This window comes from Globicephala melas, chromosome 10 (assembly GCF_963455315.2).
Source record: "Globicephala melas chromosome 10, mGloMel1.2, whole genome shotgun sequence".
In the NCBI taxonomy this organism is placed as follows: domain Eukaryota; kingdom Metazoa; phylum Chordata; class Mammalia; order Artiodactyla; family Delphinidae; genus Globicephala; species Globicephala melas.
In genome coordinates this window covers 34714078-34786166 of record NC_083323.1, presented here as the reverse complement: position 1 = coordinate 34786166, position 72089 = coordinate 34714078, and positions in this window count along the sequence as shown.

Sequence of the window (72089 nt, the reverse complement as noted above, 5' to 3'; positions counted from 1 at the left end):
TAAACTACTCAAAATTTAGATACGAATTTAAAAATAACTACAATGGTATATGTTAAAATATTTTATTAAAAATTAAAAAAATAAGCACTTAAAACCATATTAAGAATTAGAATGTATATTAAATATTTTAGATAAACTTAGAACATACTCTATTATAATTAAAAGAAAAAACATGATCAATGATCAAATAACACCAACATAGCTGTTAGAATGAAAGAGTAAGTGAATCCTTTGAAAAATCAGTAAAATACACTTTGAAAAAATGTATAAAGAATAGAAGTTTTTAAAAATCACCACAGCTTAAATTTATTTTTTTAACTAGGGATTATTAAGATCTAGGGAAGAGAAATGGGAAAACGGCTCGTTGATAAGTATTGGATTATGCTGGCAAATAATACTTTGCACTCAGCTCTGTCCTCTAGCGTTAGTACCAAGATACTGTTGATAAGGCTAAAACAAGGGGACTCAGTTTCCTCAATTTCAGCGGTGTAGAGGTACAAGTTTAAGTAGAGCAAATTCAGGAGCTGTCATTCTGTACTCAAGCCTTCTTCAGGATAATTGCTCTTACTCCCTTATCCAGAGTGGCTATCTTTCTTATAGTGAGGTCTCTGTATTTTCCTAGAAGCACGTTACAGTTTTTGTATTTGCCACCATATAGCCTCCATCTCAGCTGTTTTTTGTTCTCACTTTTGTTGCCAAAAGAAAAAAATCTTCCTGGACATGACTGTTGCTGAGCTGAATCAGGGAGAAGTGTTTAGAGGGCAGGTGGCAGGTAGGAGTGGGGAGAACACAGACTAGTTGAGAATACCTGAAAAGTTACATCTGTCTTCAAAAGTAAATTTTTACTAAAGAAGAAGAAAGCTTATAAAAAATTAGGTCAATAGTTTAAAAAATATAGAAATTTTAAAATATATTTTTGGGATTATTTTGTAATATATGGAAATATCAAATCACTATGTTGAGCACCAGGAACTAACAGTGTTGTAGGTCAATTATCCTTCAAAGAGCAAGCAGACAAGCACACTCACAGAAAAAGAGATCAGATTTGTGGTTATCAGAGGTGGAGGAAGAATAGGATGGAGGTAGCCAAAAGGTACAAACTTGCAGTTGTAAGATAAGTAGGTACGAGGGATGTAATGTACAACACGATTAATATAATTAACACTGTTGTATGTTATGTAGGAAAGTTAAGAGAGTAAATCCTAAGAGTTCTCATCACAAGGAAAAACTATTTTTTTTCTTTCTTTTCATTATATATGAGATGATGGATTTTTACTAAATTTATTGTGAAAATCATTTCATGATGTAAGTATTTCAGATCATTGTGCTGTACCCCTTAAACTTATATAATGCTGTATGTCAATTATATATCAATAAAACTGAAAGAAAAAATATAGAAACATTTAAATAAAACTTTTCAGTCTCCATGAACAAAATGTTGAATATTGAAGAATAAGAACTATGTCTTTACAATGGAAAATTTAAAACTTTGGCCAATGTGTGTGAACACAAATCTGGTGGAGAAAATAGGATTAAAGAGTCACTATGAGTTGACTGTACCAAACTCCTCATGATTATTTTTCTGTTTAAAAAAAAACTACTTTCATACCACTCTGCAAACCAAAATAGAGTGGTAGCTTATGTTTCACAATTTGTGTTTCTGATTTTAATTTCTCTCACAGCTTTGTCCTACAGAGATTTCCATGCCCTCTACAAATTGAGGCTGGTATGTGTCCCACTTTTGCTTCCAGTTTCTTTACTATCACAGATACCATCAGTGACATTAAACTGGACCTTGCTATTCTACTCCAACATTACTTTGCTGAGTTATAAAAGAATGTTCTTCACTTACTAAATTAAAAAAATGTATTTGAGTCATGAGTATAAATTGACCATAGATATCTACTAATATGCCCTGCTCCTTGTGCAAATTTGTAACAAATGATCTGTAGAATGCATATGTAAGGAGAATTGTGCATCACTACTCAAAACAAGGAATGAGCAAACATTTGCTAGATACAGACTTAAGTAAACTACAGAAGACTTAGAGTTTCCACTCCTCATTTCTCTCCTCCCACCTAATAGAAAGGAACAGTATGCAGAATTAACTAACTGGCAGACATCCCATAGAGTGGAGGGGTAAGAAAATGAATCATTTTTGGCAATATCATTAGAGATGAAAGAACACCTAGGCATATACCCTATAGCTAGAGAGGTAAAAACATGGTAAAGGGCTTTAAAAATTCTTTTGGTTTTGGCTAACTGTCTTGGAAACAGTTATTAACAGTTATTAACAAGGAGAGTCATGATTTACCTCTGAATTAATGATACCTTTGCCATGAGAAGCAAACAAGCATTATCTTACATACTGTGGATAAAGCAGATAAAGCATTGATTATGTGAATCCAGGCAAATCTGGGATCAACTGGAAGATATGTTCTAGCTCTGTGACACTGCTCAAGTCATCTGCCTCAGCTTCTTAATGTACTCTCATAAATGTAGAAAACAATATGGGAAACAAAAGCAAAAATAAACAAATGTGACTATATCAAACTAGAAAGATTTGCATAGTGAAGGAAACTATCAAAAAAAATGAAAAAGCAACCTACAAAATGGAAGAAGATATTTACAAATCATACAACCATTAATGTGTTATAAGTCCAAAATATACAGAGAACTTATACAACTCAACATCAAAAAATAAATCCTGATTAAAAGATGGTCTCCACCTAGAGGGGTGGGATAGGGAGGGTGGGAGGGAGGGAGACGCAAGAGGGAAGAGATATGGGAACATATGTATATGTATAACTGATTCACTTTGTTATAAAGCAGAAACTAACACAACATTGTAAAGAAATTATATTCCAATAAAGATTTAAAAAAAAAAAAAAGATGGTCAGAGGATCTGAATAGACATTTTTCCAAAGAAGATATGGAGATGGTCAACAGACAACTGAAAAGATGCTCAACATCACTAATCATCAGAGAAATGCAAATCAAAACCACAATGAGATACCACTTCACACCTGTCAGAAGGGCAGTCATCAAAAAGACAACAAATAGCAAGTGTTGTCAAGGATATGGAGAAAAGGGAACCCTCATGAACTATTGTGTGGAATTGTAAATTGATACAGCCTCTATGGAAAGCAGTATGGATGTTCCTCCAAAAATGCAAAGTAGAACTCCCATACAATCCAGCAGTTTCACTTCTGGGTATTTACCTGAAGAAAACAAAAACACTAATTTGAAAAGATAAATTGTTCATTGATAAATGAATGGATAAAGAAGATGTGGTATATATATATATCTTCTATATATATATATTCCATTGTGTGTGTGTGAATATCTATACATACACACACACTGGAATATTAGTCAGCCATGAAAAATGAAATCCTGCCATTTGTGACAACGTGGATGGATCTAGGGTGTATTATGCTAAGTGAAATAAGTCAGACATAGAAAGACAAATACTTTTTGATCTCATAAAGTGGGGTCTAAAAAAAGAAAGCAAACAAACAAAATAAAATGAAAACAGATACATAGTTACAGAGAACGAAGAAACCAGTGGTTGCCAGAGGGGAGGGGTGTTAGAGGGGTGAGGTAGGTATAAGGGATTAAGAAGTAAAAACTTCCAGTTATAACATAAATAAGCCACTGGGATGTAATATACAGTGTAAGGAATATGGTCAATAATATTGTTATTGCCATAACTTTGTATGGGAACAGAGGATTTTCAGGCTTGCCATGGTGATCATTCCATAATGTATTCAAATGTCAAATCACTATGTAGTATACTTGTATCTTACATAATATTCAATATGACTTCAATTTAAAAGTATATATGTTAAAATAATTAGATTAATTTTGTGTATCCTTACATCACTGTTTCTCAGCCTTGGAAAAATTGACAATTTGGGTCAAATAACTCTCTGTTGTGGGCTGCACTGTTTATTGTAGGATGTTTAGCAGCATCCATGGCCTCTACCCACTAGATGCAGTAGCACCCATCCTCCCCAGTTGTGACAAACAAAAATATCTCTAGACATGGCCAAATGTCCCTTGAGCAGCAAAATTGCCCCCCATTAAAAGTAATTGTTTTAAAGACCTGAGATGAATGTTTGGGAAATGCAAAAGACAAATATTAAGTGAAAGGATTAGAGATTTCTTTTTTCAGAAACTGACATGCATGACGTTTAAACTGACAGGATTACAGTTGAAAGTTACTATGAGTTTATTCAGTACAACTTCTAATTTGATAATGGAATCACCTGTACCTATTGCCTACAGATATTATACCCCAACGTCTTCTTGACAAATTTGGCTGCTAGGCTAGTTTTTTTCCCTCCTTTTCTTGTAAATCTAGAAGTTAAGAAATAGCCAGCCATTGGAACAACTCAACAATGGAAGTGTTTAATTAATGTAGGCTTGTATTGGAAATATGCAAAGAATCTGAGTGGACATCTCAATAGAAGGTTGGATGGAAGGCATTCCCACATTAGGTAAAACGACAAAAATACTCCAACAACTATAATTTTGTGCATATAATAATAGTGATTTTATTGCTTACGTACGCAATTATGAAATAGCCACGTTGTTGCCTACCAGTCACATATATAAAGATGTTGAGTCCCTTAGCTTACTTCAGCCAGGCTGGATGGCACCTTTCACTTGACAGGCAGCTTGCCATGACTCACTCAGCACTTCCATAAGTTCAGTAAATACAACCAAGTGAAAATTGGTAGGAAAGAAAATGTGCGTATGGTCTCCAGATGCAATTTTGCTACTATAGTACCACTAATATAATCCAGGCTCAGTCAATTTAACCTGGAAGACACCCAGACAATATGGAAACATTGACTCTGTTAACAGGTAGCATCAGGTTAGAGTCTCTGAAACCATACCACACACAGAAGGTTTCTACTTAACAGAAATCATTGATTTTACTATTTTACTATTATGTTCTTAGAGATTCTAAGATCACATGAGCCCTAGTTTTCTTGCCAGTATTATTTTCAGCAAGTTCCATGATCCATCACAGTTAGACAATGGGAAACTTATCAAGTAGTTGCCATAAACCTGTCAAAATCTAATTCATCAATAGTCTCAAATGTCACTCATTCTGTCAAGTATGCACTTACTAGCCACAGGATTTTACCCTCCTCTTTCATGTATAAATTTTCCTGTAGATAATTTTCACTATCATATTAGAGGTAAATATAGATGCAAATATATATAGATACATAAACACACATATGTATATAGATATCTATCTTAAGATAGATGATAGATAGACAGACAGCTTTAGGAAGAAGTGAGATAAATAGATTTAGAAAGAAGTGTCGGTAAATACACCTTGGAAAAATTGAAAAAATGATGGTTTTGTTTGTTGTGTTTTAAATGAGACCTAATCAGCAATGAAAGAACATCATGAAAATTAATGAGCTGCCCACTAAGAGAGACTCAAGCAAGATTAATTACTCCAAGATATGATAAAAGGGATGTTTGAAAAAAGTTTTCTCTGGTGGAAACCAACTAACAAAAACCCAAATAGTGAGGGTTCCTTTGGCAAATAATTTGGTAAATTATTGGCACTTGGTATCTTTGACCCAGGTAATTAAGAAGGAAGTTTCTCTAGATATATGACAAAATGGTAGCAAAGAAACATGTAACTTTTTATTTTTTAACTTTTTTATGTAATGTAAATAAGCAGACTGACATAAAAATCACAGGCATTGTCATAACTGATTTTGTAACGTCAGGTTGTATTAATTATTCTTTTGTTTAATTTTAAAAAGTTAATTTCTCTTTTCCATCAAACTACCTTATAAACAGCCTTACATGTCTTGTAACTACAGGGACCTTTCCATATTCCTTTGTATAATGAATTCTTACCTTCTCTCAATTTTCCTCAGTGCAAATAGACCAAAAATAAAAAGAATTCATTTGTCTAATAGATGTATTCATGAGTAGTGAACTCTGTTTTAGTAAATCATGTGCACATACTATAAACTGGATTAATGAAAGGAAACTTATTTTTAAAAATAAGAACAAGGGAAGCTTTCAAACAGCTTGACTCACAGGGAAAACTGCAAGCTCTTTTCTTTTATGTTTTATGTTCTGTGGTCACTCATTGAAAGTTTATTCCCTGATATGAGTACTGCTGGGTAAAAGAGGCATCAAGTGTGTGGATGGAGTAGAATAAATACATTACTATTACAAGGAGGCCGTTCAAAATGCCTCTGGTGACTATGGATGTTGTATTTTCTTAAACGAACACTGCATCATTTTCTTAGTAGATAGGAGAACTCACCATGTGAATACATTTCATAGAGTAGCATAAAGCCACCTACTGGTTAATCCATATGAAAACTCTGTGTGATGGTTAAGTATTTCCAGAGTTGTCATGGAGAAGCTGAGAGGCAGACAGAAAATCAACGCCAGAGTAAAAATTGCACCTTTAATGTTTTGTATTCTTGAATGTTCTCTGAACACCCCATTTGATTTCCCTAATACAATTATTTATATTAATTAGGATAATCAATATGCCAGGCACATTCCATTTATGTCTCATGTATTCTTCCTAAAACTACTGAAAAATAATACTTACCCATATTTTAATGAACTTGTGACAAACTAGTGTAGAGCTAATTTCAAATTCAACTTCCTTAAACTACAAATTTCAGGTTCTTTTGAAAATAATAAATACATTCCATTATGTATTGGAAAAATATGGTTTTGTACATGCAGATTACATAATAAATATATCAATAGTATTAGTGCTTGATAAAATTTCTAAGAATTATCCCAGTATCTTGCACATACTGGAATACTTTGTCTATGTCTTTCTCTCTCTCTCTCTTTCTCTCTAGATATATATGTACATATTTGTCATTAATTTGAATAGTAGAAATGGGAAGAATTGGAAATATGAAGACTTTTTAATTAGTACTATTTCTGTCCTTAACTGAGGAGATAAGTATCATCTCTATATTATCATACTCAAATTATTTTAACAACAGCTTTCTAACTCACAGAGTTATCAGAATGTATTTGGACAAATAGAAATAATGAGAAACTGTGTAAAAATAACTTTTTGAAAAATATAAAATAATAATTAATAAAATCAATGAGAATACTATTAACCTCATGACTTAACCTTATTAGTTTTTCAAATAAGTTTTCTCTTTAAACAGAATTTTAGGGTTTATGTATCTTTAAGGTTTATTATTTTATGTGAGGAAACTAAACGTTTTCAGGGATTGGGGGTTTTAACAAACTTGCTGATGGAAACAAAGAACCATGACAGAACTGGATTTTAGGTTAAAAAGTTAACTTGTACATTCTTACAAAAAGAAAAATCAAACATAAAATGGTGACAAAGAGTTTTCCCTTATCATTGAAAATATGAATTATTATTTTCTGGGAGGAATTTAAAGAGTTTCTGTGGCTTATAAAACCAAGAACCTTTATGACAACACAGTTTTGTTCTATAACATTTAGTTATATTTGTGGAATATTTATCTATAATTCATATTCATCTAACTATAATTTCAGTTGCAGAATACCACTTTACCTTGGTAACTACTGTTCTTAAAATAACACAAATACTTGTTCAATGAAGTTGAGACTGAAAGTCAGAAACAATTATCATAGTATTTGTGTATTATATTTGAAGTCTCTGAAACTAGAAGCTATGCTACTAATGAATCTAAAGGTAAATAACAGCCCAACTCGCAGGAGTCAACCTTGATAAGATCAAATATACTGGCTCTAGAAGCCACAGCAATTATCAAAACCTGTGGCCCACCCCAAATCAGTTTGCACCTGGTGAAATGTGAATGATCATCTCCTCACTTTAGCCAGTAGACATAAGAAGGAATGTGCTTTTCAGGGAAAAGCAAAATAATAATATATATCAGCTTCCACTGTTAATCTATTAATAAATTCTGGTAAACATTACAAAATTTTTAAAAAGTGAAAGGCAAAAAATGGAACTCATAATCAAAACAAATAAATGCAGAACAAGTGATGACTCAGACAGTGGAATTAGCAGATCATGATCTGCAAGAAAAGGTAAAAATAATGAATGAACAGATGGGAACTATCTTCAGAGAACTGAAGACTATAAAAACAATCATTTTAGTGCAGTGAAAATGAGAGAATAATGACAGATATATATCATTATAGATTTGTTCAAACCCATAGAATGTATAGCATCAAGAGTGAACCCTAAGGTAAACTGTGGACTTTGACCTTTACCTTATCTGATTATGATAAGTCCATGTAAGTTCATCTTTGGTAAAAAATGTATCATTCTGTTGAGTATGTTGATAATGGGGAAATCTTTGCGTGCGTGGGGGCAGAGGGTGTATCAGAAATTTCTGTACCTCCTGCTCAATTTTGTTGTAAGCCTAAAATTACCTTTTAAAGAAGTTTTTAAAAAACAAACACATAAACAATAATCAAATTAAAATCCTAGAATTGAAAAGTTGGGACTAAGGGTTAGTGAACTTAGTTATCAGTGAGTTGAAATGTAACATAATGATTAATTTTAGAACAAGTAGAAGAAAGAAAATTGAACAGACAAGCTATATAAGAGAAACTGGTCAAAATTTTCCATAGAAACATCAGTCTATCAGTACATATTCTAGGACCTCAGGAAATCCCATGTAGAGTAAATATGATAAAATGACACCTAGACACTTTGAAGTAATTCCTGAAAACCAAAATTAAAGAGGAAAATCATGAAAGCTGCCAGAGATAAAAGGACATATAACAGGTAGAGAACAATGATAAGAATGTTACCTGAATTCTTGTCAGGAATAATGCAAACTGTTATATTGATATAATGGAAAGCATTTTTAAAGTAATGAGATAAAAAGTAAAAAAAACAAAACAAGACAAAACAAAAACCTGTCCAACTTAGAATTACTAAGCTAAAATATACTTGAAAAAGAAGGTAAGACTATTAAGTCTGACTGGTGGACTGATCCTTTTATCATTACATAATGTCCCTTTAGCTCTAGTAATTTTCTTTGCTCTACAGTCTCTTTTTTCAGATATTAATATAACTACTTTTTTAAAATTAATGTTTTCATGGTATGTCTTATTCCATGTTATTACTTTCAACCTACCTATATTGTTGAATATGAGGTATGTTTCTCATATTCATATAGTTGGGTCATTTTTTAAATCTGCTTTGTCAATCTGTCTTTTTTTGAATGATATTTAGATTTAATGGCACAGTTTAATACTAAGATGTATATATTAGCTCTTTCTGTGATTTGACAGATAAAATGAATTATGTTAAAAAAATCAGTGACTTGTCCAAAATGATAGACAGGATCAAAATTAGAATATGATCAATAACTTCTGACTTGACTCCAAGTAATATAATTTCTAGTTTCTTCTTACATATTATACTTAACACTAACATGAATATACATTGATATAAATTTTATTAATTCTAAGGATTCTACAAAAACATACAGTTAATATGCAGTTGTTTTCGCACTAGTATGTAAGCACAGTTGTTCAAAAGTCAAGACCAACAGTTTTTGAGTCATCTTTAGTGTGTAAATTTTAATTCTTTTGTATAATTCTAAATATTTCTTTCACATTGGTCTTACAGAGGCTGACATGTTTTTTGAGTCCAAATACTTTCTAAGGGTTACTTAAATTAGTATTTCTGAAAACTACTATTTATAGGATGTAGGTGATTTCTTTTCCATCTTCCAGAAGCAGGTCTCTGTAATTTTAATACCTTCTTCAAAGATGTACTTTTATTGTTATTTTAATTGATTTTTGATTCCCATGGTAATTGCAATATGACTTTTACAACCAACCATAATTTTTTACCTTAGCTGTCAGAGTTTACTACCACAAGATGACAGCAGATATCAGATGTGTAAGAGCAAAAACGCTACAGTAACACAACCACAGGAAAGTGTAGCTCAGACTTTTGAAAAAATTGTACCAATCAAATCTCCTGTGCAGTAAACACAAAATGAAATACATAAAATAATCCTACTAGAGACATAATGACAAATGTAAATGGCAGTTTTATGCTGGAGATAAAATACTTTGAAACGAGCCTGCAGTCCTATGTTAATTTTCTAATCTAAAACCATATTAATAAAATCAATATAGACATTTAGGCCCTCTAAGTTAAATGTGTTCTTTATTGGGAAAAAATCTTCCATCTACTCATAATAGTAGCACAATTAGAAGATGAATCATAACATTGAATTTTGAGAATTGGATAAGCTCTATTAATTGGATAGTAAGTTGATTTAACTGTATAAACCCCCTTGATACAAACATTTTAACTAACGAGTTTGGACATTTAGATTTTTGAAAATACTTTTTCTGTTAAAAAACAAACAATAATTTTCCTTAGTAAGAATTCATAATGAGAATAATTGTACATATGTAGCTTGGCTGTACATCTACTCTTTAAAAAGTATATGGAATAATTTTGAAAATAGACTATCTGTGAGTTACCATAATTAAACATTAGAATCACTGACATTTATGATTTTTCTTAAAAAATATAAAATATTTTGTTACCAAATGGCTTATTGGATTAGAAATGGGAGGCTGCATAATATAGTAGCTAAAGGTACAATTTCTGGAATCAGACTGCCTGAGTTCAAGTAATTGCTCTTCTGTTCACTCTGTCTGTGACCTTGGATTACTTACTCAATTTTTCTGTGTCTGTATCCCCATCTATGATATACGTTTAAAATTATAGAATAACTTCTGTATTATTATTATTTCTATATTCTATTTCAATTTCTATATTCTAAATTGTAGTACAATAATTTCTAACGCATCTCACAAAGCTATTGGAGCTTTTCAGGAGAGAATACACACATTTGCTTAGCATGCTGCTTGCAGTTTGTAAACTCTATATAGTTACCTGCTGTGGCCATTTTTAAAGCAATTTCAAATGCCTTTCCCTGTATTTTGCCAAAATATTATATAGTTTATTGCTTTCCATGTTGATGATTCAGAAATTCACATTATGTTACTTTGGGTGTGTATGTGTGTACACTTTTTAAAATGACACTTCAAAGGTTTGGGAAATCTTTGAAATCTTATTGAAACCAGACCATATGAAACCTGAGTGGCCTGATGAGCCAAAACACCACTATTCTTTCCATATATCAACCCACCCTTTGGTGAATTTTAAAGGTTCAAATGCAGCCAGGCAGTTCTAAATGCACCATGAGTTTTGTCAGTATTCTTGCTGTTAGGATTCTGGACAATGGCCAAGCTATAAAAATAGTTTAGACATGAGTGAAGTGATGGAGTCACTCATGGGGAATAACCCTGTTATCCTCCATTCTTAAATGGGAGGTTGCAAAATCAGGCAAATAACTCAGAGGGGGGAAGTTGGCCCCCTCTTCATTAAAAGAAAAAAAAAATCAGAAACAAAAGGTAGCCTGACTTCTGGGGACATTAGCCATTTGTATGTGCAGTTAGATGTAAATAATGGAATTTTTCATTTCTTAGTACTTGGGTGTTTTGAGCTAAGGAAAGTCAAGAATCATTAAAAAAATCACAGCATAAAAATTGTTTTTAAAAATTAACAAAAGTAAATCTTGGTTAAATTCTGCTTTTGGATTCTTGCCTATGAGTACACTATTGCATTCACTTTGTTTCTCTTTAAGTTTGGCCCATTCATTAGGAAAATGATACTTTTTTTTTTTTGTATCTCCATTTATTTTTTGCAACCGATGAGGAGCACTTTTTAAGGGGCTCATTTTAATATGAAAATTAAAGTATTTTTCTGTATAGCCGCTATTACAATTACTGCAAGTACATTTAAGTGTATCTAATAAAAGAATTATTTTGTTTTAATTAGATGACTGCAGTGCCCTTCTATCTCTATAACCAACAAAATTTGAAGGTATTTTCTCAACGCACAGTTTCAGTGCATGATTTATAGAAAGCTACAACAATTCTCATGTGAAAGATCACCATAGAGAGAATTTAATTATGTATTGTGAGAGTCAGTGTCACTTAAGCCTACATCAGGATATCGCAGCCTTTAATTAAGTTGGCCCTTACACCCTGTGCCAAAATATCTTTCAAGTCAGCCAAATTGCTAAGTGTAATATGCTTATCCATGCCAACTGGTAAAATAATCCAATATTGTTCTAGTAGTGAGGCTTATATTTAGTTTGAATTTACCTGAATCACACAGTTTTAAAAAGGTAAGACCCCTAGCCACATACACGAAAATTTTCCTAAATGTCAGTAAATAACAGCACTCAGTTATCATAAAGCAGTTTTCTCCATAGGACTTAACAAAAATTTTTGTAAATTGTTTTATTCGGATAAATAGATTCATGTTTTTGTTTTCCAAATAAAAAGTATCATTTTCTCTTCATTCAGTATTTAGTCAGCAAATGCAGTTACATCCTGTACTTTGAATGGCTAGTCCCCATGAAACCACTGACAACTCCCATTTGTCTATTTTGATGCCCCTGATTTTTTTTTTCTTTTTCCTGCCTCAGATTTCAAAAGGTCATAATGGACATTTTCTTTACAATCCCTGAGGGAGTTCTTCACAGCTCTGTTTACCTGCTTCCTGTTCAAATTGCTTAAAGAATTTGGGGCTGAAAAACATTCTTTTTAGTAGGGCTCAAACAGACTTCTTTACACAGACTATAGTTTCTCAAAAACACTGGCTGAATTGAAATGAAAGCCTTATCAAAATGCCTCTGGACATCTAGAAAACAATTAGTAGAACAAGATAATTGTCAAATTTAATTTCATCCCTTTGTAAGAATCACCTCATTAAAATGTTTGTGAATAATTTCCAGTGTTGACGACAAACCACTTCTATTAACTGTACAGTGCTTATGTAGAAAGAATAAAATCCAGTGAGTCCCCACTGAATCACAATTTAACTGATGGCTGCCATGTCTAATTATGATTATTATTACAACAACCATTTTGAAGGAATTTATTTAAATATTATTTGTCTCATTAGACTGAAAGGGATTCTTAGACAAAATTTAACAAATCAATTGCATTGTGTAGAATGTAGTTAATACATATTATAGGAGATATTTATATTTCATTATTTTAGAACTTGAGAGGATTCACAAGAATTTTATCACAGAGCAAGTCAAGAGTTAGAAGGTAATTGTAAAAAAAAAAAAAGAGATGTAATATCGTAACAAAAGACCATGCTGATGTCAGAGGCCTGGCTTTTTTCTTAACGAAATCTTATAGACAAAGATGAGGTCACTCAAAAAAACTGCTCATCAAATTCTTTCTTCCTTCCCACTCCCTCCTGCTTTTCTTTTCTATGGCTTAGTCTATGATTGTGTATGTGTGTGTATAAAACTTAGGTCCTAAATTACAATATGTTTTTGTTGAGACATTACTAAATGCTAGTTTTTCTACAAACAACTAGATGAACAATTAAGTTTTTAATTGATTATATGGATACTTTATTCAGTATCCACATGTGAAAGATTTACATTTAAATCATAAATTTGAATACAATGATAAATACATAATAGAAATAAATTAACACTTAAAAATAAAATAGTGTTTCAATTTCTTTTGCACCTATTATGAAGATAATAAGTTGATGTGTATTTAGAATATTTCAAACCGATATTTGTTTTTTTTGAACCAAATAAATCTGTTCTCTAAATTAATTTTTATTTTAAAGTGTTTTGTTTTGTCTTCTATTTCAGATAGGGTGTATTTCAAGCAAGATCTCAGTGGTCACTAAGATTGTATCTAGTGAAAAAAATCATATTTCTGCTAATTATTTTTTAAGGGCCTATGTCTTCTCTTTCCTCTTGAGTTTATGTACTTAGAGTCTCTCATTTTCTGCACTCAGACTCACACCACAGGTATCAAAGGAGAAAAATAAATAAAATATTTGTTTCAGTAATATATTGATGATTCTGTTCTACAGTCACACATAATTATGTGTCTCTATAGTCTGTCTTTTAAAAAGAATATATTTACTTGCCATTTTCTCCTTAAAAGTAGGTGTATGGGGGTGAAAGCTAGAGATAGATGGGAGTGAGAGCTGAGGTTGGGAATTACCTTATTCCAAGATACTCATTAATAAGAGGACAGTTTAAGTGAGTAGTAACAACATTATATCTTCCTGCCTACTGTTGTTTATTGAATGCTTTAAAACTAATGCTTAAAAGTGTTTTGTTTCTTTTTTCCCGTAAATTTTTAAATAAGTACATGCTAAACTGTATATTATTTCTCATACTTTATTGTGCACTGATGCATGAAGTTTTTGGAAATGCTAAAGAATATATTACATAGTTTAAAAAAAATGTTGTCATGTTTGCCTTGAAAGTGAATTTAGTGGACCTAGAACCTCTGAAATTGGCACTGCTCCTGTTGAAACTTTTCCTGAAGTTCTCTACTTATGGTATTCCCAGAAATAACAGGATATAGGGATACCTTTCAGTCTATAGCTTCCCAAGGTCATGAGATGTTGAATTGTGGATAAGAATGTTTTTAGAGTGTATATGCCAATACCCATTATTTCTTAGGAACAAAATATTTGTGTTCTCATTCTGATATCAGCATGCTGTAAAGCCCTAGAAAGAGGTGAAAAGCAAGAGGGCAGAACTTCCAGAAAGATCCTTCTAGAAGTAGTTTGGTAAAAACTAAGAGCAGTGCTCAGTGGGTAACTATGATAATCCCAGTGAAATCACTTCCCAGTGAGTTAACATCAACACAAGTACTGTAGTTATACCATGTGTTTCTTTTTCGATAACCCCACTAAACTTTTTCAGAAGTATATTAGCAGTTAATTTTCATAGAAAGTTATCGGTGTATCTCCTAAACCACATCCTGAGAACGTTCATTGCAATGGACACTGAAATGGTCTAACAGAAGCTCCAAGGGGATTCCTTCTGTAGTCAAATCAGCTCAGTGCCCCAGAGTTTTAGAGATTTGTTTTAAATGCCAACAAAATAATTAAGTCTAATGCAGCAAATTAACTAGCCAAATATTTTCAGTACCTTTGCCAACAAATCCAAACCTGAAGCAAATAAATTCAGTGAATTTTTATGTAGGGTGACTGTTAGAAACTTAGCACTAGACATAGGAAGTCAAAATCACATAGTCTTTGTAAACAGTTGTCACAACACAAAATCTGCTTTTTTATCCTTATACAACAAAGTAATGCCTTTTTAACTGTAGTTATTTATCTTCACAAACAATAACACTTCCTATCTCAGTGCTTAAACTAGGAACTCATAGCTTGCCTGTTAAAATCCCGCCACAACTCTACTCCAAAGTAGCAATCATTCTTCCCTCTCACTGAATTTTATTTTTAATCAAACTAAACAAAATCCCTCACATACACCTTTCATCTTCCTGATATATTGTTTCGGGCCTACACAATCCCTTTCCCCAGAATACTAATCCTCCTTAAATCCGCATCTTCTAATATGGAAATCCCAACTCAAATCCCTCTGCCACCACAAAAATTTTCCCCCAGCCAGAATTAATCTAGTCCTCTTCTAAATTCCCATAACACTGGAACAATATCTCTATCCTGTCATATATTATTTTGTATCCTTTGTTACAGTATTGGGTTATGTCTGCTCTTACTTTCAGTTTGCATATTCTTCAAGAGCAAGGAAAGTGCATGTTTGTGTCTATATTTACATGTCCTCTCAGCATAGTACTTTGCACATATTCCTTGTAAGCTTCATAAAGGAATTGGTATTTGAGTCACTGTCATCATGAGGTATCCGACAAAATAAAGCTTAAATGAGCTTTATTTAAACAAGATTTCCATTTCCCAGAGAGATGGCATTGACTTTGCAGTGAAGAAGTGCTAATTTCTCACAAGACAACAGTCATTGGTAACTCTTAAACATAAATATATGAGATAATTTCCCATTTTTCAAACAATGCCTGTGAGCTTTACATCACTGTTCATGGTATGTTTGACCCAAAACTACTCAAATCCTAAGCAATCCACCCTCTACTTTCACTCATTCTAAGGACATGTTCCTCTGTTCCTCTCTGGATACCGTGATGTTCAGAAGACCTTTTACTTTAGGAAACTCCTACACCTCTGAAGTCTCATTAGAGAAACCTTTGGTAGGTTGTGTTTTCCTGTCCACAGTATATGTATGAAAAATTAATAAAATTTTTTCTCCAATTTATGTGCATTTTATATATCATGAGGTTTAGAAAATGTGTTGGCATTTATTCATGAATACTAATGTGCAATGAACATTGCAACTATTCATGGGAAAAACAATCTCCAAAATAAATAAATAAATAATCACAGTTGAGAAAGAGGAGCCTGGCAGGATAAGAGCTATCTTTAGCATCAAAGATAGATGTTAGAAATTTTTTATACAATTTCCTACCTTAATTACTTTCCCATCACAGTTGGTTTAATGTTTTCTTGTGGAGGGAAAGGAAAAGATAGAAGTCTGCTATCCTTCTGCTTCACATGTAAGTGCTATGGATCAATGTTTGTGTCCCGCCAAAATCTATATTTTCAAATCCTAACCCGCAATGTGATAACATTAGGAAGTGGGGTCTTTGGGAGGTGATTAGATCATGAGGTTGGAGCCCTTATGAACGGAATTAGTTTCTTATAAAAGAAACTCCAGAGAGCTCTCTTCCTCTTCCTCCATGCGAGGACACAGCAAAAAGATGGCAATCTGTGATCCAGGAGGTGGGATCTCACCAGACCAGAATCTGCCAGCACCTTGAGCTTGAACTTTCCAGTCTCTAGAACTGTGAGAAATAAATTTCTGTTTATAAGCCACCTCATCTATGGTGTTCTGTTATGGCTGCCCAAACTGATTAAGATGCTAAGTGTATGCAAGAAGCACAAATATGACCTAGTGCTGTCCATTATACTACAGGCACCCTTTATTTCTATTACCCCTTCATACTTCACAGACACTTTTATATTTTTCTGATGTGCCATTGTTTCACTGAGTGATTCAAATAATAATTCATTACTCAAATGAAAATGTGTTCCTTTTGAATATTCCTGTTGAATTCCACAACAATCTTCACATCATTTTGAGAAATTAATCCATGGTCTAGAAGTCACCAGGAAAACTGGACAGTGTAGTCGGCACACATTTGAGCAGGAGATAATCAATTTTACTTTTTAATACATTAGGTAATATTTGTGTAAAATGATATCTCACTGGGGATAGGCTTATTTCTATTTCATACTTCACTAACTTTTTTTCATGTTAAAAGGTGTTATTCTTCTCTTTTATAATCATCATTAAGATTCCCATTATCCAGGTATTAAAGGAACTTCTCTCTATTATGTATAGAACCTTACTGTCAGGTAATAATAAAAGACTGTCTTGAAAAAGAAAACAAAGGAAAACCAAAAGCAGATCAACAGTGAGAATGAGCACAGGAGAAAGATTATGGTTTAAGGCCATTATAACTTGCTAAGTTACACCTATAAGTCAAGAAAAGTTTCATATACTGGAAAGAGTCTTCAAGCCTGTGTTTACAGAGCCATGGTGTCCTATTCTTTAGGAGATGACAAAATACCACAAGAAAAATGAACTTTTTTAATAAAAGAAATAAAAGTTTTATAAGAAAAATAAATGGCCAGAGGAAAAACTAGGAGAAAAAAAAAAAAGCAGGAGCAGAAAAAAAAGAAGCAAATAGAATTAAATTAATTAAATTTATTTTAATAACAATTCATTTTATACCTGTTCTGTGCCAGATGCTATGTTAATAGCTAAAAAATAAAAAATTATATTAAAATCCCACTCCTCAACAAATTCATAATGTAACAGAGGAAATTGGTATTAATGATGATAATAATAATAGTAATAATGAAAGTAAAACATTTTGTGTAGTAACTAGAGTAAAATGTTATATGAATGTCTTTATGAAGAATACCAAAATGAAGTGTGATTTTTTTTGCTTTTAAACATAGCACCATGTTTACATAGATAAGGCTTGGGCTTAAGGTAATCATAAATTAATAGAGTAGACATAGAAGTCAATACAAGTTTAATGACCTTCAGAGAGTCTCCTCACTTGTGAATATGAAGCCATAGTGCTATTTTTCAGGGGGTGACAAAATAGCACAATATTAATTTTTAATAATGAGAAAAAAACCTAAACTTTAATATTAGTATTAGGAAAACTTGAAATTCTTGGGATGTTTATGTTGTTGTTTTGGGATGCATGTTTGTATGCTCACATGACAGAAATTTTGGATATAGTTTATAGACTAAGAAAATGATCCCTTATATTTTATATTAACTTTTGATCAATATTTTTGTAAACAAAATGTAGAAGTTAGACTTTTAGAATCAGGTCTTTTTCATGTACTTTTTATTAGGGAATGTTTCAAACATGAACCAAGATAGAGGGACTTTCAAAATAAACTGATATAAATCCGTCCCCTACCTTAAATCTTATTTTATTTATATACCTGTTTCCTTTTCTCCACCCAAATACTATATTAATGAGAGTCATAGTCATCATTTCATTTCATCTGTGATTATTTAAGCACATTCAGAGCATTTTATTTTATTTTATATTATTTATAAATTTATTTATTTATTTACTTTTGGCTGCATTGGGTCTTTGTTGCTGCACACGGACTTTCTCTACTTGCAGCGAGCAGGGGCTACTCTTCCTTGTGGTGTGCGGGCTTCTCATTGCGGTGGCTTCTCTTGTTGTAGAGCATGGGTTCTAGGCATGCAGGCTCAGTAGTTGTGGCACATGGGCTTAGTTGCTCCATGGCATGTGGGATCTTCCCAGGCCAGGGCTTGAACTCGTGTCCCCTGCATTGGCAGCCGGAATCTTAACCACTGCACCACCAGAGAAGTCCAAGAGCATTTTAGATTCTGTAGAATCATTATTTACATCCCTTAATTTTATAGATGACAAAATTCAATTCAAAAGACATAAAGTAATATGTCTAGTAAATAGTAGAGTTGGGATTAGTATCAGAGCCCAGTGCCTCATCTGGTCCTTGTACAGCTGAGTTTTAGGAAGTTATAAGAAGAATGGAAATTTCTCATTAGGGAATTGCAGAGGAAAAGATGACACATCAATGAAAACATGAAGGCCTTAAATTCTATTTTCAGCCCGCAACTCTGAAGAGCTGTTATAGCTGCAGTGCTACAAACCCTCAGAGTTATAGTTCTTAAGAGCGTTCCCTAATATAATTTCTGCATGCAAATCTCAGTCTCTACTTTCTGGAGAAATTAACCTGTTTCAAAATTGAACCTTAGAGTTATTTCTTGTCATTGTTATAAGTCTGTATATTTTGAAGGCTCTGATTTGTCCTAAAACAATTTGCATGTCTGTATGACTCTTCCCCATCAGTGGCTGGCAAGAGAAGTATAAAATAAGATGGTAAATTACTTAATTAAGCCAAAATTGGGATGTAAACTTGGTTACGGGATCTTAAGTAAATAGCACAGAATTTATACTGCAGATTTGATAGGAAATAAGTGGCTGTTGCAAATGTCTGTATTTGTGTCATAGGAAGGAATTTATCTCTATATAACTGGCTCAGCAACATCAATGTGTAGGTTAGTGGGCTTGGGTAGTAGACTGCCATTTCCACTGAGTTCTCATAAAGGGTGATACTTACCAGAATGTTATACAAACACTGACAAAATGAAGACACGAAAGTCACAGACTACAACTTTTTTTTCCCCCAGTTATGTTGGGGACAAAAGTCAGAAAGCAGTCTGTAGCTGCCTATAATTGCACTCATGAAGCAGCAGTGAAATTTGGCCAATTTCTACTTTGTTACCAACCAGTGCTAGAGTTGAAATAATAAGTTTCAATTAAGAGACCTGTTTATGCTTCACAGGGTCATCCATATTTTTCTCACTAACTCAGAGATGGCACAGTTCAAGATACTATGAAGCAGCTAGGAGGGATAAAATCTTGGAAGAGAACTGAGTATTAGGAACCAGGGAATACTACATAAGACATTTTGTTGGACAGTGGGATGGATGCACCTATATGCAGTCCTTCTTCTCCTGGCTGTTTGTATTGACTTGCTTGTACATGAGGTGGTTCTAGTTTCAGTGTCTTTAAACTTCATTCTGACATATAAAAATAAATCACCAAATTACCTATAAGCAATAATGAATAGCAGAGTTATAAAATACAAGGTTAATATACAAATGTCATCCTCTTTCCTTTATTATCAGCAATGGACAATTGAAATTTAAAATTCAAAATACAATAACATTTATATTAGCACCACAATATGAAATACTTAGGCATAAATATAACAAAATATGTACAAGGTCTATGTGAGAAAAACTATAAAACTGATGAAACAAATCAAAGAACTAAATAAATGGAGAGATATTCCATGTTCATGGATATGAAGACTTAGCAGCATTGTCAAGATGTCAGTTATTCCAAAACTTGATTTATATATAACATATATATATCTTATATCTATTTTATATATATAGACATACACGTTACATCTTTCACAAAAATTGTCAAAATGGTTCATAAATTTAAATGTAAAACACAAAACTATACAACTTTTTGGAAATAGAAAAAAGTCTAGATGGCCTTGGGTTTGGCCATGATTGTTTAGATACAACACTAAAGACATGATACAGGAAGGAAATAATTAGTATGTTGGACTTAATTAAAATTAAGTCCACAGGCACTGTCAGGAGAATGGGAAAACTAGCCACAGATTGAAAGAAATTATTTGCAAAAGACATACATAATAAAGTACTATATTCCCAAAGTATACAAAGAACGCTTAAAAGTCAACAGTAAGAAAACAATTCAATTTAAAAATGGGCAAACGATCTAAATAGATGCCTTACAAAAAATATATATATATTGATAGAAAATAATCATGTGAAAAGTTGTCATTACATACCTATTAGAATAACTAAAATCCAAAATATTGATGTTACCAAATGCTGGTGAAAATGTAGAGCAACAGGAATTCTACTTCATTGCTGGTGGGAATGCAAGATAGTACAGCTACTTTGGAAAACTGTGAAAGTTTCTTAAAAACTAAACATGCTCTTATGATCCAGTGATTGTGCTCCGGAGTGATTTGAAAACTTATGTCCACACGAAAGCCTGCACATGGATGTTATGGCGGCTTTATTCATAACTGCCAAAGCTTGGAAGCAATCATGATGTTCTTCAGTCAGTGAATGAATAAATAAACTGTGGTACATCCAGACAATGTAATATTATTCAGCACTAAAAAGAAATGAGCTATAAACCACGAAAAGACTGTGAAAGAAGCCAATTTGAAAAGGCTGCATACTGTATGATTCCAACTGCATGGCATTCTGGAAAAAGCAAAACTATGGAGCCAGTTAAAAGATCAGTGATTGCCAGGGAATGGGGGGAAGAAAGAATGAATCGACAGAGGATATTTAGGGCAGTGAAACTAGTTTGTGTGATAATATAATGGTGGATACATGCCATTATACATTTATCTAACTCATTGAATTTACATCACCAAGAGTGTGTCAGTGTAGGTTCATTGATTTTTAAAAATGTACCTGTCTTTGACAGGGGTTTGAATAGTTGGGGAGGCTGTGCATGAGTGGGGCATGGGGCCTGTCGGAACTCTATGAACTTTCTGTTCAATTTTGTTATGAACTTGAAACTGCTAAAAAAAATCTATTAAAAATATAAAAATTGGGAATTAAAAAAATAAATTGCCTAAATAACATGTATTCTGGTCTAGCTTCATACATACCCTCAGAGCCAAATAATGTCAATATAGTTGACAATTTAAAAGTCAAAACACCAGTTAACATTCAACTACAAACCTCTGAGTTATACTCAACACCATTAACCAGTACAAAATTAATTAAAAGCATTTGAGAACTAAGTGGTGGGTGTGCATAGATTTTAGAATCTTGCAATAGGTGTTATGCCAGCAGGAATATCTAGTTTTACTGATGATGAATGTTAGTCTACTTTCTGATTGGCATATTTATGAAGAGGCAGCACGGTGTGATGGATCAGCAGGTGTGGTGTGGAGTTCAACCAGTGGCCATTTGAATACTTGATCTGCTGCTTCCTGTGTAAGGGACAGTTCACTTCTCTGTAAAATAAAGATAAAATAAATTTTTAAAAATTAATACATATAAATGCCTTAAACAAGGCTTGCACATAGAAGATACTGGATAAATATTGTAATTTTTATTAGGACTGCTGGTGGAAGTACAGGCAGAAAGAATATGAGAATTAGGGTATATGATGGGATACACTTCCTAAACCACAGCTTGAAAACTGTCAAGTCACAGGCCCAGGGCAACTTGAGCTTTCACAGAAAGTGTTGACCTAGCTTCAAAAACTAGGCAACTATTCCTTTTATTTATTTTTTATCTTTTTAACTTTTGTTGGAGTATAGTTGATTTACAGTGTTGTGTTAGTTTCAGTTGTACAGCAAAGTGAATCGGTTATACATATAATGATTGATTTTTATATTCTTTTCCAATATAGGCCATTAGAGAGTATTGAGTAGAGTTCCCTGTGCTATACAGTAGGTCCTTATTAGTTATATATTTTATATATAGTAGTGTGTATGTGTCAATCCCAATCTTCCAATTTATCCCTTCCCCCTTACCCCCAATAACCATAACTTTGTTTTCTACATCTGTAACTCCGTTTGTGTTTTGTAGATAAGTTCATTTGTACCCTTTTTAAATTATTTTATTTTTATTTTTTAAACATTTTTTTTGATGTGGACCATCTTTTAAAGTTTTTATTGAATTTGTTACAATATTGCTTCTGTTTTATGTTTTTGGTTTTTTGGCCGTGAGGCATGTGGGATCTTAGCTCCCCGACCAGGGATCAAACCCGCATCCCCTGCATTGGAAGATGAAGTCTTAACCGCTGGACCGCTGGGGAAGTCCCTGTACCCTATTTTTTAGATTCCACATATAAGCAACATCAAAACTACAATGAGGTATCACCTCACACTGGTCAGAATGGCCATCACAAAAAAAATCTACAAACGGTAAACTCTGGAGAGGTTGTGTAGAAAAGGGAACCCTCCTATGTTGTTGGTGGGAATGTAAACTGGTACAGCCACTATGGAGAACAGCATGGAGGCTCCTTAAAAAAACTAAAAATAGAGCTACCATATGATCCAGCAATCCCACTCCTGGGATATGGAAAAAACCATAATTTGAAAAGATACATGCACCCCAATGTTCACTGCAGCACAATTTACAGTAACAAGGACATGGAAGCAGTTTAAATGTCCATCAAGAGAGGAATGGATAAAGAAGATGTGGTACATATACACAATGGAATATTACTCAGCCATAAAAAATAATGAAATGATGCCATTTGCAGCAACATGGAGTGACCTAGAGACTGTCATACTGAGTGAAGTCAGACAGAGAACTATTCCTTTTAGATAAGCTGTGGCTCTCCTGTCTTCCTCAGTCTCTGGTCTTTCTCACTCTTGCATATGACCTACTTAGTCTCTGCAACCATATGTGTTTGAAGACCCCAATTTAAAGTGAACTAAATTGCATGGAGTAAGTCTATTTTTAAGTAGCAAACTATTTTGTCAAACAATATTTAATAATATTTAATGGTACTTCTATTTAATTATATTTAGTGTTTCACATGTTAAAATGTAGATAATTTTACATAAAGGCACAAATAATTTCTCTTTAGTGGAAATTTATGGCCGTTGCACTGTAAGACATAACCAATTTAGCATCTAATACCTAAGTTCCATTCATTAATTGAAATGTATCTGTAAATATGTCTTAAATATGAAATCATCAAATGCTCTTTGACATAATTTTAACATCTTATTGTTTCCTAATTAAGTAATAAGTTTAATAAAATATTGACATGTGCTCATTTTATCTTTGCATGAGTCATAATTTTACCTTTTGAAATTACACTTTAGTAACCTTATTGTTAAATAAACATTAGCAAACTAATAGTAGTGGTTAAAGATATATTGATTTTAATTCATTTTGAATACAAAAATAGGTTTGAATATGAAATCAGATTCAAGTAAAAACCTTATAATCTTTAAATTGAAAACGTTTGCAGTAGAAGTAATTGTGAAAAGTAGTACATTAATTTGGTAGTGGGTGGAATTAGATGTTTTAAACATGAGCTTATGCAAAATTCTGCAATTACAGTCTAAAATAAAAAGATCACTTTTACAAAATTTGAGCAGGAATCTGTACCAGTGCTCCTAAGCTGTGATTCCCAATTTCTCATCTACTGCTTCTTCAAATACCGAAAACACGCTTTGATGATTCAGACTCTATTACAAATTTCAAACAAAAGTAGGATGAAAAAAGTAATCCTATTCTGAAATCTTAATTCCAGAGTAAAATGAAAATGTCAAGTAAAGTAAAAAAAAAAACAAAGAACGCAAATTTAACAAAAAAAGACCCTCAATCCTTTTAATATATTTTGAAAAATTTTAACTGAAAAAACCCTTAATCCTTTTAACATATTATTGATATTTTTATGACACCTTGTCAAAAATCATTTCCTATTCACCCAGTAAGTTATATGTTTTCTTGGTAATTAAGCTTGTTGGGAATATGTTAATAGTACTTAGGAAAGATAATTCTCTCTCCCCCACACTCTGTTTCTTTCTTTCTCACCATCACATTCATCTTCATACTCATCCATATATATACCGACATGCACAAACACATATACCCATGCACTGTCCTTTTAGACATTAAGAAGAATGCCAAAAGGAAAACAAGATTTATTTTCAGCCTGACCATTTCAATGTAAATATTTGATGAACTATATGCTTATACATAGTAATTATTTATATAGCAAGTAGGTATATATAAATGATAATTTGTATCTTTAAAGATGTGTTAATAACAATATTTCAATAGTATATTAAAAACTTTAGAAAAAATAAAGAAGCTCAGTTAAGTTTCAAGAATATTGGCACTTTTTACCCTCATACTACATATAATGCAAGATAAACCCTATTCCTTAAGAATATAATTTTATCAGTTGGTTGGTGAAAAATTCATATTTATGAAAAGAATTTTTTAGAGATATAATCAATGGTGTGCTGGAGTCAGCTTTCATGATCTTGTTCGAACTGAATGTTTCCGTTGCTTCCCATCTCTGTGTTTCATCTTTAGTGACCTGTTGGTACTTTAAAATCAGCCATGGTGGGAGTACTTCTTTACACAGTGAAAATCGGCAAGTACTACAAAATAAAGAGTTGTTCATGTGTGTCTTTGTGTGTGTGTGTGTTTGGAGAACGGATTATTAAAAATTATCCACCATATCACTGGACATCACCTACACCTTGCACAACACAGTGATCTTTTTTCCCCCCCCGTTTCAGCTGACATTAAGCTTTCCTTTTTTCTTTAAATATATCCTTTTATGTTTGTAGTTATAGAAGAGCCTGTAAATGAAAAATGTGATTACAGATAAAGTCCTTTTGTTACACTTTATAGTGTGAAAAATTATGAAGCATAGCTTCAAAATATATTTTACTATTTAAATATTCAAGTTTGAATTAATAGTATTTTAGGGATCATCATTTTTATAAAACTAAAAATTTCTTTAGAAATGTTCTAATCATTGTCCATCCTCTTCCACTGAATTTAGAAAATGTCAAAATCTATCTGCTTGATTAGTTTCTCCATTTCAAATAGCTTTTAGGAGACAAAAAAAATGAAACTCATGGGTGGATTGAATTATAACTGAGATGCCCATCTTAAGTCAAAAAAGGTCTTCAACAAGTCAGTGTTTCCTTTCTGGAAACTTACTTTCTTATCACCTAGTCAGAAAACCTCCTGTCTTTATTTTATTTTTGAGTTGGGCAACATCTGTATTGTTTTTCTTCCATGACTGAAGACTCTACAAATTGTGGTGTCACATGCACCACTGTTGTCTGGAGTAAAGCTGGAGACTACATAATGAAGGTATATCTAATTGTCTTTACTTCTAAGATGTATATAGACGTTTAGAGCAGTAATTTTGCATTCCTGGATCAAGAAAAAAAAGTAAAGCTCCTCTTTTGTTGCCATTGTTTTTTCATTGTTGTTTTAAGAAATGAAAAAAATTGTGTTATAAGGAAAACTTTTTTATGGTAAAGAAAAATTTTCTAAACTAGATGTCCTTCTAGGTGCAACAAAATCGGTCTGTGTTCATTAGTTCATTATTACACCAATTTTAGCCAACTCTCAAAGTGAAGACATTATTGGTGATAATTTCTTTTTGGATTTGGCTGGTTCACATTCTTTCTAGGACATGAAGTTCATGGTTAATACATGTCAACTTGAAAAATAGGATCCAGTTCCACTAGACATCCATTGGAGACAGAATTTTGCTGCAAATAGTCAATTCTCTTTATTCATAAATTCCATATTTGCAAATTTGCCTACTGGAGAAAATTTATTTGTAACCCTCAAGTCAATACTCATGACACTTTCATGGTTATTTACAGATTTGAGGGGAGGAGCAAAAAATTTGAATTGCCTGACATACATGTTCCCAGCCGAGGCCTGACAGAGTGACACTGTTAATTCTTGCTTCAGCTCTTATACTGTAAATGTGTTCTTTTTTTTGGCGGTACACGGGCCTCTCACTGTCGTGGCCTCTCCTGTTGCAGAGCACAGGCTCAGCGGCCATGGCTCATGGGCCCAGCCGCTCCACGGCATGTGGGATCTTCCTAGACTGGGGCACGAACCCGGGTCCCCTGAATCGGCAGGCAGACTCTCAACCACTGCGCCACCAGGGAAGCCCTAAATGTGTTCTTTTTGTGGTCTATTTAGTGCCAGTTTTTGTGCTTTTTGTTGGTGGTTCTATTGTTTAAAATGGTACCCAAGCATAGTGTTGAAGTGGGTCTCCTGTTCCTAAGCACAAATAGGCAGTGGTGTGCCTTGAGGAAAAAATGCATGATGCATGTGTTAGATGTGCTTGTTCAGGCAGGAGTTATAATGCAATTGACTTCTACTGAGTTCACTGAGTTCAGTGTTAATGAATCAATAAGGTATATTAAAGTGTCTTTAAGCAGAAACACATAAAACAAGTTATCTAATGATTAGTTGCTAGAAGTGTTGTGACCAGAGGCTCACAAGAACTTACCCCTGTATTTCTCCTAGGAGCAATGATTCAGTATTCATTCATTTAGCATTTGCAGCCACTTTGTAGATTATAACTACTGTAAATTATGAGGATGGATTGTATCTTGAAATAATGTAGTGAGCTAGAATGTCATAACGAAAAAAGATTTTGTGGAGAACTATCAGTTTTCACAAAACCTTTATTATCATTAAGTGATACTCTTCAATTAAACAAAATATAGATATTTATAATCAGAATTTAACAAGTGATAATAATGATATAAATTTCAAAGCCACCTTAAAACTGTCAATTCTATAACTATTTGTTGGCCAAGGCATTCCTAAAAGTTAGACTCATTTTGAGAACACTTATTTTTTGATAATATTAGCTCTGTATACTCTAGATGATGTAGACATTCATTTTTAGAATTATTCAACTCATTTAAAAACTATAATATATATAATAGAAAAGTGAGAAAAAAGGGTTAACAGGGTCTAAATCTTCAGGTCATCTGTATTTGAAATATAATAAACTTCTACAATTTACATATATCCAAAAATGTATTGTCTTTATAACATCAACCCATATAATTTAATAAGGAGAAGAAAAATAGTTACCATATATTGAATATTTATTACGAAGCAAATGTTTTCCTTTGCTTTTTGTATGTTATTGTATTTTGTCTAATAACTCCTCTGTCAAGTAAATTATATTAGTATCCCAATTACACATATAAGCTTACTGGGAGCCAAGTCTATTAATTAACAAGCCCAAAGTAACATAGCTGCTGAGGAAGAAAGCCCAGATTCAAAAGTGGGTAGGCCTGACTCCATAGGCCAGGAAATAAAGACATAATGTATTATAGATAACACTTTTAGCTAATAATATTTTGTCAGTACATGAAAATTCCACTTTCAAATCTGCTCTCCATCCATTATACCTAAAATATCACCTACGTCTGTCTATCTATCTATCTTAATATATATGTAGAATATTTGTAACTTGGACTGTTTCCCTACTTTAAAATTCAACACTCTTAATTAAGAAACAGAGAGTAGTCATGAATATAATTAGGTGTGAACTGGGATAAGGGTATGGGGTACTTCAAAACAATTGTCATATGCTTTTTTAGGGAAATAAGTAATTCTCTAAGTTGTTGGAATGGCTAAATATTTAACAAATAATTTAAAGAAACAGAATATTATCACCTCCAGAAAAGAATACCTAATGGATTTGGTACAATTATGGACACCTTTATTGTAAAAATTTATTTAATTTATTTACTTTTGGCTGCATTGGGTCTTGGTTGCGGTGCGTGGGCTTCTCATTTAGGTGGCTTCTCTTGTTGCAGAGCACGGACTCTAGGTGCGCAGGCTTCTGTAGTTGTGGCTTTTGGGCTCTAGAGCACAGGCTCAGTAGTTGTGGTGCATGGGCTTAGTTGCTCCATGGCATGTGGGATCTTTCCTGACCAGGGCTCGAACCCGTGTCCCCTGCATTGGCAGGCGGATTCTTAACCACTGCACCACCAGGAAAGCCCTTGACACCTTTTATTAAACAAAACTGATGACAAAACAATCTTTTCTCAGAATATAAACACCGAAACGATAGCAGTCAGGTACTCTAATTATTCTTTGTAAAATTCTCAGATAAATTTGGTTATGGTATTACTTTTTGTTTAATATGTGCTATACATCATTGTAATAAAGTAATTATTATTTCTGCTTTACTCATTCCTAGCGAGTATGAGATTTCTCCCTCTTTTTATTTGAGACCGGATTTCCACGTACCCCCAAACCCTTTGAGGATCTTTTCAATTTTTCAAAGAAATAAGTTTTTGACACGCTGTTTTATAAATCCAGTGGAACCTTTAGTTCAAATATTACTGTGATTCTTTTATTTCAGTAAAATCTTTCGGAGTGGACCAAGGTAGATGATCAAATGTGATTCTTCCTAAGGGCATTACAGTACAGCAAATGTATTTGTTTTCTGGATTTGTGACAAGTAGCAAACTCTGTTTATAAATACAGATTGAACCATAGGTATTAGTGACACTCTGTCACATCAAATCACACAGTTTCCACTAAATAATTTTAGGGTTTCTGATTTTCATTCTTTCTGTGCCTGTTTTTATAAGCTGAAAACGATCAGCTTTGTTCCACTGAAATAAAATTCACAACAAAACATGAATTCTACCCACCCCTTCAACATGTCCATCCCTGTTTAGTCATGGGTATCTGAAGTGGCATAAAGAGCAGATTTCTTTCACCTTCAAAGACAAAATAGTGCATCTCCTCCCTTTTTTTTTTTTTTCCTCTATAATAGGAAAATCTATCTGAAAACACTAACCAATTTACTACCTTCTCTAAAGTTTTATGGCAAATTAGGCACAGCTGAAATCAATGGAAAGTTCCTCTTGCAGGGTTTCTCAGGGTTTGATTCTTCACACATGGAATTTGCCAGGAAATCTCAATTATGGTTTGGGCTCTGCTGGAGGGTGTGCCTCCTGGCGGGGAGAATCCCTTGCAATAGGGATGAAGACCCTCCCTGCTGGACTAGTTCTGGAGTAACTCAGAGGATAAATAGATGAAGTGGTCTCAAGAGTGTCCGTCCAGCTATACAGAGAGGCATTCAACAGCCACTGCCATCTCCTAATTAGAAACAGGTGCACTGAATCGTTCATCGACAGCTCAGTTTCTGCCCTTCTTTACATTTTAGTGGTATGTCAGTGTTTGACAATTAGATGAAAAATGCAGATAGATGACCGTAATAGAATGGAGGATAAAGTGAGGAAAAATATGACTCCCAGGGATAAAGTCTTGGACTCAAAAAACATAGACAGTGGAGTCCCCTTATATATTATATAAGTTATTAGTTTGTAAGAAGGAAATAAATTACCCATAATTATACTAAACAGATAGATTCCATAGACAATGAACACATTCAAGTCTGAAATAGTCATTGGCAAAATTCACAGAAAGGATATACAAATGGTCTATAAAAGAGTTGTGAACCATGTAGACTCCAGAGCCAGGTGGCCTGGGAGCAAATCCTGTCCACTTACCTGTTGTATGATCTTGGTCGTGGCACTGCTTAACTCTTGTGGATCATAGAGTTCTCATTTTTCAAAATTGGAAATGTTACTAAGACTTGCCTCATAAGAGTGTTGTGAGGATTAAGTGAGTTCGACTAGACCTAAAGTGCTTAGAACACTGCTTGTCACAAGGTAATTATGGTCTGTGTTAGCTATTGCTTTTGTTGTTGTTATTGTTACTGTGTATATCTTTGGTATTAATGAGAATAGCCATCATGTGGCATGGCTGATCACTTCTCTTAGAGAAACTTATTTTCGTTTGGCGTCTGAACCACCACATTTCTTAATTTTTTTGTTTCACTGTTCTTTTCCAGTATCCTTTACTGACTTTTTCATCTTTTGCAGTGTGTCTAACATCACTGTCTCCAGGGCCTCTAAATTTGGGGTTTGCCTCAGGGATCCTTCTTTAGACCTCTTTTCTATATGTATTTACTCCCTTGGTGATAGACTCATGGCTTTAAATTCCCTCTATCTGCTGACAATTCCCAGAAATATATCTCCAGACTGTATATATTTCCTGAACTACAGGCAATTGTTTATTTCAACATCCCTCCTGTAATCTGTACAAAGCAGGAGCAAAAACACGTTTTGTGAGACCTAAAACTTACGTAATTTGGGGAAACCTTAAGAAAAATAACACAATAACATTAATACAAAATTAGGGCTAAAAGTGTTTTTTTTTCTCCCACATGTTTTATAGAGATTCACACTTCTTTCTTCTGAGATGTCTTTTAGCATTTTACCATAAGTGCTCATACTGCAATACTTCTTGTCTGCACCTGACTTTCCTACTTCACTTAGACCACTCTTCAATCCCCCAATACTCCAGCAGTCATTGAAATCTGTATAAGAGAGGTGCCAGGGTTTTACCCCTCACTAGCTAAATAGTAAATCAGCCTCAGTAGGAGGGTATTTGAACTGATTCTAATATAGTCCTCCTTCCTCTTATTTAAAGAAATTGGAAAAGAGAGTCTCTTTGAAGCCAGCGTTCTGGATATAATTTTTTTTCTGATAATTTGATGCATTTGTGCAAGTCTTGGAAGAGGAAAGCAGCATATGATAATTTTCCTGTAAGTCTTGGCTGTTGCTTCTAGCTGTCAAGGTTGAGGACACACGAGGCTCTGAAGAGCTTTCCAGTGTCCACTCTTTGGGTTGGTGGATGAGAAGAAGCAGTGGTCACAGCAGGGGCTTTTTGATCTGACTTAATCCCTGGAGCACAGATTGATATATCTGTTCTTCTGTTTCCTGGTGAGGAGAGGAAGTTAATGAGGTAGTGATGGGGGAAGAGCTACTGTAGACATCTGAGCTCTGGGTCCAGAAATTATCTCCACAAAAGGACCTGGTGTAGTGGGGCAACAGAAGGATTTCACATGTTTGTTGGATGTGAGCCTAGAGTGTTTGTTTTTGTTTTTTCCTTTCAGATAAAACAGGTGGAGAATGTAAGGTATCAGAAAAGAAATGTAGATGGAGTGGGCCTAGTGAGTCAAGTAAAGTTCTCATATCTCAAAATTCCAAAGGAGGAACAGGAATATTCCATTTCCTAGGTGTGTCATGAAAGGATCTGAAAAAACCCAGCGTTTTTCACAGCCTAACATGGGCCAGCCGTAACAAAAGTGACTCCCATTCTTAGGAGAGACCTGTAAGCATTTGAAAAAGAGTACCAAATTTAAAAAGATCCTGAGGTTGAAAATAGATAATTTAGCAGTGAACTGCATAGACCACATAAGAATGAGGAACACTTAGCAGAAACCAGTGGGGAAAGTTGATGTCCCAGACAAATTATCCCCCTGTAATTTTACTAGGCATTACCCAAGAAAAATAAAAACATCCACAGAAAGACTTGTAAACAGATGTTCCAAAAAGTTTTACTCACAATAGCCAAAAACTGGAAAAAAACCCCTTAAATATCCTAAAATAATAGATAAACAATGCTTTACGTTCCCACTAGGAATTAAAAAGTTCTCATATGGGGCAATGTTGTCCCCCTGGGGAAGATCAGTAAAATGCAGAGTCACTTTTGACTGTCATGATTGAGGTAGAATGTGGTATTAGCTTCTGGTGAGTAAAGGTTAGAAATGCTCTTAAGCATCCTACAATGCAGAGGACATCTCCTTTAAAACAAACACTATCCAGCGCAAAAAATCGATAGTGCTGCGGTGGAGAATCCCTGTACCTGAAGGGCACCAGGAATCTGAATAGCAGAAACTGGAAACGACGATCTCAGAAAAAACAGATATGTAATGTATTAATTCTTAAAGGATACCAATTTTATTAAGTAGGTGATCAAGCTTTCTCTGTTTGCTTTGAGCTCTCAAGTTATTTTCTGGTGTCTTGGAAGTGACTGATTCACCAAATGGCCTCTTGGGACAATAAATTCTCTTCCTAAATGAAAAAATAAATTCTAACCCTCAAAGCTTTTACTCATCTTCTCATTATATAACTAGTTCTATTATGCTTAACTGAACTTCCAAGCACTCACTTTGGGGCTTCTATTTTATTTTATTTGTTTATTTAATTTATTTTTTGCATCAATCGACCTTTAATGTCCAAGGCATGGATGCAGAGCACAGGAGGTGTGGCAGGGTCTCAGCCCCTGCTCCAGAAATGAGGGAGAGATGAACACAGACCAGAACCAGACATTTCTAACTGGCCACACAAATCTGGGAGGGCAGGGGGAAACAGATCTGGACATTCATAAAAAAATAAACCGAAACTCAAGCACTCAGTCTCGTGCTCGCCAAAGGGTTTGATATAGGGGACTCACTCACCATCCCAGTGCCCATCCTCCCCTGTCAGCATCAAAAAGAAAGCTCAGCACACACTAAAGTCTTGAGAAGCGACCATTCTCCAGCCTCCCCGCCTACCCCTAGGATGGACTTAAAAAAAAAAAAAAAAAGAGAGAGAATGAGTTGGATCCCAAACCCCCCTCCACACAGCATCAACCCTACACATGAGAGTTTTTCATGCGATTTGCAAGAATCAACTGGGGCTTCTATTTTAAATGAGCAAATATTTCTTGGTAACAATGTACACTGCATCAGACAATGGGGGAAAATAAATGCATCATTTTTACTTGTTAGCGTAGACCTTAATTAGATCATTTTCCCTCTCTTTTGTTTGTCTTTTCAATTCTAAATAACTTCCCCATTAGCTGTTTTTCTTTTCTGGTGATACTAGTTTTCTCATGCCAAGATTTCAAACCTATATCTTAGGTTTATGTCACTGACATATAAAGTACTAAAATACAGGGACTAGTCAGACTTATTGTAATTCAGCAATAGCCTATATCTAATTGCTTTGCAGAAGGAAAATAAGGAGCTTATACTGTAAAAATATCTACCCATCAAAATGTTTGAAATGGAAATTTAATGGTCTAAACATCTATTTAAGTGCATAGAAAAATGTATAATGGCATTCAAACAAAACCATAGTTGATAGTACTTCATGAAAATTATTTATCCTTTTAAAATTTTGTCATGAACTGGGGAGCTTGTGATCTCTGGATCCTTTTTTCTTAACTTGCACATATAGAATGTCACAACATTGGTCTTGTGGCGATCAAATATGAAACCATTTCAGAAGGGAGATTTCTATATACGGATCTTATGCAGGAGATACTTTTCAAACATACCCAATGGCTTCTATTTGATCAGGTGTTTAAAGTTTTTCTTGCAACCTTTGCCTCCAGATTTCTGCAAATACCTACATTATTTCCAGACCTTCATTGTAATTATAAACATATTTGTTTAAAAAGTGCATTCTTCAAATAAAAAGTTGTTTTTAAGTGTTAAAGGGTCACAATTAACTGGTCTAGCTTAGTATTACAATATTAAAATATTATTATAACTCTTGATGTAGACATATTTAATCCAGTGGAAAAGGATTTCACTTTCCAAGTTAACAGCTAACATCTCTTGAGGGATTTATTTTGAAATAAAAGTAATGTATTAATTGCAACTCTACACAAAGGTCAATCCTATGCAACTGAACATAATCAGAGATTTCTATCTCATAAATCGATAACATATTTTCTTTAGAGAAAATATGGACAAGATTGCAATAAACTAAGTTAAAATTCTTCTAACCTTTTGAATTTCCCTGTTCCAGCTATTAAAACAGATTTTTAGGAATAGAAATGTTGAAAATCATTTTACAACATCAGTGACATTTTCAATGTTTCCTCCTTTTCCTTCTCTTACTGTTTTAGATATTTGGACCTTCAGCAATTCATATTTTTCCTCACTAAATGGTGAATGTAAATTATGGAACATATTGATGATCATTAGATTTAGAACAAAATTAGATTCCAATAATTGAACTACAGAGGGGAAACTGGGAGAGGAAACAGGAACTAATACTTACCTGATGCCTAATGTGTGCCAGAAGTTTTGCAAGCTACATTGGCATGCATAAAAAAAATGACAGCGTTGTGGCTGTATTATTATCCCCATGTTTAGAAATGAGAAGTCTGAGTTGCAGAGAGATTACATACTTTTCTCAATCCACACAGTTAATAAAAGTCTGCTAAAGATTTTATCTATGTTTGTCTGACTCCAAAATCTGATGCTTTCTTTTTTGTTTTCTCTGATGGAGGTTTTTATTTATTTCCTTTTAAAACCACTTTATAGAGGTATGGTTGACATACAAAAAGCTATGTACTTTTTTATGCATACAACTTGATGAGTTTGGAGAGAAGTATACATCTGTGAAATCATCACCACAATCTATGCCATTAACATATTCATCACCTCCCAAAGTTTTCTCCTGCCCTTTTTATTATCTTATTATTAATTTTGTGATAAAAATACTTAACATAAGACCTATCCTCTTAACCATATTTTAAGTATACAATTCAGTATTGTTAACTGAGTCATTATGCTCTACAGCAAATCTCTAGAACTTATTCATCTTGATAATTGAAACTTTGTACCCTTTGACTGATAACTCCCCATTTCCTCCACCTCCCAGGCCTTGGCAGCTACCATTTTACCCTTGCTTCTATGAGTTTGACTATTTTATATTTCACAAATACGTGGTATCATGTATTCCAAAATACATAAGAAACTGTTACAACTCAGTAGCCAAAAAATGGGCAAATAACTGAACAGACGTTTCTTCAAAGGAGACATACAAATGGACAGCAGGCATATGAAAAGATGCTCAACATCACTAATAATCAGGTAAAGACAAATCAAAACTACAATAAGCTATCACCTCACACCAGATAGAATGGTTATTATAAAAAAAAAACCAATTGATTACAAGTGTTGGTGAGGATGTAGTGAAAAGGGAACACTTGTACACTGTGGAAAACAGTATAGAAGTTCCTTAGAAAGTTAAAAATAGAACTATATGATCCAGCAATCCCGTTTGGGGGTATATATCCAAAGGAATGTAACCAGGATATCAAAGAGATATCTACACCCCCATGTTTATTGCAGCATTATTCACAATAGCCAAGACGTAGAAGCAACCTGAATGTCCATTTCTGCACAAATGGATAAAGAAAATTTGACACACAGTGGGACAGTATTCTTCCACTGCCGGGGGCACAGGTTCGATCCCTGGTTGGGGAACTAAGATCCAGCATGCCGTGCAGCAAGGCAGAAAAAAAGGAAAACAATTCTGCCATTTTTGGCAACGTGTATGAACTTGGAGGTCGTTATGCCAAGCAAAATCTGACATTTTCTGCTCAGTAGAATATAGTATTAGACCTAGTATTAGAAGATAGTATTAGTATCGCTACTTGTAATAGTAATTGACCTGAGAATAGTGATAGCAGCAGCAGTAGTAATTGACAAAGGAGAGAAAAATTAGAAAGAGGAAGAGAGAAAGCTAGAACTTATTAAGCATTTCCTATGTGCTAAAGATTTTTAATGAATTACTTACTTTAATCCTCAAAACACTGACATACAGTGGGTAGTGCTATTTTGCATATTTAGTAGATAAAAAACTTTAAGTGATGTTAGATTAGTTGTTCAAGTAGCACAGCTAATAAATTATATAGTTCATATTCAAACTGCAGGAATCTAATTTTATAACCCCTGTTATTACCACTTGGCTGATAATTTATTATGGTTCATTATATCGCAAGCAAAAAATATATAAGTAACACAGTAATTCTTCTCTGATACAGAATGAGAGAAAAAAACAGAATGATAGGAAGAATCTTCAGTAAGCAAAAGCAGGATAAAAATGACATTTACAGTATAATCTTAACTATATTCAGAATTATTGCAAAAATGAATAAGTGGTGTAACACAAACTGTTACTGATCATATTACCTGTGTTGTGGAAACTACTACTATTGTTATTATTATTTGTTTTTCTTCTTGTATTTTCAAAAGTTTTATTAATTGCAATGATAACTTTAACATTTTCATTAGACAATAAACAGTATTTTAATAGCTTTTTAAAAATTGGAAACTGACGCAGAAAAGTATTTTATGATTTCTCCATATCAGTATTCATTTTAGACTAAGAATAAAATCAAGATAACTATTGTGAAAGGATTATTACTTCTATGCTTAGAACAGGTAAACACAAAATATAGGTAGGAGAAGACTTTGGTAAACTTTAAAGAGTAACTTTCTATGAAGTTTTAACAACTAAATGAATTATTTTGTTTTTGTGCAGGCATCAGCAAAACCATTATAGATTTTTCCATCTTTAAGATTCAAGCTAAATATTACAGTTTTAAAGGATTCTGTAATTTGTCCTGCTGTGTATAAAAGCTGTGGTTTTCCCACTGAAATTTACAGTCAGCATATTCCATAAAGTTCTTGTTATGTAAAGAAATAGCTGAAAGGAAGTGGCTATCGTATGCTTTGAATTGAAAGCTCAAAATCTTTATAATAGAAATATTCATCAGCATGGATTAATTTAAATAAAACTGACATATATACACTACCAAATATAAAATAGATAGCTAGTGGGAAGCAGCCGCCATAGCCCAGGGAGATCAGCTCGGTGTTTTGTGACCACCTAGAGGGGTGGGATAGGGAGGGTAGGAGGAAGACACAAGAGGGAGGGGATATGGGAATATATGTATATGTATAGCTAATTCACTTTGTTATACAGCAGAAACTAACACAACATCGTAAAGCAATTATACTCCAATAAAGATGTTAAAAAAAACTATGGATTAGAGGATTATTAATGAACAAGAGGAATATGAAGTTTTATTGCATCTATATTTTAGTTTCAGTCAGTGACCATATAAACAATAAATGAAATACGGCAATAGAGAAATGAGAGAAAGACTACCTTTAGGAAACACAGTTGAAAGGAAACATGATACAATTTCAGAGACAAGGTTTATGGGTTAGCAGACATTTTTTTCTGTCCAAAACATCCATAAGACATTGTTCCATAAGACATTTTTTCCATAAATCATTTGGTCCATGCAAAAAAGTCCTTGAAATTTGGTCCTGTCCAAAATGTCCACAAGCATGTTTGATCCAGGACAAATTGTATTGGACAAGATCAAATATCAAGTACATTTTGGCATGGACCAAATATCTTATGGGCATTTTGGATAGGACCAAATGTCCTGCAAGGGGTTTGTGGAGAAGCAGTTTAATTTTAACCTCAGTTACACATAATGTCTATCCAGAATATGATCTTTCCAGGACTTAGAAACATTTCTGAATGAGCTATTTTTATGACATTACATCTTCAACACTGGAATCAAAAGAATTGTAAATAAAAATTAAAGAGAAAAAGTTATTTATAAATGTTAGAACTTCTTCTTTGTTTCAAAATAGGTGACATCTCAAAGACTCAAATCTTGAAACAGTTAATTTTGGGGACATCTAATTTATTAACTAATTTCTTTTTGCTAATCTTTAGAAATATTGAGACTTTGGATTATTCAGGGATGCAGTATGAAAGCTAGGATGGAAATGACATTATGAGGAAAAAACTGGCATACTAAATAAATTGTTCAATTACCATCACCCTTTCTGCATACAAGTCATTTTTTTTTGCTTTCAATTAAGGTTTAAATAAGGGAAATGTTTACTATATCAAAATATGATTTATCCATTTAATAATAATAAATACCACTATTTTATTAAAGTTCATAACTCTTATTAATGTTTTTATAATAAAATAATTATCTGCAAGGAACCATGTAAATAGCAGCTAGCTGAATTGAGCTATCAAAAAAAGATAAAAGTAAACATATGCAATCAAGAAAGATCTGAGAAGCTATTACATGCATAACATGTATTATCTAACCTCAAATTCTACATAACTTCATTGGGAAATATGAAAAAAATTACAGTGCAGTAAAACCATTATTTTATATTACAGAATAACATTGTTTTCTATTTATGATGTGACTTCCCAGTAAATTATGTAATTTGGCTGGCATTTGATGCAAGTCCATTTAACATTTTAAAGCAGTATTATAACCTTGGTCAAATTCTAAAATAAAGTCTTTTGCTTAACCTGGAAACATTCTAAACTGATTATTTAGACACCATAATGAGTAGAATATTGAAGAAGAAAATATGAGGGAAAATGGAAACTGTTTTCAAAGAGGAGGTACATTGAAAAAGATTTAAAAAATGAAAAAGAGATATAAAATGTGCCTTTCACTAGCTTTTCAACTGCCCAAACTTTTCCACTGAAGAGTAAAGTTACTAACTACAAAGCTATCAGAGAGAATCCTTTGCCTACTTACCACTTTCTAGACTTCACCTCCACTATGTTCATTATTCTCTTTCCCTTAGAAATTTGCAACTTGGAAAATATAGATCTCACTAGTTAAAATTTTTCAAGACATTGTCTCAGTAATTTAAAGTCTTTGCTTTCTGTAAAGTAATCTAATTAACTTTCTTTTTCTCTAGGACCAGTATTTGAGGTCCATTTCCAGCTTTTCTGCCTGGCTCATTTCTATGCCAGTTTTCTAATTGGATGAGTCAGTGCTCTGTCAATTTCTTTTATGAAAACATTATGAAATGTTAACTCTTGATCTCTTTAATGGGATCTTTGTCAGTTCAAATTGTGGGCCCTTTGGCACTCAACAGTTTCCATCAGATATTGCATTTACAACTATACTGCCACATTTTAAATCATGAAAGCCAAAGAAAATACTGTAGGATTCCAGCTAAGGATGTGGAGTTTAGATCAATTCTTCAAAAAAAAAAACAAAAGCCAAATCTCTATTGCCATGTCGTGATGAATTTTACACTTGAGAAACTCCAAAGTTTTGATAGTTATAGCTATTGTATATTGTCTTATTATTGATGTAAAAGGTTTTTCTTAAGAGTGATAATAATCATCAAATTGAGATGAGGAATGCTGTTTAAACTTCTCTATGAAAAAATTTTCTAGGAAATAACTTTTTAAGATGAAGAAGAAAAGCAGAAGTATTAGCAGGGTTTGATTTACTTTATGTTCATGAGTGGCAGCAATGACTTTTTTTTAAAGTATATTTGACATAATAACAATAACAAAAGTATAGCATTAAAAAAAAAGGATGCTATGAGGGGAAAGATTACTAATGTTTGCTACTATTTTATTCATGTCATCTAATACATATTGGAGTTATCTTTAATTTTTATTAATTTTTATGGCTTATGCAATTATTTTTAATTATCTTGAATAAATTTAATTATAAAGGAACTTAATGTAAGTTTCTTATTGAATTAAATAAGGAGGAGGTTTCCTTTATACTTTGAGTATCACCACTTTTAGACTGCAAAGAAAACACAACAGTCTATAGTAAGTGTAATCTGATTGGGGATTTTATTCAGGAAAAACAAATCTAGCAAGCAAGTATTCCAATATGTAGTACTGATATAAGAATATTCAAAAGAATATTACATCATTCAATATGAATATGACAGAGTGTAAATAAGAATTATTCAATAAGAAATACACAGTTTCTTATTGGGAGAACTTATACTTTTCTTCCTATGTATTCCAGAAGGATTAACCTGAGGTATTTTTATCCATTTGGTAGGCAATTGTATTATCTCCATTTATAGTTGAATAAGCAGAGATACAGAAAGCTTAAGTAACTTGTCTGAGGTCAGATAACTTCTAGAGTGCCACAGGTTCATAGGTTGACTGATTCTAGTGCCAGTGCTTTTATCTACTGCGCTGTGTTGCTTCTTTCTATTGTCCCCAGATCCAAGCATCTTATCAGAGTTGTTCAGTTTTTATTAAGTATATTTATGTGTAAAATAAATGTCTTTTTCACATATACATGTATCATTATAATAACATCCAATCACTTCATGTAATATTAGGATTGTTGTCCTTTATCCAAGTATAAAATGACCCAGTTACAGAAAATATAAATAATGGAAAACAGAATAAAGAAGGAACACCGACAAATTAATATTCTAGAATTAGAGAACAGGTTATAATGGAATAGACAATAATCAAAGAAGAGATAGAAGATAATTCCCCTAATGTCTCACTGATTAACAAGCAAAATCTATAGAATTTGACCTCTCTCAAGAAATATCCTGGTATTTTAAGTTTATTTTGAGAACAAGTAATGTGGCTAAGCCATATGAGGGGAAAACAAAAACAGACTTTCATAATAGAATAATGTGGGGGCTTAACATTAGTTCTAAGTGATAAAAATATTTAGTAATAATTGTTTAAGAAAAAAGTACTTCAGTTGAAGAATTTTAACCAGGTGTATTATAATCCTTGTGTAAGTGCAAAAGACACAAAATATCAGATGTCTAAGGGTAGAAGAAATAAAACATCCATAAAATCTCCTGAAAAATATAGTCAAAACATAATCTATCAATAAATTATTTTATTCTCTAAAGAAATCAAGAAAAAAAGAGACAAGGGAAAGAAATTATCAGTAAAACTATGAAAACTTGTGTTTACTAATAATTATTACCACCATGATAATGAAAGCACCTGTAAGAATCATGACATAAAAATTAACTGAACATAATCTACAATTACTAATGACATGTATCTGAAATAACATTTTATCGTCACAACAACTGAATGAATGATGGAGCTAAAAGAAGAAAGTAAATGTTAATTTTTGTTGAGTACCACCATAGGGAAAAACAAATATTTCTCTCTTTCCTAAACTATCTAGATTTTTTTTTTTAGTATACAATCTTATTTTTATTCTTATATTAGCTTTGATTCAGGCTTATTGAATCTTGAACATTATCAAAATTAGATTAAGATTTTCTTAAATTTTCATTTCCTACTCTAAGCATTCCACTCATCTTGTGGAAAATTATTCATTCTTTATTTAAAATAGCCACTTGTGACTTCCTATACAAATAGGATACATTAGGTAATAGGAAGCCAATACTTCTGCTGATAACAACTAGAAAAAAGCTGGATAAATTTAAAAAATAAATAATTTGAAGGCACCAAAGACTATTTCATACCCACACAGCATCTCTAATTCAGTCCTATCACCTAACAGAAGAAGGATACCTACTCTTGGAATACAGCATCATCTGGAGCCTCTATGATTTTTTTCTAACAAATTTATTGACATAAAGTAAAAAATTATTAGACATGTTAAAATATAAGACAGTAAGACTGATAACCTAGAGAAGGCAACAGGCAATAGAGGCAAACCAAAAGGTAATTCAGACATTAGAATTAATAGAAAAAAGTAACAACTGATATGTTCCAGAAAATGCAAAAAAATAGAAAAAAGTATTTGAAATTATGGAAAAATTCATTGGAGAATTGAAATCTATAAGAGAGCATTAAATGAAAGTTTAGGAAGTGGAAAATCAAATACCTGATTGAAAATGTAGCATATGGATTACACAATACATTTGACAGAGCAGAAAACTTAATCATTGTGAAAAGGAACATAGGTGGATAAAAACAGTCAAATTGAAACAGAGAAACAAAGAATGTTAATAGAAAAATAGAGCATAAAATATACATGAGATGCACTGGAAACGTCTAATATATGTCTGCCTTGAGTCCCAGAGACAGAATGGAATGGAGATGAAGCAATATTTGAAGAAATACTTGCCAAGAATTTTTCAAAGCTAATGCAAGACATCAATCCACATATTGAAATGAATCACAAGCAGAACATATATAAAGAAAATTATAACAAAATATATCATAAATGAAACCAAAGGCAAATAGGAAGCCTTTAAAGTAGTTAGTGAAAGAAGACACGTTAATTTCAGAAGAGTAATAAGTCTGAGATCTGACTTCTCAACAAAACTGATTCAAAGACAAGGACTATGGAGTACTATCTTTAACCTGCTGAAAGAAAATAGCTCTAAACTAGAATTCTATACCCAGAAAAAAACTTTAAATAAATTTGAAGATATATTGTAAAACAAGAAAAAATACTGAGGTAGTTTCTCACTACACAAACCTGCAATAAAAATAACGTAAAATTGATTTCTGTAGTCAAAATGGAAAAGTTCAAGATGTAAACATGGAGATACAAGAAAAAACAAGTAACAGTGGAAAGGGGAAAATATGGATAAATATAAATGAATATTGTCCATACAAAACAGTATTTAAAAAGACTTTGTAATTTGAAATAAATTTGGAACCAAAATGCATGACAACATCAATGTAAAAGTCTGGAGGGGGAAGTGGTAATAAAGTCAGTCAGCTATATAGCAGATTCCATGTCTCAGAATATGATTGCTCGACCACTCCCATTAGAAAATCATCCCTTCCATAATACTCAAGGAGAGAGCAAGAATGTGCAGTTATTTTCATTCTGTACCAATACTGTCTCTTTAATTAACTAAGAAAACTAAGTGATTGGTAGACCCACAGAAAACTAAGCTTCATTACTGTAGAGATGGAGGGACCCAGATTCCCACCATGGTCAGATATCTTCAATAGCTCTGCTCCCTGAGTTACAAAGCTACTCTAAAGAAATGGCCATGTTGAGCATTAGTAGGAGAGTATTATGTAAAATCTGTTTCATTCCATATTCTTCACGTAACTACAATTGTGTTGTCACAAACTAATTGATTAGTTCTTGCGATGGTTAGATTTATGTGGCAACTTAGCAAAACTGAGGTTTCTTCGAGGAAGAAGAAATTCTGCCTCAAGTCCGCGGTGTCAACTGTCTGAGTTTCTAGCCTGTGAGCCAGCCATACACATTTCAACTTGCTTAGCTCATTATTGGGTAAGCCAACTTCTTGAAATAAATCTCTATCTCTCTCTCTGTTTCTCTCCTCCCCATATATATGTGTATGTATGTGTATATGTATATATGTAATATATACATATACACATACATACACATATATAATCTCCTCCTCTTTCTATTCCTATGGAGAATCCTGTGGATATATGTTTCTATTTTATTTTCCTTATGAATTTGATGTAATTTAGCATATGTTCCTATAAGTTTTCTAATAACTGAATGGATTTTTTTTTACATCCAACTCAGATATATTTCCACAATAGTCTATTTGCTTTGTTATAGGTGGTGACAAATTAGAGAAAAATTGTGAATAAGTTCTCAGCATAGCTTAAGAATATATCAACTAAATTTTGAGGGCATGGACTACTTAACTCTTGTTTTAAGTGAATCCAATGGTAGTCATGGGCAACTCTGTAAGAAAATGTTGGACTTACCTCCCCAACTCTACCATACTTACATACTTACTTTTAAGCAAAAGGTCTACCAGTTATTTTGATGAGTACTGATTGTATTTTCAGTGTTCAGTGGATTTAATAAAAACTCATGGTTCTAGTAGAATTAAATGAATTTTAATTCTAATAGAGACGTTTAGTTAATATGACTAGTACAGCATCTAGTGTGGTATAAAACAGGCTTAAAATGTAGTTCTAGTTGTTCACATTAGAGATCTACTGCAATTTCTCCTCACCACGAATGATGATGCATTCTTCTAAGACACGTTTTTAAGTTCTACTGCTAAATGAGATACCTAAATTTGTAATCATTTTATGCATTTGGCATAGGTTGAATGCCAAGTGCATAAAAAATATAGGCAAATAAAAAATAGGCAATTGTTTTTATTGGATTACAATGTTTGTTTCTGCTGTACAACAGAATGAATCAGTTATAAATATACATGTATCCACTCTTTTTTAGATTCTTTTCCCATATAGACCATTGCAGAGTACTGAGTAGAGCTCCCTGTGCTATGCAGTAGGTCCTTATTAGTTATCTGTTTTATATATATTGGTTTGGCCAAAAAGTTCGTTCAGGTTTTTCCGTAAGATGCTACGGAAAAACCCGAACGAATTTTTGGCCAACCCAATAGTACTGTGTATATGTCAATCCCAATCTCCCAATTTATCCCACCCCTGCTTCCCCCTTGGTAACCATAAGTTTGTTTTCTACATCTGTGACTCAATTTCTGTTTCATACATAAATTCATTTGTACCATTTTTTAGATTCCACATATAAACGATATCATATGATATTTGTCTTTCTCTGTCTGACTTACTTCACTCAGAATGGCAGTCTCTAGGCCCATCCGTGTCACTGCAAATGGCATTATTACATTCTTTTTCATAGCTGAGTAATATTCCATTGTATATATGTACCACATCTTCTTTATCCATTCCTCTGTTGATGGACATTTAGGTTGTTTCCTTGTCCTGGCTATTGTAAATAGTGCTGCAGTGAACACTGGGCTGCATGTATCTTTTCGACTTATGCTTTTCTCCAGATATATGCCCAGGAGTGGGATTGCTGGATCATATGGTAGCTCTATATTTTAGTTTTTTTAAGGAACCTCCATACTATTCTCCATAGTGGCTGTACCAATATACGTTCCCACCAACAGTGTAAGAGGGTTCCCTTTTCTCCATATCCTCTCCAGCATTTCTTGTTTGTGGATTTTTTGATGATGGCCTTTCTGACAGGTGTGAGGTGATACCTCATTGTAGTTTTCATTTGAATTTCTCTAATAATTAGTGATGTTGAGCATAAATTTAAGTATTTGGGAATGTTTTGTAGGCTTCTTGAAAAAGTGGAAAATCATGTGCTCGAGGCATGATTACACATATGTAGAATATCTTTTCTGCCCTCACATGGAGAAAAACATGAATAGCTTCCCTTGACAAGATATTATATAATTACTCATACTGAAATTAATCAAAAAGATAATACATTAAATATGGTAAAATATATAAATGGAATATCGTTTTTAGATCATGATAAATGTATCCCCAACATATGTCTAACACATTTATTCAACTTGTTTTTGTTTGGAACTGGTATTTTCCTATGGTGATAAATTTTATACAGAAAGCCATTCTCAAAAACAAATTTATTATATCACTATTAATATCTTCCTGACTTTATTTCTTCTAAAACAGTTACAATTCAGAAAAGCCATTATCCTGAATTTTTCAATGATCACTCCTACAGCTTCTTTCCAATAATTTTTTCTAAAAAGAATATCTCTACACCCTCTTCAATTGCAGCTCTCTGTATAAGAAATATGTTGTTCTTTTGGGATAGCATAACATTAGATTTAGCGATTTTTGGTTGGCACATCTCACCCTCTTCCTGATTTGCTCTGTTGGTATGATTTGTGCTATTTTGGTTTTATTGTCACAACATACTGTCTAAAAGCTTTGCATAATGTCTTTCAAGTGGTTAGATGTAGTAAACACTACAGACTTTTTTTTTTTTGCGGTACGCGGGGCCTCTCACTGTTGTGGTCTCTCCCATTGTGGAGCACAGGCTCCGGACGCACAGGCTCAGCGGCCATGGCTCACAGGCCCAGCCGCTCTGCGGCATGTGTGATCCTCCCGGACCAGGGCATGAACCCGTGTCCCCTGCATCGGCAGGTGGACTCTCAACCACAGTGCCACCAGGGAAGCCCAACACTACAGACTTTATTCAAGGTGACTATATCTAATGGGAGTAAAATTCATTGTCCGTTTTTTAAACCCATTTTGTTAAGTAGTTAATAAAAACAAATGCATTTACTTGAACACACCATCTTGGTTTTAAAAGTTAAAAAAATTAAGTCCCCTAAGATGCTGTAGCTTCAAACCATACATTAATAAATTGGGTAATACAGGAAATTCAACAGAAATTCCATTTTCACTGGCACCTAAAAACCAAAGAGTCAAAAGAAAGAATGAATAATATTTCAGAACTTGAATAAATAAATATGTATACAATTATAAATTTATGCCAAAAATTTTAAGCTTTTCATTTTATACAATCAATTAAACTATACTTTTTTCTTAAAAATGTTTTCTTTTATGGATGGGTAACAATAACAAACTTGATTATTAATGTTGAGGTGCTTTCTTTTTTCTTTACTTAATCAGAAAAGAAGCCAGAATTATTAGTCAATAGTCACATGTTCATGCACACATATTTTTATAATCTTCACATATCATGTAACCTTTGGGACAAAAAAGTTAAGTATCATATTATAACAAGAGCTTGAATTGAGGTCTCACAACTCACATTGTAGTCCATTAGTCTCAGATAAAGCTTACAATAGCAGACATGATTACTTAAACAGTTCAGGAATATATGAGATATTATTCAGTCATCTAGTATAAGTAATCATAAAGACATGCCATAATTTATTACAGTTGGATCAGGCAGTGCATCCTGAAGCACCAGCAAAATTATTCCCCTTTATATGTATACTCAACTAATCTTTACATGCAGAGTCTCATGAAGAAAAGAACCACTGAGAGTAAAGCAGACCAACAGGGGGAGATGACATGGATATCTGCTGCTATATCCATGTAAGCTATAATTTAAGGTCAGCAAAACCAGAGTTGACTTTCTCTTTTCCCCTATGAAGAAGTAAGATGCCAAAACATCTTAGAAGTTGGCTTTGATTCACCTGCAGGTGTGAAGAGTTGAATGTGAGTAGCCATGGTGATTGAATAAATAAAAATGTAACCTGAAAAAAAGTATACCTTTGAGATTAAAAATTTTACATCAGCCAAAATATGCTGTAATATTTTTAAGAGAGATTTTTAAAAAATCAGAATGAAGGATACTAAAACTTACATGTGAAATAGTTTGATTTCACAAAGTAGTAGTTTATATATTTTTTGGTAAATAGTCATGCAAAACCCTTTTTTTTCCTAAAGCCATGAGATTTTTAATGTGCTTTAAAAATTGTGTTTTCTGGGACACTTAAATCCCTGAGCTACATTTATTTTCTAAGTAATAGCTAAGGAATGATGATAGATATTCAAATATTTTCTGCAGAGTGAGATTGCAGACAGTGATTAAAATGCAATGACTGGTTTTATAGGAAATTATCTTTATAACCATTTAATCGAGTCCAGTTTATAGAAATCTCTGTTTATTACCAAGTATGAACACATCTAAATGTAAACCATTATTTCACTGTTGTTTTCAGTATAGTCAACTGCTGATGGCCAGAAAATATAATGCCTGTAATATGGATTTTCCTAAACAGTTTACATTAAAACATAACTTCTCCTTGCTATCTAATTTGCTTCTAAGGTTTTTCTATCACCAGGGAATTTCTTATGGGATATAAACTTATTTTATTTAAAATTAATACTTTAGATAATAAATTTGCCAGTTATGCATAGTTAAGATAACCCTTCTCTATACTGATCAAATGTTTTCAAACACAAAGAAGGAGGTATAAGTAAACATAACTTTGTATAGAGGGGAATTTAACTTTACAGTTACCTCTTTTTTTTTTTTTGGTCTATCTGGGAGTCTTTATTTTGCATTTATTTGTTTATTCATTTATTTATTAACATCTTTATTGGAGTATAACTGCTTTACAATGGTGTGTTAGTTTCTGCTTTACAACAAAGTGAATCAGTTATACATATACATATATCTCAATATCTCTTCCCTCTTGCATCACCCTCCCTATCCCACCCCTCTAGGTAGTCACAAAGCACTGAGCTGATCTCCCTGCACTATGTGGCTGCTTCCCACTAGCTATCTATTTTACGTTTGGTAGTGTATATATGTCCATGCCACTCACTGTCCCAGCTTACCCTTCCCCCTCGCCATATACACAAGTCCATTCTCTAGTAGGTCTGCGTCTTTATTCCTGTCTTGGCCCAAGGTTCTTCAGAACTTTCTTTTTTTTATATTCCATATATGTGTGTTAGCATACAGTATTTGTTTTTCTCTTTCTGATTTCACTCTGTATGACAGACTCTATGTCCATCCACCTCACTAAATAACTCAATTTCGTTTCTTTTTATGGCTGAGTAATATTCCATTGTATATATGTGCCACATCTTTTTAATCTATTCATCTGTCGATGGACACTTAGGTTGTTTCCATGTCCTGGCTATTGTAAATAGAGTTTCAATGAACATTGTGGTACATGACTTTTTTTTTTTTTTACATCTTTTTTGGAGTATAATTGCTTTACAATGGTGTGTTAGTTTCTGCTTTATAACAAAGTGAATCAGTTATACATATACATATGTTCCCATATCTCTTCCCTCTTGTATATATGTACATATTACTCAACCATAAAAAGAAACGAAATTGAGCTATTTGTAGTGAGGTGGATGGACCTAGAGTCTGCCATACAGTGTGAAGTAAGTCAGAAAGAGAAAGACAAATACCGTATGGTAACACGTATATATGGAATTTAAGAAAAAACAAATGTCATGAAGAACCGAGGGGTAAGGCAGGAATAAAGACACAGACCTACTAGAGAATGGACTTGAGGATATGGGGAGGGGGAAGGGTAAGCTGTGACATGACTCTTTTTGAATTATGGTTTCCTCAGGGTATATGCCCAGTAGTGGGATTGCTGGGTCGTATGGTAGTTCTATTTTTAGTTTTTCAAGGAACCTCCATACTATTCTACATAGTGGCTGTATCAATTTACATTCCCACCAACAGTGAAAGAGAGTTCCCTTTTCTCCCCACCCTCTCCAGCATTTATTGTTTGTAGATTATTTGAAGATGGCTATTCTGACCTGTGTGAGATGATACCTCATTGTAGTTTTGATTTGCATTTCTCTAATGATTAGTGATGCTGAGCATTCTTTCATGTGTTTGTTGGCAATCTATATATCTACTTTGGAGAAATGTCTATGTAGGTCTTCTGTCCATTTATGGATTGGGTTGTTTGTTCTTTTGATATTCAGCTGCATGAGCTGCTGGTAAATTTTGGAGATTAATCCTTTGTCATTTGCTTCATTTGCAAATATTTTCTCCCATTCTGAGGGTTGTCTTGTCGTCTTGTTTATGGTGTCCTTGGCTGTACCAAAGCTTTTAAATTTCATTAGGTCCCATTTGTTTATTTTTATTTCCATTTCTCTAGGAGGTGGGTCAAAAAGGATCTTGCTGTGATTTATGTCATAGAGTGTTCTACCTATGTTTTCCTCTAACATTTTTATAGTGTCAGACCTTACATTTAGGTCTTTAATCCATTTTGAGTTTATTTTTGTGTATGGTGTTAGGGAGTGTTCTAATTTCATTATTTTACATGTAACTGTCCAGTTTTCCCAGCACTACCTATTGAAGAGGCTGTCTTTTCCATTGTGTAATCTTGCCTCCTTTATCAAAACTAATATGACCATACGTGCGTGGGTTTACCTCTGGGTTTCTATCCTGTTCCATTGATCTATATTTGTGTTTTTGTGCCAGTACCATACTGTCTTGATTACTGTAGCTTTGCAGTATACACTGAACTCAGGGAGCCTGATTCCTCCAGCTCCATTCTTTCTCAAGATTGCGTTTGCTATTTGGGGTCTTTTGTGTTTCCATACAAATTGTGAAATGTTTTGTTCTAGTTCTGTGAAAAATGCCAGTGGTAGTTTGATAGGGATTGCATTGAATCTGTACATTGCTTTGGGTAGTTTGGTCATTTTCACAATGTTGATTCTTCCAGTCCAAGAACATGGTATATCTCTCCATCTATTTGTATCATCTTTAATTTCTTTCATCAGTGTCTTATAGTTTTCTGCATACAGGACTTTTGTCTCCTTATGTAGGTTTATTCCTAGATATTTTATTCATTTTGCTGCAGTGGTAAATGGGAGTGTTTTCTTAATTTCTCTTTCAGATTTTTCATCATTGGTGTATAGGAATGAAAGAGATTTCTATGAATTTATTTTGTATCCTGCTACTTTACCAAACACATTAATTAGCTCTAGTACTTTTCTGGTAGCATCTTTAGGATTCTCGATGTACAGTATCATGTCATCTGCAAAGAGTGACAACTTTACTTCTTTTCCGATTTGGATTCCTTTTATTTCTTTTTCTTCTCTGATTGCTGTGGCTAAAACTTCCAAAACTATGTTGAATAATAGTGGTGAGAGTGGGCAACCTTGTTCCTGATCTTAGTGGAAATGGTTTCAGTTTTTCACCATTGAGGATGATGTTGGCTGTGGGTTTGTCATATATGGCCTTTATTATGTTGAGGAAACTTCCCTCTATGCCTACTTTCCTGAGGGTTTTTATCATAAATGGGTGTTGAATTTTGTCGAAAGCTTTCTCTGCATCTATTGAGATGATCATATGGTTTTTCTCCTTCCATTTGTTAATATGGTGTATCACATTGATTGATTTGCATATATTGAAGAATCCTTGCAGTCCTTGGATAAACCCCACTTGATCAGGGTGTATGATCCTTTTAATGTGCTGTTGGATTCTGTTTGCTAGTATTTTGTTGAGGATTTTTGCTTCTATGTTCATCAGTAATATTGGCCAGTAGTTTTCTTTCTTTGTGACATCTTTGTCTGGTTTTGGTATCAGGGTGACGGTGTCTTCTAGAATGAGTATGGAAGTGTTCTTCCCTCTGCTGTATTTTGGAAGAGTTTGAGAAGGATAGGTGTTAGCTCTTCTCAAAATGTTTGATACGATTTGCCTGTGAAGCCATCTGGTCCTGGGCATTTGATTGTTGGAAGAGTTTTAATCACAGTATCAATTTCAGTGCCTGTGATTGGTCTGTTTATATTTTCTATTTCTTCCTGGTTCAGTCTTGGAAAGTTGTGGTTTTCTAAGAATGTGTCCATGTCTTCCTGGTTGTCCATTTCAATGGCATATTGTTGCTTGTAGTAATCTCTCATGATCGTTTGTATCTGTGCAGTGTCAGTTGTTACTTCTCCTTTTTCATTTCTAATTCTATTGATTTGAGTCTTCTCCCTTTCTTTCTTGATGAGTCTGGCTAATGTTTTATCAGTTTTGTTTATCTTCTCAAAGAACCAGCTTTTAGTTTTATTGATCTTAGCTATTGTTTCCTTCATTTCTTTTTCACTTATTTTGGATCTGATCTTTATGATTTCTTTTCTTCAGCTAACTTTGGGGTTTTTTGTTCTTCTTTCTCTAATTGCTTTAGGTGTAAGGTTAGGTTGTTTATTTGAGATTTGAGATGTTTCTTGTTTCTTGAGGTAGGATTGTATTGCTATAAACTTCCCTCTTAGAACTACTTTTGCTGCATCCCATATGTTTTGGGTTGTAGTGTTTTCATTGTCATTTGTTTCTAGATATTTTTTGATTTCCTCTTTGATTTCTTCAGTGATCTCTTGGTTATTCAGTAGCATATTGTTTAGCCTCCATGTATTTGTTTCCTTTACATTTTTTTTCCTGTAATTGCTATCTAGTCTTATAGTGTTGTGGTCAGAAAAGATACTTGGTACAACTTCAATTTTCTTAAATTTACCAGTGTTTGATTTGTGACCCAAGATTTGCTCTATCGTGGAGAGTGTTTTATGATCGCTTGAGAAGAAAGTGTATTCTGTTGTGTTTGGATGGAATATCCTAGAAATATCAAATAAGTCCATCTTGTTTAATGTGTCATTTAAAGCTTGTGTTTCCTTATTTATCTTCATTTTGGATGATCTATCCATTGGTGAAAGTGGGCTGTTAAAGTCTCCTACTATGATTGTGTTACTACCAATCTCCCCTTTTATGGTTGTTAGCATTTGCTTTATGTATTGAGGTGTTCCTATGTTGGGTGCAAAAATATTTACAATGGTTTTATCTTCTTTGATTGATTGCTTGATCATTAGATAGTGTCCTTTTTTGTCTCGTGTAATAGTCTTTACCTTAAAGTCTATTTTGTCTGATATGAGAATTGCTACTCCACCTTTCTTTTGATTTCCATTTGCATGGAATATCATTTTTCATCCCCTCACTTTAAGTCTGTATGTGTCCCTAGGTCTGAAGTGGGTGTCTTGTAGACAGCATATATATGGGTGTTGTTTTGTATCCATTCAGCCAGTCTATGTCTTTTGCTTGGATCATTTAATCCATTTACATTTAACGTAATTATCGATATGTATGTTCCTGTTACCATTTTCTTAATTGTTTTGGGTTTGTTATTGCAGGTCTTTTCCTTCTCTTGTGTTTCCTGCCATAGAAGTGCCTTTAGTATTTGTTGTAAAGCTGGTTTGGTGGTGCTGAATTCTCTTTGTTTTTGCTTGTCTGTAAAAGTTTTAATTTCTCTGTCAAATCTGAATAAGATCCTTGCTGGGTAGAGTAATCTTGGTTGTAGGTTTTTCCCTTTCATCACTTTAAATATGTCTTGCCACTCCCTTCTGGCCTTCAGGAATTCTGCTGAAAGGTCAGTTGTTAACCTTATAGGAGTTCCCTTGTATGTTATTTGTTGTTTTCCCCTTGCTGCTTTTAATATGTTTTCTTTGTATTTAATTTTTGATAGTTTGATTAATATGTGTCTTGGGCGTGTTTCTCCTTGTATTTATCCTGTATGGGACTCTCTGTGCTTCCTAGGCTTGATCAACTATTTCCTTTCCCATATTAGGGAAGTTTTCAACTATAATCTTTTCAAATATTTTCACAGTTCCTTTCTTTTCTTCTTCTTCTTCTGGCACCCCTATAATTCGAATGTTGGTGCGTTTAATGTTGTCCCAGAGGTCTCTGCAACTGTCTTTAAATCTTTTCATTCTTTTTTCTTTATTCTTCCCTGCAGTAGTTATTTCCACTATTTTATCTTCCAGGTCACTTATCCGTTCTTCTACCTCAGTTATTCTGCTATTGATTCCTTCTAGAGAATTTTTAATTTCATTTATTGTGTTGTTCATAATTGTTTGCTCCTTAGTTCTTCTAAGTCCTTGTTATGTGTTTCTTATTTTTTCTGTATTCTATTTCCAAATTTTGTATCATCTTTACTATCATTACTCTGAATTCTTTTTTAGGTAGAATGCTTATTTCCCCCTCATTTATTTGGTCTGGTGGGTTTTTACCTCGCCCCTTCATCTGCTGTGTGTTTCTCTGTCTTTTCATTTTGCTTAACTTACTGTGTTTGGGGTCTCCTTTTTGCAGGCTGCAGGTTTGTAGTTCCCATGTTTTTTGGTGTCTGCCCCCGGTGGCTAAGTTTGGTTCAGTGGATTGTGTAGGTTTCCTGGTATAGGGGAGTAATGCCTGTGTTCTGGCGGATGAGGCTGGATCTTGTCTTTCTGGTGGGCAAGTTCTCATCCGGTGGTGTGTTTTGGGGTGTGTGTGACCTTATTATAATTTTAGTCAGCCTCTCTGCTAATGGGTGGTGTTGTGTTCTTGTCTTGCTTGTTGTTTGGAATAGTGTATCTAGAACTGCAGCTTGCTGGTCAATGAGTGGAGCTGGGTCTTAGCATTGAGATGGAGATCTCTGAGAGAGCTTTTGCCGTTTGATATTACGTGGAGCTGGGAGGTCTCTGGTGGACCAGTGTGGTGAACTCGGCTCTCCCACCTCAGAGGCACAGGCCTGACACCCGGCCAGAGCACAAAGACCCTGTCAGCCACACAGCTCAGAAGAAAAGGGAGAAAGGAAGGAAGGAGAGGAGAGAGGGAGGGAGGAAGGAAGGAAGGAAATAAAATAAAATAAAGTTATTAAAATAAAAAATAATTATTAAAAATTAAAAAATTTTAAAAAAGGACAGAAAGAAGGAAGAGAGCAACCAAATCAGAAAACAAATCCACCAATGATAACAATTGCTATAAACTATACATAAGAAAAAAAAAGAAAATCGAAAATGGACAGACAGAACCCTAGGACAAATGGTAAAAGGAAAGCTATACATACAAAATCACCCAAAGAAGCATACACATACACACTCACAAAAAGAGAAAAAGGAAAAAAAAAAAAAATATATATATATATATATATTATTGCTCCCAAAGTCCACCACCTCAATTTTGGGATGATTCGTTGTCTATTCAGATATGCCGAATATGCAGGGTACATAAGTTGATTGTGGAGGTTTAATCCGCTGCTCCTGAGGCTGCTGGGAGAGTTCCCTTTCTCTTTGTTCTCACAGCTCCTGGGGTTCAGTTTTGGTTTTGGCCCCGCCTCTGCGTGTAGGTCGCCTGAGGGCGTCTGTTCTTCGCTCAGACAGAACGGGCTTAAAGGAGCAGCTGATTCGGGGGCTCTGACACACTCAGGCCGGGGCGAGGGAGGGGTACGGATGCCCGGCGAGCCTGCGGCGGCAGAGGCCAGCATGACATTGCACCAGCCTGAGGCGCACCGTGCATTCTCCCGGGAACTTCCCTGGATCACAGGACCCTGGCAGTGGCGGGCTGTACAAGCTCCCAGCAGGGGAGGTGTGGATAGTGACCTGTGCTCGCACACAGGCTTCTTGGTGGCTGCAGCAGCAGCCTTAGCGTCTCATGCCCGTCTCTGGGGTCCGCGCTGTTAGCCGCGGCTCGCGCCCGTCTCTGGAGCTCCTTTAAGCGGCGCTCCCAACCCCCTCTCCTCGCGCACCCCGTAACAATGGTCTCTTGCCTCTTAGGCATGTCCAGAGTTTTTCCCGGACTGCCTCCTGACTAGCTGTGGCGCACTATCCCCCTTAGGCTGTGTTCACGCAGCCAACCCCAGTCTGAATCCCAAGCCTCAGCTCCCAGCCCCGCCCGCCCCGGTGGGTGAGCAGACAAGCCTCTCGGGCTGGTGAGTACTGCTCAGCACCGATCCTCTGCGCAGGCATATCTCTGCTTTGCCCTCCGCACCCCTGTTGCTGCACTTTCCTCTGTGGCTCTGAAGGTTTCCTTGCCACCCCCCACCTCTGGCAGTGAAGGGGCTTCTTAATGTGTGGAAACTTTTCCTGCTTCACAGCTCCCTCCCCGAGGTACAGCTCCCATCTGTATTCTTTTGTCTCTGTTTTTTCTTTTGCCCTTCCCAGGTTTGTGGGGAATTTCTTGCTTTTTGGGAAGTCTGAGGTCTTCTGCCAGCATTCAGTAGGTGTTCTGTAGGAGTTGTTCCCCATGTAGATGTATTTTTGATGTATTTGTGGGGAGGAAGGTGATCACCACGTCTTACTCTTCTGCCGTCTTGAAGGTCTCCCTTTCTTAATAATTTTTAGGAGGAATCTCCCGCTCCCGCTCTCCGTCTCCGTCTCTCTCATTATTTATTTATTTAGGATAATGAGAGCTAAAAGAAAGTTGCTTGGATCTAAGTTTATCCTCATGGTGTTTAAAGTTTTATTCTCCGGTGCTTCATAAAATGCTTTATTTCTGAACAAAAACTACCATCACTACTTACAACACAAACAGGACTATCATTAATAAGCCCAATTGTGTCGAAAAATTAAGATACTCATAAGAAAAGAAATCCTGTGCTGTTTCTCAACTATCCATCTCTGTTAAGAGGAAATATTTTCTATCGAGGGTGTGTTTGGGTAGAGACATAAAAGTTTAGGAAGAAAGCATCGAAAAGATTGCCAGACTAAACAGAGTAGTAAATGTTGTAGGTAATATTGAAGGTAATATTGAAGACTCATTTATTATGCTCTGTTGTAGGATTTTTTTCCTAGCAGTGATCACTAGCATGCTATAAGCATATAGACAGGCTTTATATTTATTCAGAGATTTTTTTTTATTCCAGGATATGAAAAAGAAAAAGGATATTGGTATTTAGAAGATCTGAAAGACAACAGTTCAAAGAATGGGGCTTGCACTTGAAGAAAAGCAAGCTTTGACGGACGACAGTACTGGTAAGGAAGAAAATAGGAGTCTATAGATTAAATAGCCTGAGAAAATATAGGAGTAAAAAGTAGTAAAACTCAGTGGAATAAGCATCAAAGAAGCAGGGGTTTTATTAAAGGAAAAACCATTTCCTTGAGGCTGCTTCATGGTTGAGGTGAGATAATGTGTGAGCTAGAGGAAATGGTTATTCTCAAAGGATACTGTACTGGAGGCTAAGGGCAGGAGATAGCAAGATTATCAATCATGGAATGATTGGAGTTTCAGAGGACGCAATGGGAAAATTTGAAAGAGGGGAGAAAGTGTCAATTTAAGTCACTGGAGAAGAAGCTTACAGTATTATGTGTCTATAGGTAATCAATCAAGGTTTATATAATATTATCATTTTAGGTATGAAGTCAGGGGAATGGTATAACCCTCATGGTGAACGTTATTGACTGATGAGAGGCTATATATTAAATCACATTGGTCCCCAGTGTCACACTGAATGCTGAGAACTAAGTAAATGCCTTCTCCACGGTCTGATGGCTGTGGTGTGGTCAGAATAAGTCATCACACCAGGTGGCTGAGAGCAAATAATAGAGTTCATCTGGCACTTGTTGCTTTCCTATAGAGCCCTTGAAGTGGGCACAGTGATAGGCAGAGAAGCCTGGGCTGGCACATCAGGATTTGCAGCTTGTGTCAAATCATATCACGTTTTGCATGTGGCCTTCTCTGCTTTTCAGTGCTCTAGGACATTTTCCTTGGAGTAAAATGTCCAAGGATCAAATTTTTTCTTCCAAAATGTGTCAGAATGGTGATAAAGTATTTCTAACAGTTGTATTTTTTACTTTCAAGAGTTTGGATTTGGAAAAATAGAGAACTTATTTCTGTGGTTCTTTATTTGTCACATTATAATGAATGAAAAAGGGAAAGGAAGTGAGTAGTGGCAAAGTTGACCTCTTTTGCTTGGTTAAGCAACCATACTCATGTAATAAAGACTTATTTCCTTAATTTAATTTAACTTTCATTAATACTAATATATTATGCCCTGGTGTTTATATCTTTCTACAAAATGCATGCAGATTGTTTATATATCTGGACTAAATTTGAAAGCATTATGACCTCTGGCTCTTCTAGGTACCCAGTGGTTGACAGAATTATTTCTGAAAATTTAAACAGCAGAGCCAGAGAAGACATTGTAAAATCTTCTGAGATTGAGAAGGAGATGATTTCACCATTTGACGATGTCTTAAGGATAGTTACATAAGAGGATTTCTAGAGAATTTCTTTTGTAACCATAATTTAAAATGAATGTTCCCAAGGCACAATTCTGGGAAATTATATTAATAACACCTATTTGTTTGATAATTTAATTGACAAATTTTCATTGACTATTACCAATTCTAAAGTGACTTCTTCAGATTATATGGGAATTGACTTATTTAATTTCCACACTTACCACATGTTTACTAAACCTCTTCTGAAGTGATGAGATTCTGAACTTACAAAGGCTAAGGTGAAAGTACATAGCTCTTATTCTATGAGTACTATTTAGCTGTGCACATAACTTTGTTATTATTCTTTTTCTACCAGACTATATGATTAACAGATTCAACCAGGTATATCTCTCCTATGCTTAGGTTAAAGTGAGACTCACCCATATCTCAAATTATTGATTTAAAAGGATTTATCAGAAGCCATAAACAAAAAAAGATAAGGGAGAAAACACACACTAAATGACTCCTTTTCTGGCTTCTCACCCCACTCACCTTTCCATTGTAAACATAAAATTTTCTTTCTTACTCCTATAATTCCTATGCTTAAAATCGTTCCACTACCCCCAATTTCCAGGATTATCACTTCTAGTGCAGTGTTTTTGAAACTGAGATAATGGATTAGAGGATCATAACCCATTAGTGGGGTTGTGAAATCAGTTTAGGGGTTAAAATTGAATAAAATAGGATTGAAAATATGAGTGCATCAAACACAATAGGGATATGTATGATTTCATGAAACTTTAGTTTCTGTAATTATTATGAGTGTGTGTCTATGTGTTCATATGTGTGTGTGTCTGAGTTATAGGCTGTTTTGTAGTGTAGGTTGTATTTGTAACTCTGGTGCATGTTCAAAAACATTTGATAGCAATATCCTAGAAAATGGATACTCGTCTTTCAGGACATGATTTTTACGAAACCATGACAATGAAGCTTTGTGTGCTACCGGTCACCTTTGCTGGAAAGAACTGATTGCACTATTTACCACCACGTTGTAGCCTGTAATGCCATGTTGCCTTTATTTCTATGCCTGCGTTTCTTTGATGAGCTGTATTGTATACTTTGATAAAACAAACTGACTTGTTAATTCATCTTCACAACCACAAACTTGAATTGTCCGGTATATAACAGACACTTAGCTCATGTGTTTGAATAATTGTATAAACCGGTATGTAATTAATTAAAGCATGTTCAATTTTGAATAAATTATTACTTCTTTAAGTAGATACAATTCATAAGTTAAAGTCAAATAGAATTCTGCAGTTATAATCTAAGCTTTATTTACTTTGGACATAGAAAGCATGTTTCCTGGTACAACCCTACCAAGTGATACTCCTAAAATGAATAGATGCTATTACTTAATTTTAAAAAAAGTTAGGTGAAACAGTTTTAATTGTAATCACCTGGAAACTTTCCAGCCCCAATTAAACTACAAAATGAAGAGAGGACTCATTTGAAATGCAGGTGTAACATATATCTGTGTCACAGTGTCTGCAAACAAGTTAGCTGCCCTGGAGAAGCCTTTATAATATCATTGCTAATATTTGCTCATTTCAGTGATCTGCTGTGTTTTCTCAAGAGGTCAGATGCTAACCCTCACAAAGCCGGTTGCCTAGGTACTACCACACTCTTTCAGCCCTTCTTAGGCCCACTAGCAATTAGTTTTGTGAACAGAGAAATAATGATTTTTTTTTCTGACGTTGCTAAAACAACTTTTACTTGAGCTGCTTCATTGATGTTTTCTTTAATTGTATACCACTAAGTCATAATTATTATGCTCATAAAATAAATGCAAAAACAGAAGATGTAGTCATCTTGAAAATGCCTGCAGTAAATTGGATTGATTTATTGGTATTCTTGTGACCATCTCTTTCTAACAGCCTCACACCCACACAGTGAAACTACTCTCTAGTAATTACTGATGGAATTATGATATTTTATACATTATAAAAATGCTACATAAAGTTTACATATTATAGTAGAAAATATGGCATTATAAAATAATACAATTATTTTATTGGGGACAAATATATATTTAAAAATATACACAATATCAAGAAACACTTTTCCCTCTCTAGCACACTATTAATATGAAAGATTATTTTTCAAAGAATGCCAAGAGGAGAGTATATCATTCTTTTGTAATTTCCTATATGTAATTTATAGACTTAAAGAAAGAATTGAGAAAAAGTAATTAATAGTTTTCAAAATTATTAGTTAAATTTTGGAGGAAAAATTACACTAAGTTCATTATTTCATTGTCTATAAAACTAGTAACCTTTGTGTAATTACACATATTGCTCATACTTATATAATGATTGCTCAACAATCATAAGATAGTTGGTCATATTTTTATTACTGATATGTTTCTAACAGTGAAAAGTGAAGGCTCCTCCACTGAAACAACTTCACAGGTATAACAAAGAATCCATAATCAGGAAAAAAAAATGATTTAATCTTTTCGGAACATGACACAGTTAAAAATTGTAGTCACAATATTGCCTGCATAATTTCAAACAATCCTTTACCAAGAGAAGATAGTACTTTCATATGAAGTCGAATGATTCTTTTTAGAGACATCTTGTTCTTTTTGTTCCTTTCTAAACTAAGGTGCAACTTTATTGTTGTTATCTCTAACAAAATAAAATAACATTTATTTTTACATTTTAAGAACTAATTATTTTTTTAAAAATTTGTCCTAAGGATAAAACAATGGTGTCCTTCGTTCAACCTTATCTTTCAGCAGGCATGGAAAAAAACAAAGTGTGTATGTAAAAATTTGTTAATCTTCAGAAGTTAATGCATAAATATTACAAAAAATAACAATTAAGACTTTTAAAATTTTAACTTGGCAACTAACATTATATTTATGTATATATAGCTTCTATTACATTAATCCTAAAATAATCTGGTAAACCATATTATGTTATTGTCACTAAATTCAACTAGATAGGAGAAAGAATGTCATCAGCAAAGTACAGGCAGATTGCTTTGTTATTTCAAACATGATCAAACTTAGCAAGTTGTACCATCCTTCTCTTTCATCATTTTGGTGGCAAATGGTGAATGCTAAATATCAGTTCTGCCACAATGTTTAGCAAAATCAACAGATGATAAATTAAATCATAGCAAGTAATTCGATAAGTATAACATAACTTCTCAGATTAGAAAGTAATCATTTGTAAATTACACAAAGAAATATCAATTTCTTACTGCCAGTTTTATTTAAAAAATTCAGTTGTACTATGTATAATTATTAATTTTCTAATCTATCCTCCATACCAGGAAAGAAACTAACCAGATTATAGAAGATTTTATTATTGATAAATTTGATTGTAAAGAAAATGCAATCCCTTCCCTGAGATAAAAATCTCAGGAATTGTCTTTTCTAGCAGGAGTTTCTAAAACATTGCAATATCAAAAAAGATGAAACGCTAATATGTAAGTCCAAGATATGAAGCCAGCTGTGGGAACATAAGTAATTAGACATATTCCAGAGACTGTGGTCAAGCCATAGACAAGCTGTATTTATGAGATATATTTATAAGGTCATTTTTGATATTTGCTAATATTAGCAAGAAATTAAAATAAAAATTAAATTGTTGTTGCTAAAGTTTCTAATAAGAGGCAACTAGTAAATGAATGCAATAATCATTAGTGCTTTTTGCAAAATATTTCTATTATTCACCATTCTAGACATAGGTAAGATCCATACACTAGAATTTTCCTTTTCCTCCAGTGATGTTTAAGATCCAATGATGCTGCTTCATCATCAGCTTGGGCCCCTGACCTACCATTAGAAGCAGAAATCCCTTGCATACTTGCAGTGAAGAGAAGGCATGAGCAAGTAAGAAATATTATTAAATAATATTTTGGAACTTTTATAGAACCATAATTTTGCCTTTCCTGACTGATACAATGGCAGAAATAATACCCGTGAGCTTAGCATTTTACTCCACGTCCAAAGCTTTCTTTTTCTTCACAATTCCATTCTGTCACAGAATGCATGTAGTAATCCTTAGCAGGTCATGAAATCAATAGAGTAGATCATATCCAGTATTTTTTTAAAAAAGAAATTTAAAATGAAAATAATGGAAAACAGCTTAAATAAATGATTAATTCATCAGACCACTATATATATGTATTTGTGTGTATATGTGTGTATATATATGTATGTATATGATAGAAAGAGAGAAAGGAGTTTTCACTTATATATATGTATAAGGTAAAATGTAGGTAACAGTAAAACATACGATATAAATCATATGCTATTTGACATAGAGGAAAATGAAAACATAATAATATTATAATTTGTGTATTGTAAATAAACCAGTACTCAGGGAAATTTATAGCATTGAATGCATATATTAGAAAATATGAAACATCTAATAAGAAAACCTAGATGATTGACTTACAGATTTACATGAAGGAAATTAATAAAATGCCTTTAACCATTAGAAAAATGCAAATTAGAACTGCAGAGGTACCATTGCACACCCTCTAGAATATCTAAAATTAAAAACAAACAAACAACCTGCCAGCACCAAATGTTAGAAAGAAAATATTACCTAGGTAGCCCTTAAGTATTTACCTAATACAAATTAAAATATATTTCCATACAGACACTTACACATGAAGGTTTATAATAGCACAGTTCATAATACTAAAATACTGAAAACAAGCCAGGTGTCCATTAAGCTGGTTGGTATATACGGTGGAATATTATTAAGTACAAAAAGGGACAAATTAGTGAAACATGCAACAACTTGGATGATCTCAAAAATACTGTGCTGAAAGAAGTCAGATACAAATGACTGCATATTGCATGATGCCATTTATGTGAAATTCTAAAAATGATTGAATTAATTTATATTAGTACAGAAACCAGATGATTGCCTATATTTGGGGGTGGAGATGAGTAGCTAAAAAACGCCGGCAGGGAGATTTTGGCAGTAACAGAAATGTTCTTTGAGATGGTGGTTACATGGGTATGAAGTATACATTTCTCAAAACTCTTCATACTATACATTTTAAATGAGTACATTTCATTGCATATAACTATACCTCAATCAAATTAATACAGTTTTGAAATCCAACAAAATATCAGTTGATACACAGAAAATAGTGTTCATGATGTTATGAAATCTAAAATATTGATATGGCAGAAATGTCTACCTTCCCATGCATTTTTTTCTTCATTTGGGCACATAACTAGACTATATTTCTCATCACTTAGTTAGGCATGAGCATGTGAATGAGTTCTAGCTATTGGACTATTATACTGTGAAAGCACTGCTGTTTACCAGTTCCAGGCCTGGTTCCTGAAAAGCACCTGTATATGAGATCCTCTAGTTCTTTCTTCTTTTGCTAACTGGATGAAAATACTCTAGCAATTTTGGAAGACATGTTTGAATATGGCATAGTCTTCATAAGTTTGAGTCCCTGAATGACTGTATAGGAGCTACCCTTATATTGCCACTTCATATATACACTTATAAACATCTGGAGCTGTTTATATGAATAAATACAAAAAAAAATTTTTTTGGCATCTCTATGGTACACCAGTCAGCCCACTCTAATAGCATTTGATATAAAATTCTGCAGAAAATAATTCTTAAATTTCTAAATTTAATTCTCCAGCAAACTTTCATCACCTTGGGATAAAAACTAAACTATTTGCTTAGGAAGCCCTACATAATTTGGCCTTTGTCAGTCACTTTCTATCACTCTCTTTCTCTTTCAATATATTTCAATCACAATAAGTTTCTTGCCATCACTCCGACATACCAGCGTGTTTTGTACGTTGTTTCTTCTGCCTGGAAAGATATTCCCCAAGATAATAGCATGGCTCATTTTCATTATCTCTTAAGATGACTTGACCACTTAAGCCTACTTCCCATCTACCATTTTCTCCCCTTTTGTCTGACTTCATTTTTCTTCAGGCAGTTAGCACTACTTTCCAGTATATCATATAATACACTTATTGTTAATCTGTTGATTTCTTGTTCCTACTACCAGCATATAAGTTGCACGAGGACATCAATAGCAGTTACAGGAGTACCTGGTACATACAAATTACTCAATAAATGTTTGATGTAGAAATTAATTAATATATGAATATAATTATTAAGAATTTTGATCTTCTTAGAAATAAATGAGCAAAACAGTCAGGCAAAGAAAGAATATGCTAACGTGAGTAATTCATATTTTCATTGTAAGATGCCCACTTTTCCATTGGTCAAAACACAATTATTGTGCTTATCTTGTTTGATTTTCATCTGAAAATGGGGGAAAAATCATCCAGACAGCTAACATCAAAGAACTACCATTTTCATAAATGTGAACAGCTAAAGGATTTGTCATTCAGAGGAAACTGTCTCTGTTCAGGGTAAAATGTTAGACTAAAAAATGTGCAGATAAATTTTAGATGTTTGCGTACACTGTTCAATGAAAGCAATAGAGCATGTACAAAGAAAGACACACATTAGGACAAATACATGTGTTTTCTTGGGGAAAAAAGCATTTATTGTCACTTTAGTATGCTTTAAACTCTTTGATTACAAAGATGTATTATTTATAGCAGTAAATAAAATGTAAAATACTGTATATTACCATATAAAGTCATATATTAATTAAAGGCCAACAATATTTATCTAAATATTGTTTGACAAAGAATGAGTATTAGTTGAAACATGAGTCCAAATTAAGAAAAGGGTATCAAAATGGGTTATATGTAGTGATTTGACATAGACATGCCTATGTCTTCTATTAGTTTGTGTCTTAAAAGTAAGAACAGTATTCTGGTCATCATTATATCCACAGTGCCAAATGAAGCTCCTCAGTCAGTACATAGTAAGTGCTGAATGGATGTTTGTGAATTGAGGATAGAATATTAAATGAAAGAATTAATATAACTACGGCTTCTGGTACTCTCAGCTTTTGGGGACTCAATTCTAAATTGAAATGTGTGGTCAAAAATATTATAAGAACACATGCATTAAAGTATTGTATTTCTTGGGTCAGGAGTTTTCAAATTTGATATACATAAGAATAACTTAAGGAGCTTAAATATTTTAAACTTCACCAAACTCAGTAAATCTAGAGTAGGGACCAGAATCTATATCTTCAGTAAGAACTACTGATATTCTACAGTTTGATATAGAAGGCCCTAGAAAGAAATTTTGACAAATCCTATATTAGGTTGTTTTCAAAACTTTAATGGCCATTACTTCCCATATAATACCTAAGAATGTCAGTTATCTGACTTTCTAGCTCAAAGAAAATTAACATTATCAATTCATAAACATCCATAATGCACAGAATTTCTAAAACTCCATTAAGAACATTTAGCTGAGAAATGTGTCCCCTCATAAATATATAATAATTTTATCACAATATTTGAAAGAATGGAATAGGATTATTAAAGAAAACAACCAAGGCCAGATGACATCCTTCTCACTAATACCCACTTGTATAATCTTGGCTAAATCTATAGTTCTGCCAAATTAAATCTTTCAAATTTCCACCTCTATCATTTTGTTTTAATTCAGTAGTTATTTCTCAGATGTTTTAATCACTTGGGAGTTTTCATATTTTGGCAAATCTGGCATCGTATCCATATACTTTTACACTCTCTAAACTATATAGACCCAGCTGCCAATTTAGAGCAAACGAAAAATAAAAATTAATTTGTAAACACAACACTCTTTTCTCTGAAACATGATGAAAAACCTGTAAAGCAGGTAAATAAATGAAATTTACCTTGTGGTCTTATCCTTGTGACTTTGGAGCAAGTAACCAGCTATGGAGGAGTAGAAAGAAGCTCTGATAGAGTCTCCATGTTCTTTACCTGCTTTAACGTCTAGACTCTCTTTTATAATCTGTACTTTAGTAGCAGGAAGTAAGAAATATGATTTTCCTATTTTTTACAGCTATAACCATTATTTTTGATAATTATTCTCAAGTAGACTTCTGAAAATTGCCACATTTTACTTTTTCTTATATGTGAAAATATGCGCAGTGGTTGAGGGTCCGCCTGCCGATGCAGGGGACGCAGGTTCGTGCCCCGGTCCGGGAGGATCCCACGTGGCGCGGAGCGGCTGGGCCCGTGAGCCATGGCTGCTGAGCCTGCGCGTCCGGAGCCTGTGCTCCGCAACGGGAGAGGCCACAACAGTGAGAGGCCCGCGCACCGCAAAAAACAAAAAAAAAAAAACAAAAAAGAAAAGGTAACAGGATATTTTGTTATGCATTTAAAATTTGTATAACTTTGAGCAAGTTCTCTAGCCCTTCTAGAACTTAGTCTCCTCATCGAGAAAAAGAGATGTAGCAAAAATAGCCCTCTTGCGTGGTTATTGTGCAGATTATATAAGATGATAAACAGAAAGTATTTATTACAGTGCCAGGAAATAAAAAGTTCTTATGTTGCTTGTGGTATATTCATTCATATTATGAAAGATTAAACCATATATGTCTATGAATGACAAAATGTAACCAACAGGAAATGAGCAGAAGTCCTTAGTGTCAGGACTGTATCTGTGCAAACTGAAGGTAATGTAAAAATTTGTAGGCAAAGTGGGGAACAGATTATACATAAAAAACAAAAGATTACATATTCTGTTGAACAAAACTTTAGGCACTAAAAGCAGAGCTAGTTTTTCTTTTCTAGTTTCATGTTGGCTTATTTTAACAGACGGAAGTAGTGTTTGTTGAAAGGTGTAGGTAACTTATGTTAACTTCATGGTCTGAAGTGTTTAGCTATCAAGTGGATTCTTTAGTAGCAAATTTTCTGTCACTGAAGTGTTCTGAAGTATATACCTTGATGTTTAAAAGAAAAATACTTGTTAAAGCAACTTTCATCTTCTGGGATTTACTTTTTAAACCTTACATTGCCTGTAGTTGTTGACTGCATGTGCCAGGCCTCTAGAAATTAGAGGAATATACAATTTGAATATATATTCCAGAATATCCTTCACTTCCAGTTCCTTGAATTTAGTTTCACTATATATCTTTAGACTCAGGTTAATTTTACAGGTATATTTCATATTTTCATATTATATATATATTTGTGTCTTTAAATATACATACAAGTTTGATGATAAAATTTCTGTTGAAAAGCTTTATAGCCAAATATACATTATATGTAATTAGGCCTATACTTAATTTATTAAATATAATGTTTTGTATCTCTTTCATAATAATATTTTTTCTTTAGCCTTTAGTAATGATATACAGCTTTCACTCCTATACAAATTGACAGCAGAAAATATTAGCTGTTTTATAATTTTGGCATGTAAATGAAAGGAAGTAGTTTTGCTTGATTTCTGAAATAAATGTAAAATAATTTCTTCTTGAGCTGGGAAAAGAAATTGTTGGATCAAGGATGATCCAAATAAAAATGGGATTTTTTTTCTGAGCATTCACAAGATGATATCTTTGCATTTTCAAAACAAACAAAATATTGTTTCAGAGAAATAAGTTTAATGTCATAAACTATTAAAGTGATCAATTTTAAAAAAACCATTAAATACTAATCAGGGATTATTTTGTGTATTTGATATATGTAAGCAAACCATTATTTGGTTTAAGTTTAAATGTCAGGTGAGTAAACATGGATGTCATATAATTTCCTTAGAATGTGTTTCAGTGAGTGGCTAATTAGAGATTTAACATTGATGAATTGATCACTTTCAGTTGTGTGTGTGCAATTATTTTTGTATAAATATGTGAAAAATAATCATTATACTTTTAGTATCACTAAAACTTCAGGACACAAACTGAGAATTACTTTTCTAAATATCTATTTCCACAAAATTTTCAGATTTTTTTTTCAAGTTCTTGACCAGCAAACAATATGTAAAAGCTGTTTATTTGTTTTTAAGAACAACTTTGGAATATCTTTACATCCAGCCTATCATACATAATCGTCTAAACAGTCTTACCCGATCTCAAGTCCATGTGATTAAAATGCACACTGAAGTCCAAAGGGGGATAAATCCTCCCTAGTTTTCTGAGTTTCCTGGCCTTTAATTTGACTATGGCATTTCATTTTTCCAAGAAACGGTCAAATTCTACATGTTTTTTACTACGTTGATATTTGCATCTTTTGCCTAAAGGAGCTGGAGAATTTGGACCAGTCACCTCAATTTTGTCAGTATAAATTTCCATTATTTTATCTTTCACAAGCCTTCCTTCACACAGTCACCACCTAAAAGATGCAACGCTACAGGCAGTGACAATGTGTGGACAAGGCATGAGGAGAATGAGGACTCAATACAAAGGATGAAATGCAAAGGAAGAAATGTAGCTGCTCCTTTTCACATTAAATCATACGTATAGAAATGACTTTTGGCTACTCACAAAAATCCATGGTTGTAAATGAGATTAGATGAGATTAGAGTTCTCAAAAGAGCTCTTAACTTGGAGTCATCATATATAAATTCTAAACAAAGTTTTGCCACATTCCAACTTCACTATTTAACATTCATTGTAATATCTCTGTGTCCCAGCCTTAATTTATTTTATATAATCCATTATGTTATTTTAAGGATAAAGTAAAGTGGTATAGTCTATATTTAAACTGCCTTATAAAATATAATGTATTACAAAATCCTTAAGAAAAGATTTGTTGATTTATTCAAGTTAACAGATACTAATGAGAGGTCTAGAGATTTCAGTGCCCTTAAAAACCTTAAGGAAATTGCTCACTATTTCTGGTTTGATATTTTTTTAATCCTAAATGGATGGTGAGCATTATCAAATATGTATTTTTTCATTGATTAACATTATCATATAGTTGTTTTCCTGTTAATACAGTGGATTTTATTAATCACTTTTCCTATTAAATAAACCTTTTATTCCTGGAGTCTCTGATATAAGGTCAGAAGGACCATAAGTGATTACTTTATTTAATATTTTCCTGGATTTAGTTTGTTAACATTTTGTTTATGGTTTTGACATGTATAATTATAAATGTGATTAGGTTGAAATTTATTTTTCATGCATTATTATTATCATGTTTTGGTAATAGCCATCCTAGTCTCATAAATGAGTTGGGAAATGATCCCTATTGTTCTGTTCTCTGAAAGTGTTTGTGAATGATTCTAATATTCTGTTCCTTAAATGCTTATGGAAATGACTTTTGGAGCAGGTGGCTTTTTGAGCGGGGTAAGATTTTCAGTTATAAAATAACTTAAAAATTGTTATGAGATATTCACTGTTAAATTTCTTCTTAAAACTCAGATGAAGATGGTTTTTCTTAAGTTGGTTCTTTTCCTCCTTTTAAATATTTGTTTTAGAGCACTTTTAGATCCACAGCAAAACTGGGCAGAAAGAAGAGAATTCTAATGCATTCCTTACTCCTCACAAACACAGTCTCCCTTACTGTCAACATCCCATACCAGAGTGGTACATTTGTTACAACTGATGAACCTACAATGAAACATCATTATCAACCAAAGTCCATGCTTTACATTAAGCTTCATTCTAGATGTTACATTCTATGTGTTTTCAAAATGTATAATGACAAGTATCCAGCATTATAGATTCATCGAGAATTGTTTCACTGCCCTAAAAATATTCTGTTTTCCTGCTGTTCATTCCTCTTTCCCTCTCCCTGACAAGCACTGATCTTTTTCTGTCGCCATAGTTTTGCCTTTTCCAGAATGTCGTATAGTTCGAATCATACAGTATGTAGCCTTTTCAGGTTATCTTCTTTCACTTCATAATATAAATTTCTCTCGGTCTTTTCATGGCTTTTTGGATATGGATAATATTCCATTGTCTGCATGTATCACAGTTATTTATCCATTCACCTACTGAGAAAATCTTAGTTGCTTCTAAGTTTTGGCAGTTGAAAATAAAACTGCTGTCAACATCATCTGTAGGTTTTTTTGTGGATATAGTTTTCAACTCATTCTGACGAACACCAAGGAGTGTGATTGCTGAATCACATAGTCTATGTTTACTTTTGTAAAAAACTGACAAACTGTCTTCCAAAGTGGCTGTACCATTTTGTATCTCCACCAAAAATGAATGAGAATTCCTGTTGCTCCACATCTTCACCAGCATTTGATGTTGCCAGTGTTCTGGATTTGGATTATTCTAATAGGTGTTAAGTGGCATCCCATTGTTGTTTTAATCTGCATATCTTTTAATCCACTGACATATGATGTGGAACATCTTTTCATATGCTTATTTGCCATCTGTATATCTTTTTTTTTTTTTTTTTTTTTTGCGGTACACGGGCCTCTACCTGCTGTGGCCTCTCCTGTTGCGGAGCACAGGCTCCGGACGCACAGGCTCAGTGGCCATGGCTCACGGGCCCAGCCGCTCCGCAGCATGTGGGATCTTCCCGGACCGGGACACGAACCCGTGTCCACTGCATCGGCAGGCGGACTCTCAACCACTGCGCCACCAGGGAAGCCCTGTATATCTTTTTGATGAGGTGTCTGTGTAAGTCCTGTGCCCATTTCCTGTTGGGTTGTTTTCTTAATGTTGAGTTTTAAGAGATAATTGTATTGGATACAATACATATTATATACATTAGATAACAGTCCTTTATCACATAGTTTTTTTGCAAATAATTTCTCAAGTCTGATGCTTGTCTTTTCATTCTCTTAACCTTGTCTTTTCCAGAGAAGTTTTTAATTTTAGCGAAGTCCAGATTATCAATTATTTCTTTCATAGATCGTGTCTTTGGTATTGTGTCTAAAAAGTTACCAGCATATGTTGCTTCATAACCTACTTGGGAGCTTCCCAGGTGTAATCTGAAACCTGCCCCCGTATGTGGAAGACAGGGAGAGACCAAAGAAAAAAAGCAGTACACAGCAGATTGGTAGCTGGCAGATTTAATAAGCAGGGGAATTTACTTATGGGACATGTCTTGCGTGACCACAGAGTGGATTTCAGCACCCGCCCTCCACACTCTTAACTACTGAGTTCTGCTATCAGTTTCTTACTGATTTGCTACCTGTGGGATTTGTCTACTCCAATAGAGGGGTGTTGAAGTCTCCAACTATAATAGGGGATTTATCTATTTCTTACAGTCTATAAGTTTTTGCCTCATGTATCTTGATGCTCTGTTGTTAGGCATATATACATTAAAAATTGGTAAGTCTTTTTGGAAAATTGATTCCATTTATTATGATATAATGTTCCTTCTGATACCTGATCACTTTTCTTGCTTAGAAATCTGCAGTGTCAGAAGTTGATATAACTACTCCTGAATTATTTTGAGTAGTGTTAGTTTATTTTTCTCATCCACTTACTTTTGGTCTATATGTGTCTTTGTATTTAATGTGTTTTTCTTATAGACAACATATATTCAGATTTTATTTTGATCCACTTGGACAAGCTTTGTATTTTTTTTTGTTTTTGTTTTTCAATATCTTTATTGGAGTATAATTGCTTTACATTGTTGTTTTAGTTTCTGCTGTATAGCAAAGTGAATTAGTTATACGTATACTTATATCCCCATATCCCCAACCTCTCTTTTCTTTTTTTTATGCGATACGCGGGCCTCTCACTGTTGTGGCCTCTCCCGTTGCGGAGCATAGGCTCCGGACGCGCAGGCTCAGCGGCCATGGCTCACGGGCCTAGCCGCTCCGCAGCATGTGGATCTTCCCGGACCGGGACACGAACCCGTGTCCACTGCATCGGCAGGCGGACTCTCAACCACTGTGCCACCAGGGAAGCCCCACCCCTCCCTCTTGCATCTCCCTCTCACCCTCCCTATCACACCCCTCTAGGTGGTCACAAAGCGCTGAGCTGATCTCCCTGTGCTATGTGGCTGCTTCCCACTAGCTATCTATTTTAGATTTGGTAGGGTATATATGTCAATGCCACTCTCTCACTTCTTCCCACCTTACCGATCCCCCTCCAATGTCCTTAAGTCGACTCTCTACGTCTGTGTCTTTATTCCTGTCCTGCCCCTATGTTCTTCAGAACAATTTTTTTTTTTTTTAGATTCCATATATATGTGTAGCGTATGGTATTTGTTTTTCTCTTTCTGACTTACTTCACTCTGTATGACAGATTCCATGTCCATCCCCCTCACTACACATAAATCAATTTCATTTATTTTTATGGCTGAGTAATATTACATTGTATACATGGGCCACATCTTTTTTATCTATTCATCTGTCGAAGGACACTTAGGTTGCTTCCATGTCCTGGCTATTGTAAATAGAGCTGCAATGAACATTGTGGTACATGACTCTTTTTGAATTATGGTCTTCTCAGGGTATATGCCCAGTAGTGGGATTGCTGGGTCATACGGTAGTAATATTTTTAGTTTTTTAGGGAACCTCCATACTATTCTCCATAGTGGCTGGATCAATTTACATTCCCAGCAACAGTGCAAGAGGGTTCTCTTTTCTCGACACCCTCTCCAGCATTTATTGTTTATAGATTTTTTTGATGATGGCCATTCTGACTGGTGTGAGGTGATACCTCATTGTCATTTTGATTTGCATTTTTCTAATGACTAATGATGTTGAGTATTCTTTCATGTGTTTGTTGGCACTCTGTATATCTTCTTTGGAGAAATGTCTATTTAGGTCTTCTGCCCATTTTTGGATTGGGTTGTTTGTTTTTCTGATACTGAGCTGCATGAGCTGCTTGTATATTTTGGAGATTAATCCTTTGTCAGTTGCTTCATTTGCAAATAGTTTCTCCCATTCTGAGGGTTGTCTTTTCGTCTTGTTTATGGTTTCCTTTGCTGTGCAAAACCTTTTAAGTTTCATTAGGTCCCATTTGCTTATGTTTGTTTTTACTTCCATTTCTCTAGGACGTTGGTCAAAGAGGATCTTACTGTGGT